Source organism: Cariama cristata, unplaced genomic scaffold (genome assembly GCF_000690535.1).
Source record: "Cariama cristata isolate BGI_N322 unplaced genomic scaffold, ASM69053v1 scaffold6742, whole genome shotgun sequence".
In the NCBI taxonomy this organism is placed as follows: Eukaryota; Metazoa; Chordata; class Aves; order Cariamiformes; family Cariamidae; genus Cariama; species Cariama cristata.
This window is the reverse complement of record NW_009604431.1, coordinates 49441-120696: the sequence shown is the minus strand read 5'-3', so window position 1 is coordinate 120696 and position 71256 is coordinate 49441. Positions and strand designations below refer to the sequence as shown.

The 71256-nt window shown below is 42.0% G+C and overlaps 3 protein-coding genes across 3 annotated transcripts in view; all 3 read left to right on the top strand.

The window, feature by feature from the left end:
• LOC104158047 (cytosolic phospholipase A2 epsilon-like) overlaps nt 1-6471 on the top strand; it is a 34030-nt gene extending 27559 nt beyond the window's left edge. Inside the window, exons 16-20 of the mRNA XM_009695608.1 lie at nt 2708-2815; nt 3880-4074; nt 4494-4660; nt 5855-6041; nt 6263-6471. Of these exons, the coding sequence (XP_009693910.1) occupies nt 2708-2815; nt 3880-4074; nt 4494-4660; nt 5855-6041; nt 6263-6471 (866 nt within the window). The remainder of the gene's footprint in view (nt 1-2707; nt 2816-3879; nt 4075-4493; nt 4661-5854; nt 6042-6262) is intronic.
• An 18272-nt stretch (nt 6472-24743) lies between these two features.
• LOC104158055 (cytosolic phospholipase A2 epsilon-like) lies at nt 24744-49436 on the top strand. Its single transcript, XM_009695614.1, has 19 exons — nt 24744-24804; nt 29864-30000; nt 30493-30624; nt 31748-31788; nt 32910-32952; nt 33791-33848; nt 34304-34470; nt 34588-34674; nt 36593-36696; nt 37788-37935; nt 38830-38966; nt 39936-40158; nt 41348-41462; nt 42567-42704; nt 44136-44243; nt 45454-45645; nt 46411-46577; nt 47896-48082; nt 49228-49436. Exons 1-19 carry the CDS (start codon nt 24777-24779, stop codon nt 49434-49436), a joined length of 2421 nt encoding a protein of 806 aa, XP_009693916.1. The 5' UTR covers nt 24744-24776.
• A 3705-nt stretch (nt 49437-53141) lies between these two features.
• On the top strand, nt 53142-70504 carry LOC104158053 (cytosolic phospholipase A2 epsilon-like). Its single transcript, XM_009695612.1, has 21 exons — nt 53142-53168; nt 53822-53905; nt 56632-56704; nt 57671-57807; nt 58208-58339; nt 59829-59869; nt 60591-60633; nt 61368-61449; nt 61649-61818; nt 61959-62039; nt 62795-62832; nt 63511-63646; nt 64313-64449; nt 64855-65077; nt 65778-65892; nt 66248-66385; nt 67611-67718; nt 68401-68592; nt 69066-69232; nt 69584-69770; nt 70296-70504. The coding sequence occupies exons 1-21, from the start codon at nt 53142-53144 to the stop codon at nt 70502-70504; spliced, it is 2520 nt and encodes an 839-aa protein (XP_009693914.1).
• The last annotated feature ends 752 nt before the right edge of the window (nt 70505-71256 follow it).

Sequence of the window (71256 nt, the reverse complement as noted above, 5' to 3'; positions counted from 1 at the left end):
AAAAACAAAAAACAATGTTGTTACTGACTTTGTTATAAAATATGACAATTTTGAGTAGTTTTCTGAACTGTTGCTGATATTTTTGCAAGTTTAATAGTATTCTAAATCCTTTGTAATTTTGCTAACATGATTAAATCAGTGAGTTTTGTCATCCTTATTTCAGTAAAGTGGGTAGCTCCCAGTAACAGATGAAAGACAGCATTGCAGTTTTTATGCAATTCTTGGTTTAATTTTGCGTAATGCTAGAACTCTCTACCACACCCCTTTGTACGCTGGTTCTCTGGGGTGAAGTTGTCTGCAGAAAAGTCCATCTGCTCTTAAACTCTGAACAACAGATGTGTTACATTTAAATAAACAGAACAGAACACCAAGGATACCAGTAAGAAAGGGCTCACTTATGAACTGAAAAATCTATGCAACCAGCAACACCATGTGGTACACTTCTTATCTGGTGTACAGAGAAATTGTGCACCTCGATGTATGATACAGGACGAGTCCAGAGTCACATTGGTACGATCATGAGAAAATAGCTGAGCATGAGGAACAGAAGATTGTGCTTAGCCACACAGACACTAAATCGCAGAGCTTTAATGTCTGTGCTTAGAGCTTTTAGTGATGTCATGAGTTAAGAAAAGAGGTTGTTGAGGGAAAAGGCTCAGAAGATAACACAGGATCCAAGAGTATAAATAGGTCTGAAAAGGGGAGGACAAATTCATGGAAGGTGGTCTCACTGGTGACTCTGAAACATCGTCGTTCAGATGCAGCCACCAGCACTAGAAGTACCAAATCCAGAACCTTGAGATGCTGTAGAGTACACTGGAGAAGAGAAGCCTCCATACTTTCAATTTTCTTGTATTCTTCCATTAAGTGCTCTGTGCTGACTTCCAGAGGTAGGATGCAGATTACAGAGCCAGGTGGGACTACAGAGCCTTCTTCTGAGAACGTTGTGCCTCCATTGCAATTTCGCAACGATAGTGGTGTATAGTGTGTTCATACCCGAGGTGGCCAGGTAGCAAACACACCCAACACGTCCAGTCTGGGCTGAGCTGTATGATCTCAGCCTCAGCACCTGAACTAGGCTGGTGACTCCACACCCATTCCTGTGCCTTTAGAAAGGATGGAGTGGAGAGTTAAAGCAATGTTGCCATCTAGTGATATGAGATGTAATGCCCTCGTGAGTTGCGACCAAAATGTACTATTTACAGGGTGATAGTTTTAAGGATAAAAGCAAGGGGTCATTTGCAGGGAGAGGTAAGACCTTTTATAAGAGCAATGGCTAGAGCTGGAAAGATCGGTTGAGCTTATGGGGATACAATGCCCTCAGGTTTCCTGAAGAAAGGCTGGGGTGCATGAAAGCTTGTCTGCTATTTTCAGCTCTGTCAGCCTAGTAAAAGGTACCATCTCTCCTCATAGTTCTTATTTCAGCAAATATAGGTACCATGAAAATTCAGTGCAAGAGGTTAGGGAAACATTGCTATGTAATTACAACCAAGTTCTGGGGGGACAACAGTGTTTGGAAGATATTAAAATGCTCAAGCAGTGTATAACTCCTGGGGCTCAGGGAGCCGGCAGAGTTATGGAGTGAGAAGGCACCAAGTGAAGACAGGAGAAAGGAGTGGAGTTGCCTTCTCACAGCCGGCCTTGACAGAAGCTTCTCAAGCTGCAGGGAGATGAGGTTGTGTTGATGGAAACTGGCAGGTAATTATCTGCAAATGGACTCTGGTTGCCAGCTAAGTATAGAGCCAGAGACTCCCTATCTGATTTATTCATTATGTATTTCGAATTTTCCTCAAGCGAGTCCCATTCTTAGGGAGAATTCCTGTGAAGCAGAAGAGCCTTGGCTTCTTGTACCACTCCAAAAACAAGCCAGGTTTAAAAAGGAATTGTATTTCTCTTACTAATTTATGGAATGTATAATTATTGTATTGTACAATTCAAAGTATTGCATCCTTTGTGATGTATGGCTTTTGCAAAGCCTTGACTGGTAGAGGTTTTGAAGGCAAAGCTCAGCAATGCCTTCTCTGACAGAGTTCCTCTCAGGGCCTGTGGCAGACCTGTGGAGGAAGAAATACTTTTCAAGATCTAAGTGGCTTTTGGATATTTCTGCACTGGGTATACATTTTTAGATGTGTTTTCAAGTGGGAGGGCAAAAGTGGAAGAAGGACCGTGGGGATGAGAATAACAAGGACAGGGAGAGGAGTCTTACTCAAAAGAACTTCTGGCAAGAGAAATCTTACAAGAGACAGTGAAGATGTCTTGTTTTAGAGGACTACTCTGCAGACTATCCCAAATCGTGCTCTGACCACTTGAATCTTGGCTGTTCAGGAGCAGCCTCCAAACGTTTAAGTGAGTATACGATTGTATATGACATACTTCGTAGACCAAACCCTTATTCTATGGGAAATGGCATGTTTTTACTCTCTATAGGACAGAAAATGTTGGTTTGCAGCGTATTGGTAATAGCTGTAAATGTCAATGAATTACAGTGACTGAAGGCCTGGCACGATGTTTAAAACTATTTAAGTTCCTCTTTGAAGACAGAATGAGAGTTGTCATGAAGGAACTTCATGTAGTTTTTGGTTGAGAGTTTGGAAACCTTGAGGCTTTCCAACACCACTTGCAAAGCTGAAATGTTATTTTTTTTTAAAGGGATGTTTTCCATTAAAATGTTTCCAAAGCTGTTTCCCTGTTCTCTACTTCTGCACAGGCCTGTGGAGCAACGTCTTTTCCTACAACCTCTTGGATGCCTGGCACTTGTCAGATCCTACAGAAAGGTGCTCACTGAGGTGTACCCAACATAGGACTGTTGATGTTGGTTGGTTACGTTTCTGTTTCTACTTTACTTGTTGTCGTCTGAGTCTTGAAATGAATGTTACATTCAGATGCATATAGTATGAAATCTTTGTGAAGGCTTTTTAAATGTTAAAACTGAGGCCAATACTGCACTGCTTTTTTTTTTTTTCCTCCCTGAGGTGGCATGTTGCCAGCGATATCTAATTAGGTTTCCTCTCTGAGTTCATTCATAGCAACATTATTTCCATTAGTCTCCCTTGGGCTGAAATTATGCAAGTGATGATTTACCACCGAATATAAAACTACTGAAGTTTTTTAACAGATAATCTTTGCCAGGGGCCTTTCAGTGAACCTACGTGTTGTAACAAACATCTCAGTGCTGTGTTCTCTATCTGCCTTGGCAGATGGTACTTTTTATATGTTGTTGTTGAATATTTGCATGTATCAATTACGTGGAACTCCATTTCAGTTTTCTTTGATCTTGATGTAAACCTGTGTTCTCCTTAGAGGTGTTGGCTGTCCTTCCTGTGTTCCAATGTGGTTAGCGAGTTTGGTTTATGCGTTTTTTATCACTTTCTCCATGGAACTGTTGCAGAAACCTGAGTTCAATAAATGCCTGTGATAGAAAGTCATTGGCCCCCTTTTCCAATCTCATGAGGTGCCATTTAGCACAATCCTTTTTCTCTGCTCTTTTCTAGATGTCTAAGTCTCCAGACAGCTTTTTGTTTTGTTTTGTTTTTTCCCAGAGTTGGTCTGGGCTAATTTTCAAATGCCACCATGGAGGTCCAGATTCTCAGCCTACCCTGATGTTCACACAGGGAATCCACCTATGACTTCTATCAAGCAGTAGATCACTTTTTCCAGCTTTAGGAAGTTTGTTGCCACTCTGACTTTTTTTTCATGGAATATACTTTACTGAAGATTGATTTTTCTTCTTGTTTCTGCTTTGACATTAATTTGATTGTATGTTGCCATGTCTTATTAGGATCTTCTTTCCTCTAACTAATATTAGATGCCTTTTGGTATTTTAAGTATTGTGAAGAACTGTATCAAAACAGCAACTTGTTCATCTCCTCTACCCTTCAGAAGGAGATGAGCCTTCCCCACCAGCCAGGAGCCATGAGCTGGAGACTTACTTAGTCACCCCTGAATGTGGCATCATGGACATCATTCGACAGGTCCTGACTGAGCGGGTGATGGTTTCAAAGTTCTACAACTTCCTGAAGGGGTTCCAGGTGCACAATGAATACCTTCAGAGCAGAAGCTTCTGTATATGGAAAGGTAATCATCCCTGAATATTACTTTTTATCTGCTTAGATGGTTGGTGTTTTCATCAGTGCAGAGAAGGCAGAGGATGAACAGGCTTTTATTCTTCACTTTGGAAAAAAAAATTTCAAGATAACTTGTTAAATTTCATCCAGTCAAACCAGCTCTAAGAAGTCCCTGGATTCCAGGTAAGAGCAACTACCGCTTATGAAGACAGAAGAAGAGCAGCATAAGAAGTGAAGGAGCTGGGTTTTTTTTGCCATGGACAGGTCTTTTTTTTGTATGTGTCAAGGCTGAGCTTCCGTAGTGTGGCAGGGTCTTGGAAAGTAAAAGTAATGGGGAGAGAAGAGGTATTTTTTCCTCCCATATTAGCCAAACAACAGATATATTACTTCTTCAGTGAATCACTCGTCATAACAAATATTTCTTTTTAGATACTGTACTAGAGAATTTCCCCAACCAGCTGACAGAAACAGCAGAGTTCATGTGCCTGGCAGACACGGCTGGATACATCGATATCAGCTACCCACCACTTATGAGGCCAGAGAGGAAAGTGGATGTTGTTCTACACTTAAACTATTCCTCTGGATCACAGACATCGGTGCGATGACCACTCCATTTTCATTTGATAATGCCTGCTGTCTTTTATCCCTTTTAGCCCTGTTTAACTCTTAAGGAGTCAGAATAATTTATGTAGAAGAAACTCATTCTAGGAGAAAAGGATTCTTGGTGTACAACTCCCATTTTGTAGATGCCTGAGTCTCTCAGTGATGATGGTATACCACAGCAAATCACCTAAGGAGAACAGAATTAGTATCAATTTTCTAAATATTTTCTTCTAATTAACCCTCTGATAGGTAAATGCTATGTGCTAGGAATGTGTGCTCCTGGGATCTCGGTATGGCTATTGAGGCTATACTCCATAGGGAGTGTTTCCCTGGAACTAGTACCACCACTGATAAACCTGTTTCGTTTGTCTTGTGATATCCATCTAAAGATATCCACATGCAGTTGAATTAGAAGTAATTTGTCTAGTTGTCTTTAGAATAATAACTGCATTTTTTTTGTCGTTCTTCTAAATTGTGGAGAAGAATTGTCCTTAGATGCCACATTTGCTGTTTCAAATACCAGCTAATAACCTGGTCTATATTTCCTGTTACTAGATACAGATAAGACAGTAGTTCATGAAGACTAGAATTTTCAAACACCCCAACCAGATTCAGGAACAAAAATCCTATTTTCAAAAATTACTTACACACCCACAAGATTAAATTAACATTTCAGTCAAGGTGGTGTTTGCTCCCAGATGCCTACATCACTTTTCGCAGCCATCTTAAGGCATCTAAGACAGTTAGAGGCTTTTAAATATTTCATGCCAAGTCAACAAAATGTTTATACCTTTGTGAATCTGTATTTAAAAACCACACCAGTTCAGATTCCTGTCCATTCTGCTCATTTCAGAATTTTCTCCAGTAAGGGGAAAGTTTCTGTGTCCAAAGCAGATAGGCCAGCCTTGCCCACAGCCATGAACATCTTAGTTATCTTGCAGATAAAGGCTGACGAAGAGGAGGTAGGACAACAATCAGGAGTGCAAGTTGGAGGCTGGTCTTGGACTGTTGTCTGTTAATAACTAGTACTTAGTATCTCACACAAGAGACAAAGGCTGGAAGAAATACTGACAGTGAATGCTGCTCCCAGATCTTTTTGAAGGCCTTTGATGGATGCTTTGTGCATTACGAAAGGTTGGGAGGGTGGTAGAATTTCTGACCTTTTTTTTTTTCCTGTTTGAATGCAGCCTTTGGAAGAAGCCTCCAAGTACTTCCTAAAGCAAGGAATTCCATTTCCCAAAATCCACCTGAGTGAAGAAGAAAAGAAAAATCTAAAGGAGTGCTACATCTTCGAAGACACAGAGACCCCAGAGGCACCGACAGTGGTGTTTTTCCCACTGGTGAATGACACCTTCAGAAAATACAAAGAGCCTGGTAAGCTGTGGGACAGAGACGGTCCTCCCACCACCTGGCCGCCCTTTGGATGTGTTGGGATGGGAGACATGGGCTAGCATGATCCCCTTCTCCCCTGCCTTGGCTCCCATGGGAGAGAAACATGGGTGCCCGGGTAGCAAGGAGCAACGTTGTGCCCTATTTGGAAAGCAGGACATGGGACCACATCTATAGCCCATCGATGACCTTTCTTTATTTGTCAGGTGTGGAGCGCAGCCCTGCTGAGATGACACAGGGCAACGTGGACGTTTCCAGTGTTTTTTCCCCGTACTGCCTAAACAGCTTTACCTACACAGAGGAGGAGTTCGACAAGCTGGTAGAACTGACCAGCTACAACATTCAGAACAACAAACATCTGATCCTTCAGGCTTTGAATTCAGCTATAGAGCAGAAAAGACAGCACAAAAAATAAACGCTGTACTGAGTTTCAGAAAGATATCCATATAATTTTTTTTTTTCCCTGTAGAAGAATCAAGACCTGTTTGTGGATGAGCATGATGGACTTGGGAAAATACAAAGACTAGTCTCACCTTGTGGTTCCTCTCCACCATCTAGTGATCCTAGATAAACCCATTGAACAAAATAATGATTAGTCTCGTGCTTTATTTATGTTGGATTTCACTGCTGGCAAATATTTTTTTCACGTATGTACAAGTATATGCAGTAAATCAAAGGTTAGGAAATATGGGGCTTAATCATGAGGTTTTTTTTAATGCATGAATGTGGAATAGCAATACAAATTCTTTCAAAATTTACTACACTAGTAGAAGTTATATGTGCAGCGAAGACAAATGAACTACAGAAATTTAATTTATTGCAAATCTAGTGCAACAGAAAAATACATAATAAACGTGGGAAATCTCAAAGAAAGAGAAAACTCTACTTTCCTATAGTGTCAGCAAGGAAGTTTGTTAGAAATTACATGCAAAACTAAACATAAAAGGTACAGAAAATCTGAGATTTCACATGGAAAATAGAAATTTTCTATTCTGAGTTTATAAGTTTTATTACACCAGCAATATTTAGGTTTGGAAAATCCCTTGGAAGTAACTGTTTCAAACCCTGCTGTGATTCAGGATCAGGTCTCCTGGTGTGTGTCTAAGTACCTAACCTGGGGTTGTGCTTTTCATTGAACACTCATGGTATTTAGAGGATCCAGCTCAGCATCTGCATCCCATTAATTTCAACAGGTTTATTAGTATTTCTTGTTATTACAGGATGAGATGCTGTGAGAATTAAAACATCAAAAACTGAAAGACATTCAGATTTTGTGGTAAGAAGGCAAGCTAAGTCCTTTACATTGATACCCATGGACAATTCATGGGTAATTGCATAACTTTGTCAGGCCCTGACTGTACACAGGCAACACAGGCTTTATACAGCTACTGCAAATAGCACAAGACAATTTGTTGAAACTGCTTATTTTTGAGATGAAGACCAAAATAATTATCTGCTTTATGAAGGATTTTAATAATGCAAATACTCTGTAAACCTGTTTCATTACAACAACGATACTAATCTAAAAAGAATATAATGCTTTATATTGTCAGTATCAGCTACCCCTAATTACTTAAAATTTAAATGAAACTCAGTAACTTTTGTGCTGAAGTAACTTGTATTGGCAAACACAGAGCTATGAATAACGAATCATGGCCAAAATAGAAAATAAATCCTTAATTCAAAATGAAATGTGAACATCTAAAGGGCTGAAAAATTCTCTTCCCTCTTGCTATCATCGTCCACATCTCTTCAAGCATTTGTTTATGCCTTATCTTCCTTTAGTCTTTGTTGTCTTTAGTCTCCCACACTCACTTCTGATGACCCAAGGCCCCGTAGGGATGGTGTATCCTTGCCCAGCTGCTTTTCCAGGTCCTCACACCTATATCCAATTTGCAGCCTTGGTTCAAACCTCCAGTGTACTGACATGGCTGTTTATTTGCTGCTGCTCTTCAAGGGCTCCTCTCTTTGTGATCTCTGCTGCTAAGTCAGGCAGCCCCTTTTGGCGTTGTCTCTCCTCTTCCCCACCTCCAAACCCCTCTTGGGCTTCCCTGTTTATCATTATGGCAAACCCTTTTGGGGCGACACACTTGTTTGCTACTTCTACCTGTCCATCTTTCAGCTGAGGTTCCGGGCATCTTCAAGAGCTGCAAATGGAGTTCCCACCCCTGCCATCCAAGTCCTTTGATGACGTCAAATTTCAAGAACGCTGCCTCTCTTTTCCTATCTCTATCTTTAACTATACCCCTTTGCTTCTCTTGCTGTCTTTTTGTTTGTTGGTTTAACAGAAGGAAGCTCCATTTATTCCCAGTGTCCCACTAAGTCGTGCTCTGCTGTACCTGCCCACCTCCTGGCAGTCCGGCCAGGCCCACAAGATAGCTTCTTGTGGTGATTTTGGTATGCCTAAAGCTCTTGGACAACAACTGGATCTTTTTGTTAATTCTCCCCTTGCAATCCTTAAACATCCATAGCTTTCTTCTTTAAGATACGCCCACAGCCACCTGAGTTGCACAGCAAGGTCCTTGCTGTTACCCTGAATATACCTAAACATCCTGCATTGCTGTAGGCCCTGAAAAAGGTCTGGCTTAATCCTCCATCCAGCTGTCCTTTTCCTGGGGCACTGGGGGCCTTCACCTAGAGATATGTACAACCCCATAGGTAATGCTCTTGAGTTGAGGGGAAGGACACCAGCCCCATCATGCCATCTGCAGTTGGTTTCTTCCTTTCTTAGATATTGTAGAGATGTCTCCAGGTGACCACTCCTCAGCAGTGGCCTGTTCTCCTGATTCCCATTTAGTCAGCACTCCTGGTCCATGTTTAGTAGAGGTGCTTTGTTTGTGACTTAGGGGGTTGGTTAATTTGTTGGGCTCAGCTTGCTTTTTATGATTGAATTTATTAATTAATTGCACAGAACACTTGCAGAAGATCCTGGTCGCCAGTTCTTGCAGGCCAGTGTGGAAGCTTTGTGTGGCTTTGTCTTCTGGCATTTTTTGTTCTCGTTCAGCTGCTAATGGTGTATGTTTCCCGTGCTCAGCCTCTGGGCTGTACTGAGGCATTGAAAGAATGTAGGTAACAGCTGCAGATGTGGGCATTTAAAAGCCCTTTTGGTTTTGGAGGTTGGGAGTGTCCCTTTTTACAGGAAATAGAAGTAATTTCATGGAATTATGCCTTCAAGGCAGGAAGCAAACTGGGGGGGGCGGGGAGAAGCACTGCAAAAATCCAGGCCCACACTGTATCACAGTGTTAGCACCGATAGGAGGTAGCATGATTTTTCCTAAATGTTTTATAAGACAGAACTCTTGGTAGCTGTGGTAATAGGAACTGCAAATACTAACATGGTGACCTCCTTAAATGTAATTAATATGTTCTGCATCTTTTCCATGTCTGGCTTTTCCTTCTTACCTATTCATTATCCGTAGGTAAGTGAAGGGATTAGTATGCAATTGCACCTTTGCCCCAGCCCTTCTGATTATCACAAAGAACTGGGCAGCTCAGTGAGGTGAGTCAGCCCATAGGAACCTCAGGAAAGCAGAAGTGGGATTTTTTAACCCCTTGCGAGGCATGTGAGTACTCGGACAGTCTTCTCTGGTGAGTGCCACTGAGGAAGCAGAAGCTGATGGGATGGTTGGCAGGACCATTTGATGCTGTTCTGTAGCCCAAAGAGTGATCAAACCAAAGATTATTGTGAACAGTCTGAGCCAACTGAGCTGTTCGTTGGTGACACTACAGGTTGCACCATGTGAGTGATGGGAAATGTGTCTGCCACAGCGGATACAGGAGAACGTGGGTGGTAGAGCAGGACTCCTTTCTGAAAAACCCTGTGCCAAAACCTGATCACATGTAAAGCTCTCCTGCATATGTGCAATATCCCACCATCTAACTAGAGTGATGATGCTGCAGAGGAGGCCAGCAGGGCTAGTTCCCTCGTGTCCTGATCATGGTATGCTGGTCAGCAGGTAGCAATGGGTGAGAGCTGTGTCTTTCATGCCACTGAACTTTTGCACCTTTGAGCTCCTCTGGAAAGTCTGTTCCTTGCAGGGTTCACACTGAAGCCCAGCGCACCTGCAGCGTTCATAAAGCACTTCCCCAGCACTCCTCCCACCCTTCCAGCTCTTCATAACAAAACTCTAGGATGTCTTGTCATGTCTCCAGTTTCTTCCTCCTTGGGTCCTGAGGTCTCCTTTGTGCTCCCTTCGATCCACTATTATTTATCCCTTTTTCTCCATGCAGCTGGGTATCTCACCCAGATGTCATGGCCTGATCCCAGCTGCCTTAATGCTTGTGGTATTCATGCTTCTTCCAAATATGACCAAACCTCCATCATTCAGACCTGAAGTTTCTGGAGGTACCGTTGCAGTGTGGAGGAGACACGTGAGACAAAAGGGAAAGATTAAGAAAGCAGATGCTATAAAAAGCAAGGGAGAGAGGAAGGGGAGAAGGAAAAAATTTTTATAATACCCGAATAAAAGTGGAGAAGGCAATTATAGCTATGTGGTATTGAGATGGACAAAGTAAGGAACGGATATTTAGGAAACCCAAGAAGTCAATGGGAAAGAAAAGATGTCGGGGAATGGAAAGGAGAAAAGAAAGAGGAAATCGGGAACAAAAAGGTGATGGAGACAAACATTTAAGATGGAGATAAAGGAATATCCCTCCTCCAGTTTCTTCAAAGCAGTCTTGATAGGCCAGTCCATTAAAAAGAAGAACAACTAAAAAAACCCCTAATACAGAAAATGTGATGGCACTAAATCCTACTGCTGACATTCTGACAGCTCTGAGCTTACAGCCGCCTGATCTGCATACTGTGAGTGCTTTCCAGCTCCCAGCTCTCTCTCCTTTTCTTTGCCCTTAAACACTGGGAAAAGACAGTTCCTCGGCCCCTAACAGTACGACTTTTCCTACCAGATGCTGCTTATTGCACCCTTCTCTCTCTCAGCTAATAATCTGTAAATTAGTTGTACATGTACGAAATTTTCTCCCCTTCTATTTCTTTTCTTCTGCTGAGGTAATGGTGCATCCTTAGAGGCTGATAACTATCAGGTAACGAGCTGCAAGTTTCTACATACATTAATATGCACTTTTACATCTTGAACATTTAATAGCTGTTTCTTTAATTTTGCAATTTCTGCTACTCAGCTGGCTAACATGCAAAATTGTTCTAACCAGTCTTGAAAGCAAGCCATGCTCCAAATTCCTCCTTGAGCTGCAGTCCTTTTTTGTTTGGTGTCTACTCTGTAAACATAAGATGTAGTTTATTTTTGAGATTTAACAGATGATATGATATCCTGGCATTTGTTACAGATTAAATGTTTTGGTCCCATGTGCAGAAAAGTACTCAGAAAATCCTTCATAGACCCTTAACAAATACCTTTTCTGGTCACTCTTAAACTCTGGTCCATGATCTCTGCTGGTGCAGGAGCTGATGGCCTGTAACTCGCAGCTGGTTTGGGGCATGGGAGGAAACACCGTACTGGTCATACTGCCCTCATGCTGGTTTCCAGCTCATGAGGAGATGATAAACTTGCATGTAGTTTGCAGAAATGTGGAGAGTGAACAGTGATTCAGCAAACTTTGGGACCCGCTCTTCTAGTTTACCGTACTCCTGGGAAACCTTCTCCAAGTACAGAAAACGTCCCACAGTAAGACAACTCCAGACTTTCTCAGTGTACAGTTAAGCACTGAGGACTGTACATTTGCAACATGCGTAAAATCCGAGAGAGAGAAAATGGAGTGTAAATCTCCACTTCAATTAGGCTGCTCTAAGACCAGTATGGTAAGTGCTTGGCTTTATCCAGTGCATCAGTAACTGTAACGTGAAAGAAACACAGATAAGTATTTAGCTGTGAGTGCCGTGATGTAAAAAGTCATTAATGATGTCAGGCTCTTTACTGGGAAAGTAATAACTTTCAGTATCAAAATTGTGTACTAGTTATACGCTAGACGCATACAAATGCTGATGCATGTATGTAATGGATATAAAGTGCAGTACTTTTGTCACTATGATTGTCATGTCCTAACAGGAATATATTCCAGTACTTTTAAACCCTTTCATTAAAGACTTGCTTTAAAATTAATTTCCCAGAAGATTTCTTCTTACCTATGACAGGGGTAAGACGACAGACAGCAGCAGTGCCTCTGCCTCCTGTGATTTTCCTCTCCTGCTCCACATCTCCTTCCTTCACTAACTGCACAAGTGATGGTCTAAGACACCGCTCCTCCTGCGGGAAGAGGACGTAGCCAAGCCAGAATGCTCAGCTGGCTCTGCCCTCTAATGCTATTTTTGGTATAGAAGTATCCATATGTCTGAGAGCAGCGAGGCAGTCACAGTCAGTCCTGATTGTGTTTCCAGCTTGCCAGAATAACCCCAGGCCCATCTTGGCTGGTCTGTTCAAAGGCTAAGCAAGCATATACTGCTGCGAGGCATTTCGGGGGACATTGGCTATCAGCAGTTTTGTTCCAGTCCAAGACTGTGATAAAAGAAATCAGAAAGCTATATTTGAACATGTTAAAAAATTTTAAGTTTGTCAGGGAGCTCCGTTTCTCCACAGCCTGTCTCTGCAGTCAAATGTAATACAGGTACCTTTGCCAAGTGATTGATGCTTCTACAAACTGGGTTGTAGTCTGAATAAGAAGCCCAAGTATTAGAGGGAGCACGAGGTCTAGCAAGCACTAAAGGACGAGAGTAGTGTGCTGTTTGCTGCCAGGGCAACTACAGTTAGATCTTTGAAGCGGATATGTTATTTTGCTTCATCTATCCTTAAATTACTGAAATATGAAGTGTAAAGAAATAAAATCATTCCACTTGGAGCCTTTGCTTTTCATTCTACAAGTTGAGACCATCCAGCTTTGAACATTCAGATTTTAAATTAGATAACACTAGTTCAGTTGTTAATGAGAGCCTCAGAATTTTCTTTCTTTATGGTGTTCCCTGTGGAGTTGCTCAGGTGGCAGCAGAATACCTTTGTTTAGCTGAAGGCCATACAGGTCATTCCAGATGGCCAAGTGTGCACGTAATGGGGATTTAACTCTGCAGATGTGGAAGTCTGTACACAGAATCCACCTGTTCTTCTCCATGGGTTTCCTTGAGGACAGGGAATCTCAACTTTATTAAGATTTGTGACCTTTAGAGGGGTTTCTAGGTGAATATCATCACTTATGCTAATGGTCCTCTGAACTAATCATCCTTGGGAAAGCTGGCCTGCTCTAATAATAGTATATAATATAAGTATACCATTATTTTTAGTGTCCCATGGCAGGTCTTCCAAGGTCAGGCAGGTCTTCTTTTCTGATGAGGCTAAACAAAAAAGATGAATGATTGTTCTCTAAATTAAACTGCAAGAGGATGCAGTTCAGAGTGTCCGTGACCTGTAGCCAAAAGATGCTCTTGTACTTCAAGTGTGGGCAGAGCTACTTTTCATGCTGGAAATGCAGATGCTATGACACAACCTACTGTTACTGGAGCTGCTAGTTTGTTATTCATTTGTTTTTCTGTGTTTGAAGATGGTAATTTCCACTGAGTATGCCTGAAGATGTTCATGTGCTCTTTTGTTCCGGCTCTTGGGTTGAACAAAATCTCTGTAAAATAAAACTAAACCAGTGCATAGTATATTCTATTTATCTTGACAAGAGTTTCCTGCAGTTGCTGTATAAAGTTCAATTGCCTTTATCTGGAAAATGTATGAAAGCATAACTCTTATATAATAGTTGTGCAAAGCAGATATTTCCTTGCTTTTTTTTGTGGAATTTAAGGTACTGCCAGGTGCCGTAGTAGTCCTGGGTAACCCCTGCAAACATCCAACTCCTCCTCCCCTGCTGTCCTACCACACACAACCTGCTGCTGCTGCTTCACGTCCCTCACTCGCCCCCCTACCTTCAGCTCATATCTGCAAACCGAAGACCCAGCCCCGTGCCCACGCCTCGACCTTGATTCCCTGGGAAAAAGAACTGGGAGCAGCCCAGGAGGAGCTGGGAGCCACTGGTCCATGCAGTCACCTGCCAGGCGGTGGGGGTGGCCCTGTCCGGAGGGAGGGGGTGTCACTGCGTGGCACAGGGCAGTGCCTCTTTGCAGGCCTCAAGTTTGGGTCCCCTCGCTTATACGGCGGCTTTGACCAAAGTGGACAGGTGTGTGCGGGCACACAGGCAGGTCCCTGTGTAGTTATTGACGCAGAGGCCTTTTCCAGGGCTCGGTTTCCCCCACACAGGAGCTGCTGAGGGCAGTGCCCGTGCTACAGGTGAGGAAGAGCTGGGTTTGAAGGAGCTCGCTTCAGTGGTGGTTCCCGCCGTGCTTCTCCTCAGCATGGCAGGATATCCCAGGACTCTGCTCACCACAGAAAAAGGGTGCCAGCAGTGAAGGACCTGAGGGGCAAGTGCCGACTGGGAGAGGTTCCCAGCCAGAGGAAGGTACCGCATCCCTTTTGGCTGTTGTGCTTGCCCCATAAGATCCTTCCCAGGAGCAGTCACCCTTGGCGCTCCACCGTCTTTGGTGATGGGAGGGGAGGCCTCTACTTATAGAGATGAGATGGGTGGGGCCTCAGGTCGTTTTATAAAATAACTTGTCATTGACTCCTACAGGAGTAAATCCTGCAAACATGTCTCAGGAAGTGCTGCCTGTGGAGGTGCCAGAAACACTCTGTTACATGAATCCAGGGAAGGCCATGATGCCATCAAAGGCAAAAGCACTACAGGTAAGAAAATGACTTTAAAAGTTTCCTTAAGGTCAACTGCATTTGACATGCACTTGACAGAAAACAAAATCCCATTTTGTGAGCATGTTTGTGTACAAGCTACCGTACAAACTTACTGTTTGATGGGACTAGGCAGCAATGTCTCTGCCTGAAGGAGTTTAAGGTGAGATGTTCTCTTTGTGGCTATCAGTGGCAAAAGTCCTCCTGACTCTGGAGCCAAAGATCTCAGCTTCATAGGCAAAATGAGGTAAGTCAGCACAGCAAGGGGACAGAAAAGGAAAAGAAAGGGGAAATAATGAACAGGGAAGGAAACAATTTTTAGGGGACTGAATTATCAGCCTGAATCCAGACCCAGACTTAAATATTTTTTTTCCACAATTAAATGCTACTTTTATTAAAAACTTAATATTTCTGTATCAATAACAAAATTTTGACATGCGTGTTACTGTGACAACTCCATTTTTTGTTATCGGAAAAGGGATAAGTACAGGATAGAGAATAGGGATAGGGAATTGAATTTTATTTCCACATTCCCAATTTTGTTCTGAATTTTCCATTTTGCTTTGCTTTCTGTGGGTCATTTCAAAATTTGCATTTGATTTGAACTGTAGTATGTTATACATCGTTCTGTGTGCTCTTTGACCGGCCAAAGGCACATCGCTTCAGGAAACACTCTGGAAACAGAATACTTTCAAAATTTTTGTAGGAACTGTTCTTTAATAGTGTTTTCCTACAAAGAATTTCAAAAGGGGCCACCCTACATTGTAGAAGTATTCTGGAACACCTCTTTCCTGAAAAAATTGGAACTTTAGACTTAAAATTTCGCAATTGCAATGTGTTTCACATGCTGGGTTCAAATCTAGAGAAGAGAATCTGGGATTTTTTAAATTGAGATTTAATACTCCTGAGAACAGGGGCAGATTGCCAAAAGACCACATTCGAAACAAAAAGCAAACCTTTATTCACAGAATAAATGCAGACGCATCTTTTGGGTATCTCACAGTTGAAATGGCTCTTCCTTCACTGACTCTTTGAAAGGGTACCCCGACATGGATTTTGTACCAGTGCGTGTTGAACCACATGGTGGTTTGTTCATTATGCTCAGCATGGTAACACAGCTGGGTGTAACCAACAGCTGTTCTAATTGGGGTTTCAGCATCAGTTATTGCAAGTCGGAATTAATTATCTACCTTGATACTGCTGCTGTTGTTGTTTTAATATTATGATTTATAATTTCTTTATTTCTTCAGGATAAAGACTCAGACATCAATTCTTTGGGAGATGGTGAACCGCAAGAAGAAAACGAAGAAAGTACTGTACCAGGCAAAGGTGATTTCAAGGTATGATGAACAAGAGAATTTTGAACCAAAGAGGGCTGAAGGTTTTGCTTTGCTTAAACGGGGAGAAGGCTCAGGTGAATAAATAATGATGGCTGCAGTTTGAGTGTTACAAGGAAAATGCCCTTAAGTTTATTGTTTGGACCATTTTATTCTACTTATTTTCATGATTTTCAGAATTGCTTGTTGTAATTCTCTGTTTTGTTTTATTGAGAGCATGCAGAATACCTATTGTTTTAATCCTTCACTTACTTGTAAAAGAAATCCATTGGTGAGCTTTCTGTTCCACAGTGCTTTTTGTAACTGAAAGGGCCAAAAGTATCAGTGATGCATGTTCTGCTGTAATGGTTTTGGCAGTGCAATCTGTATCCTAGCAGTTGATGGGGGAGTCCTGGATTATTGACCCTGATTTTTCATCACTTCTGTGCTCCATTAGAAAAAAACTGTAACGGGATTCTGTGAAAGGAGTGGTGTTGAATATGCTAGAGCTATTTCTTGCATTGGAAGATCAGTCATAGGTTTATTTTTGTTAGAAATTACTGGTTTTGATAGGGGTTCTTATTCTGCTGCTTTGCTATCTGTGCAGTAAGTACGGGCATTGCTTCTTATCTGTCAGGATTAGAGAAATTTAAATGTGGCTCATATAACAGTTCGTCCCAAGAAGTGTCTGCTTCTGAGGCAGATAATTCAATGCAAATTTGCATTATAATCCATGCAGACAAGTTATACTGAGACAAAATGAAGCTGAAAAGGAGCTTTATCTGGAAGTTGAAGTAATACTGTAAGCAGGCAGACAGGTGAGATTTGTGTACCAGCTAGTCCTGACATAATGTACGCACTGAGAAATTAAAACAAATTTTTATTCACAGTATTTTTACTTTTTCACAGACACTTTTCAAAGTTTAGCTTTTGTGTTTGCCCAGTACTAGGATTTTTATTAAAAAAAAAAATCAGTGGCATTAAAAGTTTATCCTGTATTTTCTCGGGATATATTCTATCAGTTTTGGATCTTTGTGGCGTTTCATCTTGCGAACATTAAGCTTATAATGTCTCTATCTCCAGCCTGTGGAGATGATACCAAAATTCTGGATCATGTATAGGATGTAGAATTTTGTAGGTAAAAACAAGCCAAAAACCAATTAATTGATCAGTCTTTGGTATAGCATTTGCTCCTGACAAAGGATAAGGAACCTAAAATGATGATGAGAGAAAGCAAAAAGATTTGAACTCCTGGGTTATAATTACCTATGATAATTATACATATGACAGGTAACTTCTTGTCTCCATTTCTTAATCCCACACAGTGATGTGTGTGTTTTCCCATTATCCGCTCAGGATACAGGCTTAAATCAAAGACATTTAATGGTTGTGAAATTTCAAGGGGACAGGTGTGACAGTAGTGAACCAAAAGAATCATCTTGTGTATGTGGGACCATAAAATTCTTCTAGGCCACTATGTTGCCCCTGTCTCTCACCAAAGGATTATTTTTCACATTTCAAAATTCCAAAAATTCGTAACAATCCATTGCTGATGGACTGCATTGTCGTTCTTGCATCTGGTTACATGGTTGCTGTTTTTTCTTCTACGGTGAGAACACAGCACTCTATCCTATGCACTTGCATGATCATGGCTTGATTACTGCAGTATATTATGTGTTTATGTGAAGGACACATACATGCTCTTATCTTCTGCTCAGTTTTTCTCAAATGTAAATTTTTCATCACTGTAACTACCAGAAGACTTAAATATGAGGGTCTCTGCCTGCTAAGAGGGATCATCTGTTGAAAATATACCACAACATATCCCAGCAACTACACGTGCCTTTACACCAACATGCTGATTTTTATCTGCATTAAGAAATTTTATTATTCAGGCCTTGGCTGGTACTTTGCCCCTCGCTAAAGCAGTAGACAGAGCCAGTTCTGGTATTTCAGACATCAGTGCTTATATTAAAATATTTAAGGATTGCAGCAGGTCTTCTACAATAATTAACGTGAGGGAAGGGGAGGGGGAAAATTGGATGCATAGTTCCGAATTCAGCATGAGCCATGTCTTAACAAGGGTAAGATGCCTCATACCTCAGGCCAAGTGGTACGTCATTTCCTTCCCAGGCAAGGGCTCCTTGTTCTTGCAAGGTTTGTGCAGCTGGGACAACAGCAGCCCTTCAACAGAAGAGGGGCAGGTTAAACTCTCACCCTTGCGCAAAGCAGGAGCTCTGGCTTCTGCTGGGTTCTGGAAGCTGGAAGCAGCTCCTGAGATCATGGGAAGAATGGGGAGCTGCCACACTGGACGGTGAGGTTAGGAGGAGGTTGCAGCTGCTGCCTCTGATATGGGTGGGACTCTATCACGTGAACCAGGAGCTGAGGCAGGCAGGAGTGCTGGGTGCCTGCTGGTGCCATGCACGGGGTCTCTGTCTCCCACAAAGGCAAAAGCCTGCTGTTGGCAGCAGCTCCAGCCCCAGGCTCAGTAGCAACTGGAAAGGCAGGAGCTCCTGAACCACCCCCAGCCCCATGGTGCTTGCAGGAGCATGGCACCAGCAACAGCTCTGCTCAGCTGCAAGAAGCTGTTCTGAGACCAGGTGCCTCCCCTGCCACCATGAGTGGTGGCATGGGGATACCTAAAATATGGACTACCGAAATGACATGGTCCAGCATGCCTCCCGCTTCAAAAATGAACCTCGCAAAGTCAAAGGAGGCCGCTTCCAATCAGTTCATAATTCTGAAATATGATTTACCCACATTTAACATAAAAAATGTAAACCACCTGTGTCTGAAATAGACCTCTAGATTCCCTTGAGAATCAGTAGTCAGAAATAGAGATTTTCAGAGTGTGATGCATGTCCTGTGGTAATGTTTACCTTAGGATGCTGTCAGATGTAAATACCTATTTTACAGCTATCTGGAATTAGGTGTGATGAGTCTCAACCCTCAGACAGTTAATGCTCAGTCTAGTTTCCTTCTCTCATATTTGTTCTGGTTGGAAAGGGCAAAGCAGTAGAAGAGGGCTCTGCCTTTTCATGAATGGACTATCCTATTCCCCTGGCTTCCACATATGGAAAAAATTTTGAACATGCAGTTGAATGCTTTGTTTTCAAATGGACCTATTTGTCAAAATCAGAAAAAATCCAGTTGTTAAACATCTGGAGACACCAAAAGATGGAGGACAATGTTTACAGTACTGAAAGGGCTATGCAAGTAGCCTGAGCTATCAGACGAACAATAAATCTCTGCAGAAGTTGGAATCACTGTGCATTTAGAGTATCCATGTTGTGTTGATCAATATTTGAAGTTCTGCTTTTAGAAAACACGTTTCAAGCACAGTATCATGTGCATAGTCTTATTCCTTGGAAGCGTTCAGTGTCCCATGATGGACATATGTGTGAAGAAGCAATGATTTGAAGGACATAATTCTTTCAGCCTGGCATATACCTGTCATGCTTTTGGGGACACAGATAAATTTTGCCGGCTGAACCCAGGGTTACTGTGGCCACATGTATAAAAGAGGTGTTTCCATCCAGCTGTGGGAGTCTTTAATTCACCAATATCTAACCAAGCCTTCTGCTAATTCTGGTGAGAAGGCGATCTGATTAGAAGAAGTTATATTACTAATAAAAACCATTAAAGACACAGCTTGTGAAAAGAAGCTAGGGGCAGCAGTGGTCCTCAGCACCCCCCCAGCCCCCGTGCAGCCCCACAGCCATGGGTGGAGATGCCGCAGACCCAGCGCCTGGAGGAGGCGAAGGAAGGAAGCAATTAGAGCGGCTGCTTTTCTGGGGTGGAGCCCGAGTTTGTCAAGAACGAGGAAGAGCTTCAGAGATATGGCCAAACGCAGCAGCCAACGGCGCTCAGCCCAGGCAGCGTGCCACAGTGGGTCCCCTGGCACGTCCCACAGCAGTGGGAGATAGGGGCCACCAGGCTGGGGCAGGGCTTGGCTGAGCGATGTTCACAGCCTGAAGCATCCCAATTACAACTGTAAAAACAACTTGAGGATGCACGTTCTCTAAGGAGACCTGACTTAGACATCTTAAGATAGGTGCTTCTTCACACACCACCAGCTCTAGATACACCGTCAGCAGCAAAGTATGTTAGTTCTTTTGATTTAGCGCCTGGCTACCATCTAGTTAAATTAGCACCTGGAGTTGAAGAAAGGAGTGCCCGGGTGACATCCTGTGAGTGATTTCATCTCAGCAGAATGCTTCTCCAGGCCAGGAATGCAGGGGGACCTTAGTCAAGGCAGGGAAGCTATCTTTGCCAAGAAAGGCTGCTGTGCCAGTAGATGACATAGATATGGAGAGAGGCATTATTATTGGGTGACTGCAAGAAAAATGTGTGGGTGGAGAGGAAGCTCTTTTCATGGTTTTCATAGATAATGCAAATTTTTACAGGTTGGTCTGCAGAAATAGCCTTTTTCAACTGTTGAAAAAGTAAATTTATTTTCTTCAAGGTATTTTTAAATCTCATATTTGCAGGATGGCTGTGGAATAGCATGCAGTGCGGTTGCTGGTAACGGCACCAACATACTGTGGCACATAATTTTCTCTGCTTCCTCATAACAATTTTTCATCCAGTATGACAAAGGCTACCTCCTCACGAGACTAGATGGAAGGCATTCCACATTTCATGTAGAAAAGGAACAGCTGAGCACCTGCTTGAAGGACAGCTGCTTTCTGGTGACGATATAGTTTTTATCACACACACTGAAGATGAATTTCAGGATCTCTGCATTATTTTTCTGTTACTTTATGATAGCTTTGGAATAAATATCATTCTAAAAAAGGCAACAATTGAGACTAAGAATGTGTTGGCTGCCCCTGGAATTTCAAGAGTAAATTCTCCTCTCTAGATCAGTGTTGCATGTCTGGTCCCTGTTTTGGGAAGGCAGCCTACAATATTCTGCTATCTCATTGAACATCTATGGTAAAACAAGGAGCTAACACTGAAAACCAAGATATGCATTGATACAACATACATTTGACTGTACTGTTGCGGAACTGCGAGACTGGAGTAGTCTACAGTAGGCATGGTGGAGTGGTGAATGTCCATACCATTGATATCGCAAGCTGGGAAGATGCTGCTAGCAATAGCCCATGCTGGAAGAGTCTCTTAGACAAAGAAGCCTAGAGGCTGAAGAAAGGTACTGAGAGAAAAGCACATAAAAAAGGTGAAGAAGAATAGCTACCCTCTGGTTTCATGGACTCTTGTCTCATTAAGTAGTATTGTCATTTTGGAGCTCCACAGCCACTCGTGATGTGGCAGGATGTATTATACAGCTAAACTAGTGGAGTAATTTACAGCAGTGCTTCTTGAGGTGAATGCATACCACACATACCTACATCTGAAAATAAGCATGACTTTAAAGAGAGTTGGGGTAGACCTACAAAGGCACAAATCTGCCAGGAATGCAGACAGCCTGCGTCACCAGAGCACTCACGACAGAGAAATTTCTGTTTTCAAATTTTTACTCACCTGGGTGCGAGAAAGTTGGAATCATTCACTTGACAGAGGAATCCTTTACTTCTACCAACGTAGAAAACTGATGCCAAGTATCATACCGTATTATTCTTTTTTTAGTGGAAGTGGTGGAAAATTGGAAGAAGAGACTATGAGGTCTCTTGATGGAGCTGTTGTTTGGAAAATCCCAGTAAAACTTCATTTCCCTGGGAGTACAGAGAAACTAGCAGTGTACACCCTGCGCGTTCACTGGCATCGCAGCGTGCTAGATTACATGCAGCGGTGCTATACACATGTACATGAAGCACACATGAGCACAATTGGGGAGGCAGCGAACTGAAGACAAGCTGATAGACTGACAATCAGTGAAACAGTCACAGAGTGACTGCATCAGCCTTGATTTTATCAAAAGCAAAGCTACAATGTGCCAGCACTAAATGGTGGTTGTAGTATGTCTTTTTTAGCACCAGGGCAGGACGCTACTTGGGGTATTCCACTACTCAAGGCTGTGGTGGAAACCTCTTCATATGTGGAACATCATGCCATAGCAGCAGCCTTTATTTTGTTAAAGAGATCATAATAGGTTTCACATAAACAGAATAACAGAACTTCTATCCTTTGCTTTATGCACGCATAGCTGCTATTTTCTTTGTTTGTATAACCAGACCCTAGTACATCATGTTATGTTTGTCACTGTTGCTATTTAAATACATTTCTTTTGTTTAGTCTGTTACTGGAATTAATTAAAATAGCAAATCCTCCTGGGAACAGTAGAACTAGCGAGGCCTGATCATCAGGTGATTTCTGCTCTCCTGGTTGTCTTCGCTACCCCCACTGGCAGGTGCCAGGGCTGCTGGGATGACTGATGCCTGGCTGCTGCCTCTTCCTCCGGTAACTGACTGCCAGCATCTGCCTCTCCCCCACTGCAAGCACAGGTCCTGATTTCTGTGGTTTCTGTGAAGCCACTGATTTGTTGGTTTTTTTTTTTTCTGAAACTTCAGTAAGTCTTTTTGTGAAAGCTGAATCTCTGAGAATTGATTTCTCCATGCCAGGTGGGGAAATTTGGCTAACACATTACAAAGTCATTACATGGGAAGCAAGAGACAGGTGATCAGATGGCAGAAACTGGGTAATAATCATTAAAAAAAACCAAAATGAACCACCGCACTTCCTTAATGTCTCCTATCTAAGAATCTGAAACTGCTTTGCAAATATTGAATCCATCGGTTCTCACTGAAGTAATGCCATGTGCCTGAGGAAGCGTAGCTGGAGCTGATCCAGGAGCTGGCAGCACCTTGCGCAATCTCTGGAGATAAATGGCTGCAAGAATTGCCCCATGCTTAAGCAGACCCTACCAAACAGTGAGTTTCTGTCTTCTAGGGCACATGCTGAGGTGCCCAAGCTCATTCCTAACATGTGAGTGTGGTGATCCACCTTTGCTAATTACCCAGCTGAGAAGAAGGGTTAATTAACTAGGTGGAGAACTGTATTAACATGGCTATACTGTTTCTGAAAAGTGAACCAGTGTCCTTGCATGGGGTAGCTCTGAGGACATACCCCTCCATCAGTCATTGCAAATTTTGCAGCTTCTGTTAGGCTTTTTCTCCTTTGAGAACACTTGAAATAGAATGTGGATGAATTGCTGAGAGTGAATTTCATGAAGAAGTACTAAAAAAGGAAGAAAGCAAAGAATTCTTAAGGCACATACAGGAGGAGTGAAAGCAGGAACCCTTTTTAAGATCTCAGCAAAAACATTTTAACATAACATGATGTGTTAAGAGAGAGAAGAGGGCACACATTTTAAACACACATTGAAAAAGTAACTTGTAGTGACAAAGGAAGCCTACTTGTCTTCCCATCTGAAGATAAGGTCCTTCATGCTCTCTTCTCTTAAAAAAAAAAAAAAAAAAAAAAAAAAAAAATTGGCAACAGCATACCTATTGTTCTAAGTGAGGTTCTTCCAGCTTCTCTTTATCTGCCTTAACATCTATTTTGTCTGTTTGTTTATAGTCATTCTAGGAAGTCTCCAAAGTGCTATAGAAATAGAAGGATGCTCATAAATGAGAGGAAATCGGTTGATAAAAATAGCAGTTGTCGAAAAGGATTATTTGGAGGGCTTTGCTGTAACCACTTCTGCAGGTGGAAATGTTTCTAGGAGTGAGAGGAAATGACCGTCTGTCACAGCCACAGGAAATGCTGATTTATTTATTGGCTTCACCAGAGTAGCCTTTTGCAGATAGGACTGAGCCAGAGAGAGATTTATGGAATGAGCCAGCAGGAAATCGCCTTCCTTAGAAGAAGGAAATCACATTATCCTCTAATAATAAATAGGAAGAGGTCACTTCAGTCACAAAAGCTGGAGAGACTTGTTTTATACAAGGTTATGGCCGAGACATGCAAAGGGACCAAAGGAAGTTAATCACTTTCAATCTTAAGGTTTTTTTGGAGGGGGGTATTTTTCTGTATTTTTCCCCAAAGGCAACCGGTACCTAATTCCTTACCCCCTAAATCCTCTGGAAACAATTCTTAGCCATTGGTTTATCTCATAGTTGTGATTTACAAAAGCTCAGATTATTGTTACTGTTTTTCCCATACAACTGTAAAAGGAAAAAAGAGAAATCTATGTTTTTGAAGCAAAAGGCAAAAAACATCTCTCTGAGAACAGTACTTCAGGTTTATCCTGTGAGAGTCAATGACAACAGATGTTCTTCACAGCTCTCTTTTCAATGCCATGGGACGTCATGTGTGGTTACTAAGGGGATTGACTCTAACTTTGAGTAAGACTGCTGGTATTTTGACAACTTCACCACTGTGCTCACCAGTGCACTTACTGTGTTCAAGAGACTTATCGTAGCTATGCTGTAGAGCTAAACTCTGCAATTTCAGCACAAAGAGGTTTTGCAAGTGTCTCACAGAGAGTATCAGTTGACAGCGATTTATCTCTTTCTTTTATGCTGTGATGAGCAATCCATACTGTCAGAGTAACACAGCAAAAAGACAGTGAAATGCATAAAAGGTTAAAACAAGACTTCTTTGATAGCAGAAGCTTATGTTGCAGATTTTCATCTGCAGAATAGTGAGATGGTTGACACAATTTTTACCGACTGCATTATTGTTTTGTAGCACTCAGTTAGTTTGCACAGTTGATACTTTTTCCCCACTGAAGGCTTATTCATAGTTGGTTTTGTACTGTTCTTCTCCAGATAGAATCCTCTCCCTGCTACCTGCTGACTGTAAGGATCATCCGGATGAGAAATCTCCAGCGAGTGGACACCTGTAAGTATCTCCTTTCTTAGTGGTATCTCAGGGTACAAGCAACAAGGTTTCTTTCATAATTGTATAGCAACATTTTCCAAGTGTTTCTGAAATAACCCAGTGTTTACGTAAACTAGTTGTTATAAACCAAGTCAGTCCTTGCTGCTTGCTGCTCTTTCATTGAATGTTATTCCTGTGCTTTCAGGTTGGTTTTAAGATTTGAATGTGTTTTGGGGATAAGTACTTTCTCCCAAAGAAAGGATAGTTTCTGACACAGGTAAATGAAAACGACTGTAACCCGTGTTTTCAAAAGGAAAGGGTAATTTTGCCATTGGGTTGTAGCACCTTGGGAACTGTGGCTGGAAGGAGCAAACTTTTACACAGCCCCCCATCTTTGTTCTGACACAGATGAAATGAACAAGAAAAAACTTTCTAAAATCATTACCACCAGGCCAATGCCATTATTAATTACCCTGAAATGACTGTCAAAAAACATGCTGACTGAGAACTGGTTGCCTTGTCCCTTGGAACACTCATGCAGCAGTCTTGCAGTTGTGCAAGAATGTGACTCACAGAGCAGGAAATTGGTGGGAAGTGAGTGAGCAGGAAGGAAAAATGCCACTGTTTAGCTAAAGGACACAGGCTACCCACATGTGCAGTGAGGAGAGGCATTTCACACAAAATAGGTAAGTTATCAGTTCGTTTTGTTTGAATCAATACAGTTACATGACTACCTGTGAAAGGATGCTGAAACTAGCTCTAGGGTGAGTGTGGAAAGGAAATGCTGTAACCCTGCCCTGTCTCTTAATTCTCTTTTCACTGTGAGTGGTAGCAATTGGCACTATGGTCTCTTGCATAGGAAGGGCCAGGGAAGATGTTCTGAAAGACGAAGATCTGGCTTCACCATGCAGTACCATTCCCATCTTACCCTGTGGTTGTCACATGTTTTTCTGGAAGGTATATCAGAGGACTTCGCTGTGTCACAGCTCTGAGTGAGGGATGTACTAGCTGTATCTCAGGTCATATCGTTGGGTCACACCTTCTGCACCTGCAACTCCCTCCTGGTCCATAGCTGTAGCACACATGCGATGATGCAATAACACAGAAAGGTTTCATCAAGGACTCATCTCAGATCTTCTGCATGTCAGGTGGCAAGACCAAATCACAAATAACTGGGTTGTAGAAAGAGATTGTGCAAGCAGAACTGAAGCAATATTTAGCATTAAATACACAGCTGACTAGTTTGCATGCATCTACTCATATAATTAAGGATTGTTTGATATGCTTTGTATGTCAAAGTACAGTTAAGATACAAGAATGACGAATCACATCAGTAGAACAGAGTACTTTACCAGACAAACAGCCAACAGTCATTGATCTCCAATGATAAACCTAAAGTCATGCAGTAGTCATACAGAATTACTTTTAAAACGCTTTAAAATCAGTATCATTATTTCTAGAATCTCCAAACACATTCGAATATCTATTTTTGCAGTTTCAAAATTCTTCAAAGCATTACTATCTGCATAGAATTTCCCAGATAAAAAAAAAAAAAAAAGGGAAAATAAGAAACAGTCATACAGAATCAAATTGATGCTCATACAGTTCTCTCAGGGAGATATATTCGTTAGGTCCACTGCAAAAGCCTCTGACACTTGAGGAAACAGAGTGACAAAAGAAGTTGTAGAAAGGCACCAACTGTGATGACAGATCTGAATCAACTTTTTCATCCAGAGGGACTAAATAGGCTACAGGCCTTAAGAGTGGAAGGGAAACTGTTGAGGAGGACATGGAAACTGTCTCTACAAAAAGGAATAGGAGGGAGAAGGTGAATAAGGCGTCATTTTTCACTATTTTTCACAATGTGAGAATAAAGGAGCACCCAGTAATATTATCAAACAGGAAGTTTAAAATGAATAAAAGGAATATACAAGTAAACTGTGGACTCATTGTCATGGGAATGTATGGATGTTAAAATATGTCTGTTCAGAAAGAAGTTATTAATGGAGCATAAGTCTAGCAAAGGTTATTAAACATGGTATTCCCAATGCAAACCTGTACTCTGGTGTTGCCTGAATGATGGAGTGTGGATCAGGTGCAGTAATGCTCTAGAATCGCCTTGTTTCTTCTACTCTGGAGGAAGGTGTAGAAGGGCTATTAGCTGGTAGTGAAATGATTAAGAATTTCTTTTTTCACATGAAAAGGCCTAATGCTTTTTCTTCTGTCTCATCCTTGGAAAAAAGCTAAACTCTTCCAGATGAGACTTTCCTGAAATGCCCAGTCCAAGACAGACATGTTTCCTGGGAACATATAGACTGAATGCTGGAATTTGACAAGTAGTAGGCAATTAAAAGTGGTGTCTTAAGACAGGAGGGCAGCCTTAAATCTAGTTCTTAAATCAATTCTGTCTATAAATGCAATAAAGACAAGCAACCTCCTTTGCAAGGAAAAGGTGAAGATGAGATATTTTGTTCCTCCTTCAGAGAGATACTGATGTGCCTAAGCAAGGCAACATGTGTAAGGCAGCCAGACTGACTAGACCTACCCTTACCGGGGTGACAATTAGTATGAGTAGCCAATGTTTTCAATGTTAGCAGTCGGTCTCCTGGCAGCCTGCTGCAACATGCATCATCTGTGCACTACAGTGTTTCTGCATTGTTTATTAATAGAATAGAATAGACCAGACTGTTTCAGTTGGAAGGGACCTACAATGATCATCTAGTCCAATTGCCTGACTGATTCAGGGCTGACCAAGTTAAAGCATGTTATTAAGGGTGTTATCCAAATGTCTCTTGAACACTGACAGGCTTGGGGCATCGACCACCTCTCTAGGAAGCCTGTTCCAGTGTTTGACCACCCGCTCGGTACAGAAATGCTTCCTAATGTCCAGTCTAAACCTCCCCTGGTGCAGCTTTGAACCATTCCCATGTGTCCGATCACTGGATCCCAGGGAGAAGAGCTCAGCATCTCCCTCTCCACGTCTCCTCCTCAGGAAGCTGCAGAGAGCAATGAGGTCACCCCTCGGCCTCCTTTTCTCCAAGCTGGGCAAGCCCAAAGTCCTCAGCTGCTCCTCACAGGCCCTGCCTGCCAGCCCTTCACCAGCTTTGCTGCCCTCCCCTGGATGCATTCAAGGACCTTCACATCCTTCTTAAATTGCAGGGCTTTTGAAGCTGCTTATTGTTTATCTGTATCCAGAGGAATGGTAAAGACCTGGATATGTCTCCCAGACCTTAATGCAAAGTGGGGATAGGTGTAAGGAGAGCAGGAGGCAACCAAAATATCCAAAGTGAAAAGACATCCCTGGGAATCATGATTCTCAGAGTCACCAGTCTGCAAAGTCTCTTATGCCATTTGTGTGAGGGCAAGAGATGCTACTGGGATAATTTCTGTTGTTTCCACCTGTGGGCTTGAACACAGGGTGGGAAGGCAGCACGTAGCAGCCCTTTTCCTTCCCTTTGGGATTTTGTTCCTTAAGGAAAGGAAAGGAGGAAACCTGAATGGTGGAGGTGAAATGCCCTCTCAGCTAATACAGTCAGGAAGAAAGTACAGGGAAGGAGGCTAAGAGATAAGAGTAGTGAGAAGGTAGAAGTGAATTAGAGCAGAAGATATGACTCCAGACAAGGACAGTTAAATGGCTGTTAGAACCTAAATTTTTTTTTTTTTAAATCCAAAATAAGATATGGAAGGTGGAAAAGAGCATGAGAGGGAGAGGGCTAGGGCCTGCTGAATATTTTCCAGACAAATTTTTCCATCAGAGGAATATTGATTTTTTGACTCAATTGTGTTGATTTTGCCACAATTTTTTTAGGAAAAATTTGACAGAATTAAAAATGTTTTTTCTTTTCTTCGTTATAATGTTGGAGAGTAGAAAACCAATAATTAAGGTGCCAGTTGACATATCACAGTGCATTATGCAATTTCTCAAGCAGTTCTGAATTTCAGTTCTTCATTCTGAATTGGACAGAAAAGCAGCAAGGTTTTTTTTTGGACAAATACGCTTCCAACAACATGAAATGCGGCCTCCACCCAGTTTGAGACAGAGCCAATGGCTGTAGGGTGACACCTGGCAAAACCTGGTGGAGAAGGAAAGAGAAGAAGACAAGAAAAAGTTCCTGTTGCAGTCAGGCGAGTTTTTGGCTTTCCCCACAAGTCAATGTGCAAGCTCTTGTTCCCCTGATCTACCTGCAGAGTCCTTACCTGCTGCTGATGGGTCCTCTCCATTTACTGCTGCCGTTACTTGTCTCTCTCAAAAGTCTCATATCAAAGGACATCCATTCTCAAAATTAGCTACCTTTTGCATTACATAATATCTGATAATTTTATTGTTATAGAGAGAGTTTCAAAGGTGCTGAAGTATTTTGCATAACCTGCATGAAGAAATGTTACATTCCCCCAGCACACAGTACATCACATTTTTGGCTGTAGGCATTTAAGATATACCTTAATTCAGGTGCTTTTGAGAAATGGGATGGAATATCCTTCACTAACCTTCTCCTGGTGCATTTCTGGAGACAGATTTGGTCCCTCTCTTCCTGGAGGTGGCAATTAGTTAAGATCCAACGTCTAATTCAATTAGTTCCTTCTGGAGGAAGCCTCTGCCATCTCCTACAACAGGGGTAGTTCAGCAGCTGCTTTCACAAACCCTCACCAAGAAAATGACTGAATGCAAGGCAGAGTTGAAGACCTTTTGCAGTTGTTGTCAAAAGGTGGAGGAGGCTCCCAGACCTCAGGCGGCAGCTGGGGGTTAGTGTGTGCATGCACACATGGGCACAGGAAAGCTTGTTGGTTGAGAAACTGAAGAAAGTGGCTGACTAGAAGAGGAAATTCTCACCCTCTTCTTTTACACACAACATTACTGTTGTCTGTAACTCATGCAAGGAAGAATAGAAACCACCTCCTGTTCTAGGTCATCTTATGGTCTGTGGTTTTTCCCTCTCGGATATCTTGAAAAGAGTTACACTACAACAGGTGTTTCTGTCTTTAAGTCTCATACTTGCTGTTGATACCACACAGTAACCTTTCCAGTGTCACGCAGCATCACTGACTTTGCCACATTAACAGTTGTTCTGCCTCTTTCCAGTAACCCAGGCTGATTGCTACGTGTCGTTGTGGCTGCCGACTGCGACATGTGAAAAGTCCCGCACTAAAACTGTGAGAAACTCCAACAATCCGGTGTGGAACGAAACCTTCTATTTCAGGATCCAGAGTCAGGTCAAGGTAATGAGCCACAGTTCTATGCTTGAAGCAGCCTGAAGATTCTGTGTGTGGTGGGTCCTATCTGTCTCCTGAATTGTGCCCAGCAACTGTTTGAGATGGCACATGATAAGGGACTGTTCAAATTGTCTAACAGCAGAGATGACTGAATTCCTGTGCCTGTTTGATGGTGGTGTTTAGGGGGGCCAGAAACTGAGCTTGGTATTGAAGTTTTAGGGAAACTAGAGACTCATATTAATCAGTGCAAGATGGATACAGAATCTGGGAGTTAACTAAGCTGTCATGTAGGTATAACCAATGTATTACTCATGTTACGGCAATTAAACTGAACTAGGGAAGAATGTGTATTCAATGTACAGTATGTTTTTCCAAAGGAGGATGGCACTTAATTTCCCCACTTTGCTTCTCAAGCACATCCCTAACACTCATTCTTCCCTAGAGCTAATGATGTCCAGATTGTAGAAACTATAAAAATCCCTTCTCCCCTTTTTCCAGAACGTGCTGGAGCTGACAGTGTATGATGAAGATTTTGCTACTCCAGATGACCATCTTCTCTGTGCACTCTTTGATACTGCTAAACTTCCAATTGACAGGACAGTGATCCTGTATTTTAAGCCCAGCCCAAAGGTGAGAGCAAAAAATAAAGCAACTAAGAAACCAGTGGAAGGTTATACAAAACTTTCAAAGTCTTGGGGTGAGATTTCTAAATCCACCATGGATGACTTATCCCAAAAATGAGTACGTCAATTGCCATTCAAAATATAAACACAAAAAATGTGGTAAAATATCTGGATTTGACAGCCTGAGCTCACTCCTCCCAGTATTTTTATAAATTATTAAAGAGCATATGACTGAAACAGTGCAGTAGGTAGGGGAGGAATCTGACTGTGAACTATCTCTGAGCAACACCAAGGCTGCACAGCTGTTGCAGGGTGAATAAGGTGTAATTTTTTTCCCCACGTAATTCATAGTCCCCTGCCCCTTTGACTGTATCTACTTTTACCCCAAAGGCAAAGCTGAAGTTGCCCCTGTGTGTATCCCAGAACTATCCTCTGCAGTGATACCTCAGCTAGGGCTGAGCCTGCTGACTTCTCTATCAGAATTAGTGTGGTTTTGGAGCTCTGAATGACTGATTTACTCTGTTTCTCAGTTTCCCATCTATAAAATGGGAAAAAGAGTCTTGATTCCCTTTGAGATCTATGGATGAGATCAGTGAAATATCTCGCATGCAACTTCTTGCTACTACGGACAGATTGCTTCTGGTACCCAAACTAGGTGACTCACAGCTGGCTCATACTATCAACAGGGGGTTGCATAACTGTAACTCTGAATCACTCAATTATAGCAGTCTCTGTTTATTGTGTTAAAGTGATGGGTGGAAAGCATCTTTAACTTCCAAGCTAATAGCAAGGACAGTAAGTCGTGGCAGGACAGTGCCAGGAATAGTTGGGAGAAAAAGGTAGCAATCAGAAGACAAAGCAGGTTGCAAATTGTCTTTCTGCAGCATCTTCACACTAAAAGATAAAAGTACAGGTTGTTTTGATGCTACCTTGAAGAAGGAAGGAGGTAAGGAAGGAATTGATAAACCATCTGGTTTGAAATGTTGTTTCAGATCTTCCAGTCTGAAATATTTATCACAGGCTGTGCACTGCAACCAATTACTTCAGTATTGCATACCAGGGACCTGGGTTTAGACAAGGGAGAAAGCATTACATAGCTACTTCATATAATTTCTTGTTCTTGCTTTCAGGCCAAGGAGGAGCTAGAGGTTGAATTCAAATTGGAGGCTGCGTAAGTGATATACAGATTGTTTAAAAAATGCAAAGATCATTAAATGCTAAAACAAAGAAAGAACATCAGAAGTCATGATTTGTGGGATTTCTGCAAAAAAGTGCCAGACTTCTCCTACATCATTACTGCAGTCTCAGACACCCGGCTGACCCCTCCAGTCACCTTGTTCTGTAGTTTAGTTGCTTTCAAAGGGACACCTCCCAGCATTGTCTCTTCTATCCACAGTGTTGGATTTGGTTGCCTGGGGGCATTTCAGAAGACTTTCTGAGTGTATGTGCATGTGCTTGTGTGTGCATGCACGTCTATCAATCTTTCCTTGTCTGTTTCAGCTTATGCGTTAGATAGACTCCTAATATTGAACCATCCTGATAAGGTTTCCAGTGTATCTCTGACACCTTCGGTTTTCCCTTGCAGCACTGTCTGGGTCCTAGTTATTCTGGTTTTTTTTTTCTGCCCCACAAAATGACAATATCTTGGAAGCTCTAGTGCAGGGCTCTTCCTCCAGCATGACCAGCCTGCCATCCATATGAATCAGTGGTTTTGTCTCTGTGTTGTCACAAGGTAACTAAGGCATAGCAGAAATAAAGTGACCAACCTAAGGTCAGCCCTTGAACTAGTGAGGAGCCAAAACCAGAATTCAAGCCACTCTACACCATCTCCTGACTTGACTTGAATGATCTCAAAAGCTTTTTTCCCCCCCATGTAATTGACACCAACTGCCCTGTGCCCTTTTGATTGTATTCGCATACCAGCAAAGACATAGAACTGGGCTTCCCAGCAGGGATATGCTGGCATATTAGCATGTTACTGCTGAAATAAATGTACTTCACAGTGAGAAGAATTTGGCTGCCTAACTGCAGATTCCGTTTTAGATGATCATGAGATTGCACTGCAAAAAAGTAGCTACGATACACCTCCCTCAACTTTGGTACAGAGGCAAGTCCCCTCAGAGCAGTGCTCAGTCCAAGCAAGCGTGGAGAGGAGCTTGTTACATACCTGCTGGGGTCTCTCTGCTCATCATTCTTCTAAATGGGGAGAAAGGTCAACACCCTGGGCAGGGCTGAGTGAGCATTTGTTTGATATAAAAAGATCCATGTTTTTTCTTTTTTTTTTTTTCCTAGTTCTGGTCCTTATGAAGCCATTGCTACCAATGGAGTCCTGGTGGTATGTATCTTTTTCCCAAGAAATTTTTTATACGTCTTTCCTTAATACAAAGGAGGAGGGAAGGTGGGGATTAGAGAAGCCAGTAGGATAGTTCTTTCTCTTTCTTTCCTCTTTCCTATTTAGATGCTTTGACAATGGGATATTATATTGCCCTGTTCATTGGTGATAACCCGTTATTTCCCATTTGTCCTATATTTTGACACACCACACACACGCACAGAGCTTTCCTCTGGTACCAGTATTCCTTCAAAAAATATACTGCTGTCTATCAAAGCATCGTGGTAAAAAGACTGTGAAGCCACTTGCTGATAACCTACACAGCCTTTTCCTCCCCCGGGAGATGAACCATGCCTGTGGGTGAGCTCAGCATTAAGTATTGACCTATCGTAATTAAATTATGTGAAAGATGAGTGAGTGCCATTAAAAAAAAAAAACAAACGAAAAAACCAAAAAAATGTTAATAGTAATGCTTCTTCAGGAAACCCTTTCTAGTGCTGACTCTTGATCTCTCAGCAATATAACTTTCATGTACGTTTTTCCCAGTTTAACCTTTTGTATCTCTACTACGTCCTGAAAATGGTCCTGATTTTCTTCCTTTGTCTCTTCCTCTTACCATGCCCAATTGTATGTCATTGTCACTGGAGGATGCTCTACAACTCCCTCCAAAGCTTTTCCTTTTTCTCAGTCAGTGACTCCTGGGAAAAAGCCCAGAAATGCCAGGGAATTAGGCACTTCAGGGAACTAGAGATGTCCAAAAGCTGAGTGATTCACAGCTCCCTGTAACTGGGTTGGGATGTGACGATCTTTCTCACAGATTCCTTTTTGCTGTCTTTTACAGTGTCGTGAACTTTGCTGCTTGGAAGTTGAAGTGGCAGAGAAGATGCAGCAAAAATCAAGTAAAGTTATTGCTTTGTTATCTATTTACCAATAATTGCATGCTTACTGATGAGAGGACGCCCTTTTCCTATAATGTATTAGTGGAATAAATAGTATTTACAGTATTCAGTGCAGTTAACATCAGGTAAACACATTAGGTTGTTATAGACTTCAGTGACTGCATCTCATACTCCCTTAGGTTTATGTAAATAAGTTCTATTAGAACTGCAAATAAGTTGAAATCCCAGTTCTATATAACAGTGAGAACATTCAGAGTCCCCTTTCTATGAAAATAACATCCGCTTTGCTCCTCTCCCTTCGCTGCCAGGACTCCCTTCAGAGCACTTTCCGCTAGACAAAGCTGTGGTCCAAACTCTACAGCTCTGTTACCTGCATCCCACTTATAATCAATCCAGCACAATTTTCTGGTTAAATCATAGTGACATTTCTCACGACCTTTGCTCTGCTTTTTTAGAGAAAGAGCTTTCCCTCACCGTGAAAGGCTCCTTTGAGGGGACACAGGATATCACGCTGGGCCCCAACGGAGTGGCCAGCCCATCGGGTCCCACCAAGTTCCACTATATCAAGTACACAGAGCCAACACTGGACGTCATGTTGCCAAAGAAGAGGCACTACCACCCTGTATGTTGGAGGTGGCCTTAATGATGAACTGACCATGAGTGCCTCCCTAGAAAATGGGAGGAGGGGGAGAGGGTAAACCCATTACTGTTTTTGTCCTAAAGCATTTTGTTTTCCCAGTGGACCTGTAAGTACAGCACAGAGACAGGCTCCCCAGTCGTGATGCTGAATTCGCTGCCCATGGGAAGGAAAACGACGATTGCAGAGGTGAGTCAACTGTTAGGAATAAAAGGTCACTCAAGTAGGAACCATTCCCCATAATATTGTCCCAGATGGCTGCTGAAAGGGTCAGAAATGTTCTGATTTTTTCTCAGAGCTTGAACAAACAGGAGCTTTGTTTTTCCAGCTGTTTTCTCCACAGATGCAGGTTGTCTCTCCATTAGTCTCCATTACATGCCAGTGCTAGATATAGAGACAAACAAGGATGTAAACAAAATATGATGATTCCTTCAGTACATCTCTCCCTGTTTACCCAAAGACTCACTTGACCCCTCCTTTGCTTAGGGTCCAAACTAAAAGTTGCCTCTTGTACACAAGCTAGGAAAAAGTCAATAAAGCTGCCCTGAGTAAACCATGTGCTTCAAAGGACGATATGTTAAAGTACATTGAAAATAGTAGACATAGCATATGGATTTTAAAAAATATAATGAGAATATTGCTTGAAATAGATGTATATGCTGTATAATTTTGAATGAAATTAACAGAAGAAAAATATCCTTACTATAAAAAAATGTGTTTCTGCTAAGAAACATCTATAGATGTCCAGATTATTAGGGGCAATCTTGTCCAAATATTAGTTGTTACGTTGTAAAGAAGTAGGAGAACATCAGATTTCAGGACCATTAAAACATCCTCTCAGAACAGAGCACTTTTTGTCAGTTAATATGAAGGTTGCAATAACAATTTTAAGACAGGATGAAGTCTTGGCAGAAGCAAATGCAGACTTGCTGTCATGAATGAGTGGTTTAGAGACTTGCAGTCTCTTCACTGTGAGACTGTGGCAAGGATGTAAAAAATCTGCTGTGTATTAGAGCATAAAGAACGGGAAATGTAAAAAAAAAAAAGGTATTTCAGGATGCTGCAGAAAGCTTGTGAATAACTAGGGAAATGGGACCTACTGCATGAGTCTCAGGAACCTCCTGTACCAAGATTGTTAATGGCTTCTGCAGCCTGGAATCATTTGGGATCTGTTGGTAGGGATGTTCCAGAAAGGATAAATGAGTATGTTTGGAAATATATGCCGAGATCTCAGACATTTAACTTTGTGATTGCCAGACCTTCCTGGGGTCTAAATCAAGCTCTGATCCCAAGACAGAAAGGGAAAATTTTTAAAACGAAAATTAAAAAATTACATTCTTGTTTTCCAGGAGAAAAGATTTGACTTGAATGTGAGAGCACAAAGCTGGTAAGAGATCTTCTGTTCCTAAAGACTTGGGTAACTGATTTTGATATTGTTTTAGCCACATGGGAATGACATAAGCAGGCATTCTCAGTCTGAGAACTAGAACATGCTTTCATTAAAACATAGGCACAGTATATTATACATAATTAGCCTTAGGAAGATCTGGCTTTAATCAATAAATGTTGATAATCGTGTCTGTATTTTAGAATTATCCCTTCCCTTCTGACCGCAGAATATTATTTTTGATCAATGTCAGTCTCTGAAATTCACAAAAAGGACAAGGCTGACTAAAAAAACAGAATAGACAGAAGTAAACATTAAATTTGATCAGAAATTACGCATATTTATTTTTTTCTTAACTGTCAATATTCAGTAGCAATAAAGCTTGTATTCCGTTAAGTGCATTTATACTGTATATTGAGTAGAAACTAAGGTAGACAATGTGGCTAGTGATTTGATATCTATAGACATGATCACCAATACTCATCAGTAGACATGAAGATGTTTCATGTTATCCATAGCTATATGTAACACACAGAACTGTGCAAACTGATCTTTTTTGTGTGTGTGCCTGACTAAGAAATAAAAGGGAAAAAATAATTTCTAATTCAAACAGAGTTTTCTGTCGTTCATTTCAGAAAGACAAGTGATCAATGACAACAGGAAAACCAGCATTATTCCAGTACAGGAAAAATGCTTCCTGCTTATTTATTTTGTTTTCAGAGAACTTTAAAAGCACTTTGTTTGTATCTTGATTTACAATGGAAACTGGCTTTTGCAGCTCCACCTAACTCAATTCCTCTTGCGTGTCTTCATTTACAAATACAGTTATAATAATTTGGCTGATTTTATCCAAATCTGTTGGTGGAGAAATCTCATAAATTAATTTCATTACTGGTTTCATTGAAATTATGGACTCTGTATAATAGAGAAGCTCTGTCACTGAAAGAAAAAGCAAAACCCTGCCATTTTACAGTGCCTGGTCAGGGCTAGCTGGCCAGCCAAGGGGTCCACGGGTAGGTCTGGCCTGAAGACACCATGCCAGATCTCCTGCCCATTGATGTCTTGTTGGCACAGGGCAGAAAGAGACAGGAGGGAGGTTAGAGAGCCAAAGAGCACAAATGCCCAGGGAAATAAGCTAGAAAATTAGAGTTTTAAGGAATTACTTAAATGTCAAAATTGCTGCACATGAAATCTTCCTCTGACGAATGTTATTCTTTACGACTTTTAAGTCAAGGTTGACGTGAAATACAGCTGCCAGCATTGACCCATGAGACAGCTTGCGCAAGTGCAGACAGATCAGAGCAGCGAGGGTGAAATCCTGCCCCACTAAACCCAGTGACCCATCTCCGTCCATCCAAGGGCAGGATGTCACCGGAGTCATCCTTCCAGCGAGCAGGGTTCCACTGCCACCTCTGCCTGGCAGGCAGGTGGATGGGTTTCCTCCCCAGCGATGCTCACCGCTAGAGGGGGATGCGTTCCCACTCAAGCTGCTCAAAACGAGAATTTTCCTTCACGTTGGAAATGCCAACATTTGAAAATTGAGTTTTATTTTAGATTTAGAAGGAGAAAAAAATCCCATGAAATAGGAATCAGTACACTGACTTTTGACCATTTGCACAGATTTTCTAAACTTGTAATTCTTTTAGTTTTAGAATATTTAAGTATTTTGTTTCGTTTGTAAATACTGTATTGTTTCTTCATCAATTAGTAATAACAGGATATAATGCCAGTGGTTAAGCTTACTAATTGAAATAAGTTTTCTTACTTTTAAGAAAAGTTAGAATATTCTCTCTTGCTCTTGTCACATTGCATCACTCTGTTTGAAGGGAAGGGTGCTGTAGATTATCTTTGATCAAAGTCCTACGATTGATATAGGTGTGTTAATATCTAAAATATGTGCCTGTTTTTATCTTAGTAATTGTTCATGCAACCAAGACCTGGACATGCGCTTTGGGTTTGACCTGTGTTCAGAGGAGACGGCTTTCCTGGTGAAAAGGAAGAGATATGTAGCAAGTGCCCTGAAAAATGTTTTTCACCTACAACAGGATCTGCACGATCGTGAAGTATGTCTGTGTTGTGAGAGCTACATCTTGAATGTCTAGTGCCTCCATGTACTCTTCTAGTGAGTGGTCAGCAAAATAGGCCACATGTATCAGTTGTGCAGGTATCAGCTTGTTCACGTGTCTTAAGTACGTTTGTTTGCTCCTGCTGCCAAGGTTTGTTATTGCAAGAAACACTAGTTGCAGTAAATGCATCCTTCATGACTGTCAATTTGGAATTTGTCAGATTTGAGGTGTGTTCATCCTTGCCAACCTATGCTATTACTGGCTTGGTTCAGAAATACTGTGTGCATATTAAATACATCGCATAGCAATGATTTCTTCCTTTGTTCAAATTTCATCATTTTGTGAGAGTTTAGGATAAACATCTCTAGACGCTTCTTATAATGTCTTCCCTTCCTTGAGGTTTTGAAATTCCTTAAAATAAGTATAATTTATTTTAAAGTAACTTCATGATACTGAAGAATAACAGCATTGATGAGGGTAGCTTAACAACACCGATTGTGAACTGAGTGTATTTCTTTGTGGGGTTGGCATGTGGATTTTCATACAGTAGTAGCAGATGTATGAAATAAGAAAAAAAGTGGCTAAGGCATGGGGAATTTAGAGAAAATACATTGTTACCTCCAGAGAAGGGTTTCTTCTTGTTCATCTGTGCCCCTATGTGCCGTAGAGATGGGCAAGAACTAAGGTTTGGGTTAATCTCTGAACTCATGCTTATCCGAACAGAAGCAGCAATAGCAGTCATTGCTTGGTTTTGGAGCCTTTCCTTCTGAAAAAAGACCCGGGCTGTGAGATCAGGACCTGGGCTGGGTGTGGTGGCCAGACCCCATTGCAGTCCAGGGTGCGATGTTGAATGCCATTGGTGTGAATGTCCCACCCTCCTCTGCCCAACAGGTCCCTGTTGTGGCTATCATCACGACAGGTGGAGGACTGAAGTCAATGACAGGACTATATGGCAGCCTCATGGGACTCAAGAAATTAAATCTTCTGGACTGTGTAACATACATCAGCGGGCTCTCCGGCACCACATGGTAAGCCAGCTCATGCAGGAGGCTTGACCAGGCCTTTTGAGGATGATCCTGCTGCAGAGAGGAGCTTCTGGAAGCAGACGAAATCAGGAGATTTTCTTCAAACATCATAAAAACAAGCTGTTTCTCAATAACAGGCCATTAACTATTAGCTTCATCTGATGCACTGATTTATTAGCAATTCTTTACCATGCTTTTCAACTCCACATTTGCAGCAGTTAAATATGTATATGACAATTACATTTGTCAAAATGTTTTCTAAGTAGTTATCGTGGATGTAACTGTGATATCCTCATTGCATCACTTCTTGTCCTCTCTCCACTGACGTCCCAGTTGTTGTTGTTCCCAGTAACTTCTGAGACTGGCTCTGCTTTCTAACTGGTCATGCAGAGAAAACTGCAGGACAGCACACACTTACCCCTGCAACCGGTCAGTTTGGGAAAGGACTGAGTTCCCCTGGGCAGCGTTATTGCCTGCTCACAGGACCTACAACTGCCCAACATCTGATGGTCCCATGTAGGGAAGATTGATAAAATAGAGGATGTTGTTAAAATAAAGCATAGTGATACCGTAAGATTAAGACTTAGATACCAAGTCACAAGATAGCAGCTGATGTGAACTGATTTATAGTTCTAGAAAACAAACAAATAAAATTTATTATAATTTTCTGCCTAATTTGTGCTTCAGAAATGTACATATGTTCACATCTGGCAATTTTATCCCTTAAGCGGCTGCCAGTTCTGTTTAAAAAAAGTCAGGAACATAAAAAGGTTACCTTATCCTTCAGGGCCATCTTTAAAACAGTCATAGAAACTCTGGAGTGTTCATTCTGCTGGATCAAGCAGCAAAATCAGAGTATGTACGAGCAGAGGTGAATCCATAAATGCAAACCTCTGTCCCCAAAGGCCCAAGATTTCAAGTTTGTTTTTTTTTCTCCTTTTGAGTTTTGCTGTCTATATTATCTTTCTCCAGGACCATGGCCAACTTATACAGAGATGCCTACTGGTCGCAGAAGGACCTAGAGTCGCATATTGGTGAAGCCCAGAAACAAGCAACCAAATGCAAGATGGGCTGTTTCTCTATGGATCGCATGAAGTACTACAACAAGCAGCTTTGTCAGCGGAAAGAAGAGGGATACAGGACATCATTTATAGATCTTTGGGGGCTCATGATTGAGTACTTACTAAATGATGGGGTATAATGTATATTGTGTTTTTCTCTTAGTGAATGGAGAGGAAACTAGCCCATCATTTCAGAGAACGTACCTCAAAACAGAGTAGAGTTGTCTGTGTCAACAAACTCTCAGATTATTTTATTTCCTTTAATAGTTTGCCTAGGGAGAAATGTATCCTACATGCTAATAAATTAGGTTGTGGATGCAGCCATTTGAACTCTGGCTGGTATTTAAATAGAAGTGGAGACAATCTCAGGCGATCTGCCTAAAATGCAGATTACGCATGCAATAAGAGTTCAAGATGCAAAGCAGAGTAATCTCAGCAGTGTGAAAACTATCTGAAGCAAGCATGAAACAGCCAGAGTGCTTGGTGATTTGCATCCACTGGCAGATAACTTGATCTGCAGGTACACTGGAGGCAGGTGCATATTTTACTTTTGCTGAGGACTGCTCAGACAGTAGTTTAAGTTTAAATGATATCAATTTTTACAAGCAATAACAAATTTGCTTTTCTATTATTTGAAGTGCTTTCTACCCATACAGCACAGCAGTCCACTCCCTCTTCTGTCCAGTTGGACCACAGTTCAAGGATGTGTGCTTTGGCACTCAGGAAGTGGGAAGGGATGAGTGGTTGAGGATTGAACAGAAGTGTCCTCCAGTGGGGACAGAAATGCTGCAGTCATTAAGCCATTCATTAGGGTTATTTATTTATTTTTATATAAGTGCATATATAGTATTATGTATTTATTTTCTGTTTACATATATAGAGAGGAATACTACATATTAAGCAAAGGTATAAGCTGAGTAGCTGCCTCTCTTTTAATCTCAGCTAGATGAGGTCCCCCTCTAGCCAAGCATCTTTTCCCTTGAGCAGTGTTGGCTATTGCTGTATAACAATTAGCTGTGTAACCATTAACCTCTCCCTTATATGCCAGAACTAGCTGCTCTTAAATTTGTCAGCAGGTCATTAGATTTTATGTTTTTTACAAACCTCTTTAATGAGAATATGCTTTTCCAGAAAAGAAGCTGGGCGGGATGCAAATAATTTGCTGCTAAATTCAAGTTCACGTGTAAGGCTGGACTGCAAGCTGCCATGGCAGGTCTTGCGTGCAGGGGCCAAACCACCCCAGCTCCTCCAGCACTTGGGCCGTCGAATTGACCATGTACCATTTCCATCTCTTCTCACATAACTGTTTTTCTTCAAAAACAGAAAGACCCCCAGAAACTTTCGGAGCAGAGAGAAGCACTGTGTGACGGCCAGAACCCACTGCCCATCTATGTGTCGGTCAGCGTCCGGGATGGCTACAGCACTAATGATTTCAAAGGTAGGGATATGTTTCAGATCCTGTGGGGCTAAAACTGGCAACTGAATTCCTGTGATTTGCTCTTCTCTGCTTGGTAGCACTTGGAGAAAACAGTCCTGGTGTGTTAGTTGCTTTTAGGAAATATAACCATTACCTCCATGCCTTACAATTTTAATACAAAGGCTTTTTGAGATCAGCGTTTCAGTGTCTAGACATATACACTCGAAATCCTGCCAGAAAGGCCATTTTTGAAATATTAGCTGACCCACCTTGAATAAGAAGCATGGGAATGTTCTGAGAATTAAATGCTGCATTTTGTCAATGCCCAGTTATAGCTTCAATATGAAGAAAGACTACATAGTTATGATAAAGTTTGGGAAAGCATCCAACTTACTCCCAACTGAATCTTTTGCTTTGCTCATTGTTTTGGTTAATTTTTTTCCATGAGGAGAAGCAGCTGGAGGAGGAGAAGAGGCGGAGAAGAAATTTAGATGAATTTTTTATGGTTGAGGTGAAAAAATGAACCACTTCTGAACGAAAAGGGAATTATGGTCCATGACCTTTCTGTCCCAGTCTTTGCTCACACTGCAGTTATATCAGACAACTGCACTTTACTTGGAGAGGATATCAGAGAAAGTCAAGGACTAGTTCTGTCTCCCTTAGTACCACACATAAAGAGCATAATTGGCCTCTTACAAAAAAATCATTTCTGAAGAGCCAAATACCTGTCTTTGTACATAACCAAATTATTCAAGGGAAGTTAAATTAACTGTACTGATAACAGTGGAAGTACTGTCACTTAGATGTGGTGTATGCAAGGGCAGAGCGAAACCTCGTGCGTGCTGGAGAGCCCTGGACTGGTGCATGCACACGGGGTGTGTAAGAGCTGGAGCCTTGCCGTGCTCCTGACGTGCGCCTCGTGCCACCGGCAGCACCACCATGAGCAGTGTAACTGCTCCTGCCTCCCCGTCGTCACCGTCCCTTGCTCTGCAGGCCGTCATTTGTAAGCAAGGCTTTGCAAAAGCAGCATAGCAAACAGAAGTCAGACCGATGTATGCCCTAGCCGGCCCTCTCTCCACACCCGGTTGAGAGCCTTCTAAGTGTCCCCTTCTGTCCGTATTGCAGAGTGGGTGGAGTTCACCCCCTACGAGGTGGGACTTCTGAAATACGGCGTGTTCGTTCGCACAGAACATTTTGGAAGTGAGTTCTTCATGGGACGCTTGTTAAAAAAGCTCCCCGAATCCCGGATCTGCTACCTTCAAGGTGATGTATTGTGTTGTCCTGGCACAGAGGCACTTTGGAGGGGTGCAACACCATTAAGCAGAGGGTGGATATTTCTGATCTAACATACTGAACCTTGCTATGATATCACCTGGTGGGAAATGGGGGTGTGTAGTAGTTCGTCCAAAAGAATACAGTAAAAAATCCCACATATTTTTTTCAGTTTCATGTCACTGTCTTGGTATGCACAATATTTTTAACATTGTGTCTTATAGATGGAATAGATAAAGCTCCTTCATTCTTGCATTGTAAGGAATAGTTCCCACTTCTTTGGTTATTCTTCCAATTCCTATCTGAATACACTCCAACTGAAGAAAATTTTGAGACAGCAGGAAACCTGCAGCTGTGCTTCCACTGCGAGGTTTAACTTCAACGCCATGTATAGAATCCCATCTACTAAAATGCAGACTACCCAGGATGAAAAATGAGACCAGAAGTCAAGGGTCTCTGAATCTCTCTGGTCAGTCCCTGACTTGCACTGATGGGTTGTGCGTAAAAGTAATAATATCTCTTTACCAAGGACTCGGATTCACTGGCAGATGAACACAGAGCAGTGCGAGTTCTGTTTCAGCCATCTCTTCTTACACTCCTGCTGCTTAGAAGCTCATTGGTTTCAGTAAACATGCAGTGATATTAAATAGTCCGTAATCCCAAGGAGTATCTTTTAAATGCTACCTCTTGGGCTGACCCTTTTTACCTGGCCCAATACTGGGAAATCCATTTTCTACATACTGGGTTTGCTGTACTGATTTCTGTGCCCCACTGAAAATTGAGAAGTCCAATTGTGTCAGACTAATTAGAACACATTTAAATTTACAACAGCAGATGAAACGGTGGCTTTGTGTTTTGTCAACAAAGCCACCAGTCCCCCTGTGGGGAGGCAGAGAGAGGCAATCCTGGATGGAGAAAAGAGTGCACACTGGAGCAGAAGCTCCACAGTGGAGTCTGTAAGCCTTTACATGCTGGGATGTGAGATCTTCTCTTACAAACCAAATAGCTGAAGAGCCAGTTCATCCCGCTGTGAAGCAATTCAGGGTGCCTGAAAGCTGACCAGAGTGTGTGCAGAAAAAAGGAAGCTGGAATAAGGAAGACAGGGATGGAAAGGATGTTTTTGTAATGTCTGTGTCATCTGAACTCTTACTTTGCTTCTTGAGCAAGTGTTTTTTTCTCCTTTAGTTCTCTCCCATTCTCTCTCTTTACCACACGGCAGAGCCATGCGGTAGGTTAGGCGCAGAACTGACGGCAGCATGACCTGAACCAATGCTATAGAAGGTTAAGAGGAACTTAACAGCCCAAAAGTTTAGAAATATTTGAATTAAGCCTATTTAAAAACTAATCCAGGAGGTCAAAATAGAAGGGAAAAGGCAGTTTCTTGTTAGAATGTGTCCTTGTGTTCACTAATTCCTTTTACAGGTATGTGGAGCAGTATATTTTCTGTGAATCTATTACAAATATGGGGACTGTCCCACAGTTCAGAAGACTTCTGGAAGAGATGGACACAAGACAGAATAGAAGAAGTTGGTGAGAAATTATTAAGCTTTTCATTTATGGTCACTTAGTCTTCTGGATGCCTTTTGGTATCATCTTGTCAACTGTGTTGAAGCCAGCATCATAGGATCCTCCTAAGAGATAGCAACTTTTCCTCCCACTGTAAAGATTAAGAGGAAGAGGGTAATCAGTGAAATGCTGCTGTAATTACCAGACTTACTAACATCCTACTGATTAAAAGGCTCTGTCCTTAAAAGGAAGTATTAGAGGGATCACACATTTCTCAGGAAGTGTTTTGGCATTGCCCATTCTCGCTCAGCCATATGGAACCAAGAACCAGCAGCAGAAAACAAAAGTTATTTTTTCTGCCTGTGCAGAGAATAAACCTGAATATCAATTGGTTAATCAATATGTCCTGTGTTTTTATTTTATTACTCAGTACAGTAATTACTACATTGGATTTATCCTGGCACAAAGATAAATGAGGCCCAGAGGGTGTTTTCTGAAGCAATACAGAAACCATGGTTTTATTGCTAAATCATTTAATATGACAGTAACTATAATTACAGGCATCCCGAAAATAAAGAAATACATCTATGCAATCAAGGAAACCACCAAGTCTCTCCTGCTGCACCACCAGCCACTTGGTCTGGCAAAGCAGGTTGTGATTTCAAGAAACCACACCTTGTGCCATTTCTTCTTTTCCCCTGCATATGCTGCTATGTAGTCACCCTGAAAACTACTTCTAGTTTCTAAATACGAAGGTATGCCCTGAGTTTTCCTGGGATGCTGTCATCCTACTGAATAAGCATAAGCTCATGTGGCCATGGGTGATTATCAGGCAGAAGCTGTCAGTGTTGTAATAGCCGTTGTGGTGCCCTGTTGTTGCCCATCTGACTGAGTTAGGAGCATATGCTTTAGCCTCATTTTCTCCATGCTTGCCTCTGTTTCATGATATCTTCCTGTAAGGATACGTAACTTTCTTTCTGACAGGATATTCTCAGAATTGCTTAGTTCCCTTAAAGTGTCCGTTTTCCAGGACTAAAGACTGCTGCTGTTGAGTAGGCCAAAGCTTAAAACCACCAGCAGAGCTTTGTCCAGCAGCCACTCCTCTCCTTCAGAATAGTGTTTGTGTGTTTAGCAAATCATCCCAGAACAAACCCTGAGATCTCCTACACACCAGGACAACCAGAAATGAACATCAATTAACAAAGAGTTCACCAATTTTTCTCCCTTCCTCTAGATGAAGACCCGGTGTTGCCTACAAGACCCCACGAACTGAGGACTCGCATGTACACTCCTCCTGGCCACCTCTCCAGCACCCTTCGGGGAGCACTGACCGACCGCTTCTCCGTTGCCCAGCACCACAATTTCCTGAAGGGCTACCAGCTGCATAACAACTACCTGGAGAACGAGCACTTCCATCGATGGAAAGGTAATGGGGACTAATATTTAACAGGCATCATTTTCAGGGGGTTTTGGGGTGGGGAATTTAGGAAAGCACCCTGTCAGGCTTGGCAGGGGAAAAAAAATCTCCTGAAAGAACATTTCTTTTCTGAATGGAGAGAAGATACTAATACTTCAGTGTTGCCAGGTATTTAAGACTGTTTTAAAATGTAAACATGTGTTTATGTGCTTTAGCAGAAATTTCTGTGGTCCAGATCGAGAGAGTAGGCTTGCAGCAGGCAGAACCGAATTTGAAGTAGCAAAGAGAAGGCTTAATTTGGCAAGACTGTGCCTCTAACTTCTGGAATATCCCAGAAAATATGACCTACAAGAGAAACCTGGAAAGGAATGGGGCTTTGTAATCAAAAGAAAAGGGGACTGAGGGGGAGGCATAAATCTGAATGTAAAAAGCAATGGGAATATTTTGTTCTCCAAATCAATGATAGATAAAAGATGAAACAATAATTGAAATGAAGCAAGGCAGATTTAGATTAAGTATTAGAAGTAGCTTCCTGCCACTAATGAGTATGACAAGTTACTAGAATATATTGCCTGGAATCTCAACACAGAAGATTTTTCGGGACAGGAACTTAGGTGGCATTTTGCAGTCCCTCTCACACCTATTTGACAATCCAGTAGTGTGGCAATTAAATTAAACTAGGCCTCTGGGATGGTCAATTCCACTTTGCATTTCTTTTTTCCAGTCAAAATACCTACAGATCATTTCTTATTCCAAGAAATATTTTCCTTTTAGACACTGTATTAGACTCATGTCCCAACCAGCTGATGCAAAATCCCGATCACCTGGGCATGATAGATGCTGGATTTTTCATCAATACCAGCAGTCCACCACTTTTAAGGCCACAGAGGGAAGTGGATGTCATCATATATTTAAGTTATACTACTGGCTCACATACATCGGTGAGGAGAATCTTGTTACCGTGTGTTGTCTCTCCTTTTGCTTGTAAATGTCTAGCCTGTAGCACCTAGAACTGCTAGTTATGTCACTTGTTCAGTTTTTAACTACTGCATTCCCCTATATTTTTTACTGTAGTGATTAATATTGTTCCTATTTTTTCCTGCCACTGCTGGAATCTCTCTTGCTGGTTTATGAATGCGTTGAATTATTCAAGAGGACATCAGCACGGTCTCTTCCAGAATGATAGGAAAAGCCTCTTCTGCTTTATGCTGAATCAAGCAGATTTCCAGACCCTGCACAGTGATATGCACAAAGATGAGGAAGCAATTTCTCCTGACCTAAGTTAGAATATAAAAGGGATTAGGCGGATAGTCAGAGGCAGATCATTTCTAGGCAGACAAATAAGTTGCTGCTAGGAAAATTCAATGATAAGCATCTTCCTGCAGAAACTCCAGTTTCATGGAGATCAAGTTAATTAGCTGTCTATAAGGCCTTGTGGAAAAGAAGTTTGGGTCTTTATGTCTCAGAAACTGAGGTTAGTTAGAAACTCACTATTAAGTATCTTGGCCCACTTAAGTGGAATTATTTTTTGTGAAAGAGAACAGCTGTGCTACTGTTAATAAGCCGTATGATGCATGAGACATACATGTAATGAAGTTTCATTGCAGCCTCATACATTGTCTAGATTAATTTTATGAAGAAAAGTTGCTGCAATTTTAAGCGCTTTAGTAGAAACCATTTCCTATTTGACAGTGTCCACTATTAGATGGTGCAGAGTAAATAACGCAGTACATAGTACAACAAGATATTGTATTAAACATTTCAGGGAAAAGGTACAGTATAGCCTAGTACTTCAGATTTTCTCAGTAAAATATCAATCTCAGTTAACACTGTGCCATAGTGCCTGCACAGGTAGAGACATAATTGCACATTCAAAATTAACTTTCTTATCTCCTGGCTTCCAAGCATGTAATAAGATCCCTTGAACATTTTCTTGCTGTGGTTTTCTTTTCTAATTAATTCTATACAATATATTAAACATAGGTTCTTTCATTTACTAAAATTACATGCTTTACCCTAAACTTCTGCAAATTGCTTCTATTTTTTAAAATACAGTGTCCTGGATAAATTCTCTAGGTCTGGAATTGTGTTTACAGCATTCTGGTTATTATGTGTGGTAATTATGTGTAGAGTAACCCTTGATAAGAAAGAACTTATCCTATGGATCTGAGTCACTAAACCTTAATGCTAGATAACAATTTGGGAGCTTTAAGACAACCAAGTTGAATTCCAACGCTGACCATTTCTGTGATACTCCAGACTCTAGATAAGGCGTACAAATACTACACAGAGCAGAAAATCCCATTCCCCAAAATTTCCTTGACTGATGAAGATAAGAAAAATCTGAAGGAGTGCTACCTCTTCGAAGATTCAGATTTGCCAGGATGTCCGATCGTGATTTTTCTTCCCCTTGTGAATGATACCTTCCGAGAGTACAAAGCACCTGGTAAGTTACAAGCAGCAGCAAAGCACTAAGCAAAAGACACCACTCCCTGCTTCCCTGACTCACACGAGCCTTTTTCTCTGCTGCTGGCTCTCTTTGCTGGCTAGGTTCATGGGGGAGCACTTAGCTAATTAAACTTGTTTTCCCCATCCCTGCCAAAGATATGTTCATTCACGTCATCCTTATGGCCCTAAGAGGACAGACACAGCCCTTGTCTTCTGCAGAGTGTTTACCTTCATCTCTCTCCCATTTGTAACATAAAGTGTTGCTAGCTAATTGTAAAAGTTTTTTCCTGGGAAAAGTATAGCACTCAGACTATTTTCCCTTGAATATATTGTCTGTTGTCCAGGGATTTCATTCTACGCTTGAGGAGGCATAGTGTCATGTATGAATGGTGAGGGAACAAGAACCTGGCTTTCAGGCTGAACTCCTACAATGTCAAGATCAGTGTGTCTGCTTTTGGTACAGCATCAGCCCAGGCGTCATTTTGCTCGCTGAGCTGTGCTCAAGGCCCATCATGCTTTTTCTGCCAGACCATTTGGTTTGCATTCTTCTCCTTTACTGCCAGTTACTAGGATGCATTTCCATTGCTCTTTGGTAGTAGCAAGGTAAAGTCTAAAATTCTGCTTTTGTGGAATTTGGGAGACACAAGAAATGGAAAGGCAGAGATGGATCCTGGTGGCAGGCCCCCGAGACTGCATTTGGGATTGCAGGAACTTTAAGTTTCCATATGTTTCTATTAGTCCTCTCCCATTTAAATTCTATTCTGTTACTAGCAGCACACCTCCCTCAAGCCAGGGTTTATAGAGGTCCCAACTGTTCAGGGTAAGACCTGCAGGGCACCAGATGTGGCTGTTGGAGTGCCCTTTCAGGCTGATATCCTTGACTGATCCATGGCTTTAATGAGACAAACGTTTATGAGTAAGCCGTAGATGACCATTACAATGCTCTCTCTCACTTGTCCCTCCTTCCCTCATCACTTCAGACACATGACGTTCTCTTGACTAGGGTCAGGGATACATGACCTGTGGTATTCATGCATTTAAACCACACAAATTCCTTTCTGGAGAAAAGTCCCCCTCTTTGGGCAGCTTGTCACTGATTGAGATAAACACCATGTCACAGTAGCAACTTCTCTTTCTCTCCAGGTGTCAAGCGCTGTTGCTCAGAGATGGAAGAAGGACAACTTGATTTGACCAGTCGCTTTTCCCCCTACTGCATGTTCTCGGTCAGGTATACTGATGAGAATTACCGCCGGTTGCTCAACCTCAGTGAATACAACATCCTGAACAACTCACAGATGATTATGCAGGCCCTAGAGATAGCAATGCAAAGGAGAAGGCAAAACATGTGCTAATCACCTGTCCAACTGCGCCTACCTTCTCAGCGGAGTTTTTCATGCTCTAGGACACAGAAGGGACATAGCTTTTTGAATACTGGTCGTTCTTCACTACAGAAAGAAACTAACCCGGGTGGCTCAGTGGTTTGTCGGGTTTTTTTCCATTCCCAAGAAGTGGCCTCTATAGGCAAAGACATTGCTGGGGAAATTTTTACAAATGCTTTGTTCTCTAAATTAAGGTTGTCTGTAGAACACTCTTTACCAAAAATCCTTGTTAAATTTTAAAAATAGTGTTATTTTAAGCCTAACTATTTACAATGTATGACATACAGGAAAATCATTTTCTACCACCACACTACAGTAATACAACCCAACCAAGACACCTACAGGCCTCAAGAAGGGGATATAAACTTCTGCTCCCCACAGTTTTTCTTTGTGGAACACAAGATGCATCCAACCCCAGAAAATTAAGAAAATCTGAGACACGACTGGAAGCTGGCATTGGATCCCTGCGTCAACTCTGTTTTGCAAGTGTCCTGAGGAGCAGCTGCAGAGGTTGGAAATGTCAGAGGGACAAGTGTGTGCACACAGCCAGTCCCATGAATTGCATCCACCTCCTGGGCTCTCTTGGGCTGTGAATGAATCACACGTAGATGGGAAGGAGCAACTTAGGAGGAAACGGCGTAACATTTTTCACGTAAAAATGTTTTTAAAGTGAAAGGTGTAATTTCAGTGCATCAAAATTTCCTGTGAATTTATGTCAGTTTTGATTGTTTTGTGTTGAGACAGTATATAAAAAAGTCAGCATTTTATTTTGAAGCTTTCAGAATAAAACACCCTGGAATTTTTTTTCCCAGTTGACTTCTCATATTAAACTTCCTTTCTTGAATTAAAAAGGAAAAGTGCTTGAAATGAAAATATTTTACTTCCACTAGACAACAAAAACTTTGTTGTTTTACTTAACGCAATTTGTTTAAACAGTTTAGGACTTCTGCTCATCAACAAAAATGCTTATTTGTAAAATTATAAATCCGTAACAACCTCTGTATTCCAGGAGCAAGTCAAATTGAAAAGACTTTTATTATTATTATTAATAAGTTTTGTGTCCTAATGACAACTGGGAAAATTTAGACCATCTTAAAGTAATCTGAACAGACCTTTCATGGGATCTAGCACAAAACCACCGATAATATTTGTTATAGGTTTGCATTTCTAAGCTTTCTTCATTTTCCTTCTAATGGAAAGTGTCTTTTCTGAATTGTTGAAAGTGCTGAGGGTGAACTGTAATATCAACTAGATGTCATAATCTGGGGCTAAAATAAAACAGGGAAAATACTTGGGTAAGTTGAAACATTTCATGTTAATATTTTAGAAAACATTTCTGGTTTGAAACGTAGCTTCTTTTTAATAGATTGTCTACCTCATCAGCCCAGGGAACCCAACCTGAAAATAACAGCTTTCATTTACAGTCAGATAACATGTTTGGCTTGGTGCAAAATGACACTCTGAGGATTTTCATTTTGGCAAGAAACAATGACAAATTATCTTCACAAATTGGTTCGCAATGACTTTTGCTAACACTTTAGTCATTTATGATGTCAAACCAAATCTTAATTTTTTTTTTGTGCAACTGTAGTCTAATGTTGCAAGCCTAAAGATCACAGCATAAATATTAACATTTAGGTTTTGAACAAATATGCACTTCTGCTGGGTTTTTTGTTCTGTATTAGTTTCACCAGTCAGAATCAGAACTACAGTGCTGTGTGTTCTGCATATAACCCTGGGGATTGCCTCCAGTTGAACCTGAAATCCCTCATGTGAAAAAATAGAGTTTTTGGCCATAAACTCATGCCACCTCCAGCTCTGAAGAAATGTTATTTACATGCAAATGGTTCGTATATACAATACTGGACAATAAAGGCTTGTTCGCAAAAAGGAAATTCTTCCTTGCTCCACATATTCAGCCATTACAGTAATATGCTCCAGGTTCACCGTGTGTTCCTTGTTCCAGGAAAACAAAACCGTTGTTATCTCTGCAAAGAGCTTAAGAGCATACCAAATATTTGCTGTAAGCATTGTGGATAAAGGAATGTCTCAGAGACAGATTGCAGGGGTATAAAGCAAGCCACAGTCCCTCCCTCCCGCAAGGGCTGTCTCTGATGTGGATTGCAAACATTACTCATGAAAACGAGAGCTTTTTGGCCACTGGCACTGTGGGAGCGACAGTCTCGGAGCCCTAGACCTGGTGGACAGTCTGGTTCATAGCTTAGCCCTCCAAGGAGATGTCGTAATAAAGCAGTGCCTTTAACTCTGACTGAACGATGCTGATGTTGCCAAGGGTTTTCTGTGACGTGATGAAAACTGCATTTCATCAAATTACATCATTGCAGCTGGCACACGGAGGAAACACGCTGTGTATGTAGACACAACCCGTCACAGTGTTGTGAAATAACATAACCTATGGCAAAAATTTATTCTACCAAGCTGACCATGGTGACTGTTGATATTTTGCATGTTAATGTGCAAATGGGAACTGTGCTGGCTGCTAGCAACATTTCACCAGTAAGCTCAAGAATGCTCAGGGAACGGGTAACTTTTTGCTCAAAGACAATGTACTGGGAGAGCAGGGAAGCCAAAGGATTCCCTTCCCCCAGAGATTTTGATCTGTTATGACCTGCTGAAGATACAACATTCTTTGGCTGCCCTGTTTTACCCTGTTCCGGTGAGCTGGGAGCCATGCTGTTTTGATGGCGTGGGGTCAGCTGGGGTGCTCAGTGGAGCAGGCGCAGGAGTCCTGCCGCGGCGGTGGCTTGGCGGGTGTGCCGAGGAGGGTGCCGAGGGCGGCGTGCGGTCGATGCCGAGTTTTGCCTCTGGCTGGCAGGGTTCATTGGGTCAGACACGGGTGCTTAAATGCAGCTAGATTACAGCCACTTAGTCTGAGCTGGATAGTGATGCAGAACTATTGACAGGGGGTGGAGCTAAGCTAAGAAAAGTCATTGCTTCAGGACTCTTCGTCTAAACGAAAATAGTAATAACGAGCTGTAGGAAGGAAGGGGGAAAGAATACAACAACTTGAGGAGAGAGCCAGCCCTGTTGAACCAAGGCTGGGTAGATATAAACCACCATATGCCTGCCTCTGCTCTGCACACCTAGACCTGTGATTGCAGGGATGTGGTACAGGAAGCCTTCAACTGGCTTTTGCAAAACCAAGTTTAGTTTGAAAGCAATGGTGTTGTCCCTCTTTTTTTTTCCTTTAGCTGATTTATCCTATCTATCTGCTTACTGTCACAGATCACCTAAATCCGATTAGTGTACTGTTGCTACCTCTTATTGCGGAGTATGTATTTCTGTAGGCTTTGAGGTGTTGCTAAGTGGAAAGTTCAGTGCTGAGATGAAAGGGCATCCTTCTCTTACCATTAGTTATAAACCTGCCATTGGCCAGTATTGGGCAAAGTGACTCAAACAGCATACTTCCACCTACTGTACAGGCAAAGGTATTTTTTCCTACTTATTCAACTACAGGATTCAGCTTCCTAGCATAAGAAAATGGGAGGGGAATAGCTGGGTTTAAGAAATCAGGCAGAGGTGGGGCTCTGAGTCAGTTTATAAAACAGTTGCTCACCTGCATATGAGGCATTTAAACTATTGGCGTCTGTGGAAGCTGGAAGATGTGAAATTGCATTGCCACAGATAACACTGGACGTGTATGTGACAGCGACCACAATGGAGCGAGGTGGCATTTTGTGTCAGGTAAGAAGGGTGCAGAGCAAAGCAAGGCATCTGGGATCTCAGCTGGTTATGCTGCACACGGTGCAAAGACAGTACTACGTTCTTGACCTACCATTGACTATAACTGATTCTGCGCAGGATGAAGAAATCAGTGCTTCAAGAGCTCATTACTGAAATTTAAAAAATTATAGCAAACCATAGGAAGGAGGTGAAAACTACTTGCGGAGTAAGAGTTTAGTTACAAGGGGAGCATTTTGTATATTCAAGGGTTTTCTTAATTTTAGAGAAGTTACATATGCAACCTTAGAATAAGTATTAAATAGCATGGAGATGTGTTTCAAAGTGAAAGATTAATGACAGGGCGTGTTTACAGGAGACACGTTTGCTGTTCCTTTAACAGCCAGGGCCAGGAGCTGCCTTCCCTCCCTATGTGTCATGCAAAGGGCGGACCTTACCTGGCTGCTGCTCCTCTGCCCAGGCTTGCTGGGACCAGCACAGCACAGGCGGTGGCACTGGGCACAGCGGCAAGCACCTGTACCTGCCAAGGCTCTGTTGCTAGCACTGGCTGTGGGCTCCCCTTCACTGCTGCTCTGCCGTTCCCAATTCCCAATGAGGATTGCTTTTCAGAGACAGGATGGTTTTTCCAGGGGTAACGTTGGCCCTTCTTGTTGCAGGAGCTGACGACTCAAACCTCTCGCCTAGGAGAAGGAATTACGCTGCTGAATTCTGATGGGGAACAGCGGACTCCTGTTACAAAGGTACCGCAAAGGAGAATTTCAAAAGAAAACTGTAAAAGAGACTTTCCTGCTGGGTGGAGCCTGGGTGAGAATAGATAGGGTTCAGCATCTGCCAAACAGTCTAATTAGCTACCGTAACCCATCCAGCTTCCTCTGCGAAACACCGTCCTGCTTATCGTTGTGATCACTTCACTTACGCAGTCTTGCTTCATGTTAATGTCATAGTGCTGTTTTCTATCCTTGGCACAAGGGAAAGGAGCCCTGTTTTAACAGGACTAATATCTTTAAAGGGATGGGTTTAAACAGGCTTTCTGCTACATCTGTCTTGCTAAAGCACAAGGGCAAATTTACTGCCAGTGTAGGTAGTAACAGCTGTGAAATTGTCCCACTTACTCCCAAAAGGGGTATGAGACAATCTTGAAGTGGATTTTCAAGACCTGATTTCCTGGATTAATCCTTCTTCTGGCCTCTACATAAGACTTACAGTTTTCCAGAAGACTTCAGACACGTTATATGAAATCTTTCCTCTAGGAAATGAGAGGACCAGATGTGCTGAAAAGCCTTTTTGACCTTGCTCTCTCTAGTTTGAGGCCATTTAGTAATAATTAGGAACTCTCCCTTGTTCCGTTTCAAGCTGAGTTAAGTTGCTGAGCAACAAATGTTGTGCTTACAGTTTAAGGAACAGCCAAACTTTGCTGTTGATTGGTTGAATGGAAAATCCAAAGATGAGAAAATATGATCTAAAACACAACTCTCTACGCTGCAGGACCATGGCAGGTTCAGAAGAACAAACAAAACCTCTCAAATGTTTTAGGCAAAACTCAGACTGCTGACGGGATTTTGTCTATTTGTTATAAACCTGTGATGTGTAAGCCAAGGCTCCCTGGTTACGACAGGGCACATCCAAGTGCCTGAGTACTTTGTTCAATCTGCACTCCCTCCTCGCTGCTTTGGGATCCCCACAAGACACGAAGGTGGCTCCAGGGGACCCGATCCCTGAAACTTGAGTTGAGCCTTTGCAGGAAACTGCCTTTGCCAAAGGCAGCCACTGGCAGCACCAGTTATGGGCTCTGTAATTACTCCAGACTTTCCACCTGCACCCACCTCATTTCTGTGCCTTAGGACTTAGGTTTGAGACACGAATACAAGTGTCTTTGATGGTCTTATCCACAGCTACTCTTTGGACTCTTAGCAGTGGTTTGACATCCTTGATTTGCAGAAGGTCACCTGCTGTGCAGCTGAACGGCACAAATGTTGTTGGTGCCTTTTCCTAGAACGGGATGCTTTGGTTACCTGGAACCTAATTTTACCTGTTTCTTTATTAACCTACTTGCTAACTGCCCGCCATCTCAACAACATATATTCATTAGCCCGGCTGCATGCATTAATACACTCAGGTTAAACATGATGAGAGACATCACATGGACATATATTCCATCAAGCCTATGAATACTGACGCACTTTTTATGGATGGTAGGCACGGCACATTATGAATGCAGTACATACCAAATTGTTTTGCTTAGACAGGCCAACAAGAACAAACGTTCTGCTCTCCTTTCTTGCGGTACCTACATCACACATCCTTCTCGGTGGGACTAGGGAGGTCAGTGTCATGCTAATGGCACTTAAGGACTGGCAATAGTCTTTTCATAGTCATTTTGCAGTATAGGTGGAGTGAGCAGGTGGTGTCGCTGCCTGTCCATGGCTATGTAGTTGCATTAAATGCCTTTTGCATTTTAGAACTTTTGAAGTAAAATTTTCCTGCTCATTTTTATTCCAACGTATTGCATCTTTTCCCCCTTTCCATGACTGTAGAAATAAAAGGTTAGGTGCAAATGGTGATTAACGGTACTTATTTGTTTATTTTATGGTGAAAGGAGAAGGGATATGGACTCATGTTTGGACTCCAACATGAGACCAGAACAGCAATATGAGAGACTAAGAAGTCAAGTATGAGGCCTTAATGTTGGAGACATGGGCTAATACCAAAGAAGGAAGTCAAAGGGAACAAACAAGAGTTTCTTATCAGGTGTATCTTATCATTGTGTTTGCACTTCTTATGCAAAACAGTGCAAAGAAACTCCAGACATGAAGAGTTTACTTGTTCAAAACTAGAGAAAAACTTCTCACAAGAAAAAGTCAGAGGCAAGCTCAGCTCAAGAGGGGCAGTTACTTCTCCGTAAATGAAAAACATGTGCACAGTGAGTAGCATGGTGGAAGTGCAAAGCAGCGTGGGGATCAGAGGTCAGCATTTAACTCTGGGGAGTATTGTACCTTTAAAAGAGCCAGAATATGAGAAAACTATACCCCGGAGCCCAGGAGACTGAACATGTGTAACGACTGGATGGGAGGCGATTCTCACGTTGATAATTTTATCACTTGCAAAAAGCCTAAGGCAGCTTTTCATTTTCTGCCTTGGAAATTTAACAAGTAAATCTTCTCCCAAGCTATGTCTGAATCTTACCACTTTGTGCAGCTAGATTTTAGTTATAAAGCAAATAAATTCTCTATAATAACACAAATCCATGTATCATGCTATAAAAGTAGAGAAGCCTTTCAATCTAGTACTTGATTTAGATATTAGTAGGAAAATAAATGTATTGGCCATTTCATAGTCACATAGAAAACTTCAACTAAGTTGTTCGTGATTTGGGTATTTCTCTCTCTTGATCATTTCTATCTTCCAAATACGCTATCTACCTTTAGTATTCACTCCTGTCTTTTGTACATTTCTTTTTTCCCTGCAGATAGAATCATCTCTGTGTTATTTACTGACTATAAGAGTCATAAGAGCAAGAAATATCCACCAGGCAGATGTCTGTAAGTATCTGTAGTGCTCTGTACGGTCCACTTAACCTTCATGGGGTACTAGCTAGTCCTGCTCCAAGAAAAGCACTTTCTAGATTTCTTCCATGGATAGAGAAAGTGCTCTCACTGGCATGCTGGTTCCAGCAAGGAACAGAGTGTGTGCTCTTCTTTGCATCAGCCCCGTTCTGTGCAGAGGTAGCTCTATAAGGTCACAGCTGTACCTATCGCACATATTTCTCTGCATCCCCAACGGGAGCAGGGAAAGCTCTGCAGTCTGCTGAAAGCAAGAAATGTGGAAAGAGCTCCTGTGTTTTCCTCTGGAGTATATTTACATACACAAACTTCTTGGGATAATGGAGCAAATACTGCAAATGTAGCAGCCTTATCTCAAATTTAGCATGTACTCAAAGCTTTCTCAAGGCCAAGTAATCCAGATTACCATACCCTGATTCCCTGCCTACCAGCTTTCACAGATAAAACCCTGTTAGGAGCTGTTAGATTTTGTAGGTTCGCTTCTGATGATAGACTGCAACTGAAATAGAAGATTATAGCTTTACTTATGCAGAAATCCAGAAGCATTATTTTTTTCTATGTTGTGGGCTTTTTTTTAATATTCTGTCTGGCTAAAATAGAAGCTATCACTTTGTTTCCTTAACCCTTTCAGATATAGGGTGCTGTGATTGTCCCGAATTATTTAATCCTGGGCTAAACTGATTGCTTGATGACATTGAAGAAGGAGAAAATCCTTTGTTTTTAATGCATTTATTATATCTGCAATCACATTTATTCAGAGAGGAAACATGTCCCCCTTTTTTGCTCTCCATTCCTATTACCTAAATGGTAACATTTATGTTAGACAAATATGTCATCATGTATCATAGTGTATCTCTTTGAAAGCAAAGCTTCACGTTGTTCATTACGTTCTTTCCTCTAGAGCAAATTCTCATTATAGCTGTGTTTGTGTTTTTTAACATACAGTAAGCCAGACTGATTGCTACGTAAGCCTGTGGCTGCCAACTGCTTCAACCAACAAATTTCAGACTAAAACTGTCAGGAACTGCAAAGATCCAGTCTGGAATGAAACCTTCTACTTCAGGATCCAGAGTCAGGTCAAGGTACTGAGCTGGGACTTCCCTGTTAACCACGACCTAGGGAGCAACTGCCAGGTTTTATCCTTTTGCAAAGGGGACACAAGTCATTTTCTCAAGCAGCAAAGAAAGATGCAGAAAGATGAGAGAATAACACATATCCTTATGATGCTTTTCCATGCCATGAAAGACAAGTATCTTTCTCAGCCATGGGTAGAATATGACCTTTGGGATGTCTGTGGTATCCTCTCATGCCTCCTCATAGGCAGATGCCTACATGGAATTGATTTCCCCTCCACCTCCTTCCCTTCCTGCCCATTTTCTTTATGTCCTCCCACTCCCCACAACAGCTGACTAAAACAGCTGTCCCCAGGACCTCCTGCTTTGAATGAAACCTGACACATTTCTAAAGTCCTTCTCTTCCCAGAATGTGCTGGAGCTGGCACTCTATGATAAGGATGTGGTTACTCGAGATGACCACCTCTTCACGGTGTACTTTGACATAGCCAAACTTTCCCTGGGAGAGCAAGTCTTCATGCACTTCAAGTGCGATTCACAGGTGAGAAACGGAATGGGTTGGCAAGAATGTGTTTGTTTGCTTTTCTGTCTAAAATGTTATTTGCAAAATCTTTCTTTTTTTCCTTCTTGTGTATGGACTGCCCAGCCACATAAAAGGGAATTGTTTTTCACTGTGATGTAGGAAAGCCTCTTCACACCTGGATCTGTAGGCACTCTGAAGGGTTTGGGGTCGACCACAGAGGCTCACAAACGTCAGGCAACTTTGGAAAATTGTCACTTTACTGAACCTGCCCCCATCAAGGTTCGAGGAGTGTGTCCACAGCAGTACATGATACTTTTGTCGTAACTTGTTACTTAACCTAGTATTTAGGAAGTAATAACTCTGTGATTGGAACCAAGTGTCGAACCAGACTAGTTGCCAATTACGAACTGTGGCATTGGTGGTTAAATAAGGTCTCTAAGTCATGCCACTCAGCTTGACAACAAGAAATATTCCTTTGTTGAATGTCCAAGGAGGCTCTGAAAGTTGCACATCCCACCTCCCGGTATGTTCTGTCTGTCCCACTCTTTTTCCAGTTCCCTGCCAGTCTCTTGTGCATCTGTCATGCACCATTCAGTTGATTAATTATCTCATCTACACACACCCAAACTCCACTGTGCAGTTCATTGTCTCTAAATACCTTATTCGACCATGTCTTTCTCTGCAAAATACCAGACGAGCAGCATGTGGACTTCCACCAGCCCTTGGCAAAATATAAACACTCCGCTAGTTGTAACCCAGCTCGTTATTCTCTGGGTGGTTACAGGTGCCATATCGGAGCCTTTCATTACTGCGTTTGCACAGCTACAGTAGTTAGAGCTCATACTCTTCAGGACTTTGTAAATTTTTTTTTGTCCTATATTAATAACTTTTCAGTGTCTTTACTGCAGTAGGTAACCTGAGCAACTAAGTAACCGATAGCATGATCTCACTTCTCTGTTCATCATCCCTTCCATCCCCACCTTTGTTTTCCTCTCTCCTGTGCTTTCTTCCTCCTAAGGATTCTATTCTTCTCCACCACCCCACAGACCAGGCCTTAATGTCCGACTTACCCCTCCCTCAGTGCCCTCAACACATTGCCAAACAAAGCGGTTGTCCTCTTCCACAGCTGCTTTGCATGCCACCAGTTCCCCTCCTTACACCAGCAGGTTTTGGCTGCTCCCCCCAGCAGACCCTTTTTCTCTTTGCTGGCGGACTCGGTGTGGGACAGCATCTCCACCTGTCTCTGTCCCTTCTGTCCCAGCAGAAGCAGGCAAGCCAACTGCTTTCTTTGTTCAAAACTGCTATCACAGCCATCCAGAAACTTCCTATCAATAAAGAACCTTGAGGCTGAAGACACAGAGATGTGAGGTGGTGGGTGCCTCTGTTTTTAAATGCTCTGCCAGTCACAAATAGTGCATGTGTACCTATATTGGGAGAGTGAAAACTCGCATTATGAGAACAGCCAGTAGACAAGTGCCAAAAACATTTTCCCTTCTTTATTTTCCAGAGACAAGAGGAGCTAGAGGTGGGATTTGCATTGGACAATATGTGAGTAAACATGAAATGCAACATAATCTGCAGCAAAAAGAAACAGCAATTCAGAGGCATGAAATAACCCAGTATAATTGTTCAGAGTGCATCATTCCTTGATGATGCTGATGATGAACATGGTTTCCCTAGGAATCTGTGCTATGAGCTCTGTGACGAATTGGTGCATGCCAGGATGACCACCCATGAACTTCAGACAGACGGGGAAAACACCCTAAAACCTTTTCTTTGCCTAGTACAACAAATACTATTTAAGACCAGAGTATTGAGACTGCTGTTTTGTTACGCATTTGCCTTTGAGATCATCAGGGACGTTCACCTCCTTTCAAAGCACAACATGGAATAACGCACTGGGTTTCTGATCTAGAGCCTTTCCTATCCCACCCTCCAACAAACTGCAATTTTTAAAAAACTGGATTCCGTGAAACCATCTGCAGCCTCAGCTTGGGGCGCAGCATAAAATCACCACACGGTTTGGCCCCACAGTACCTTTTGGGTTTTTTTGCTGAGCTCCAGGACTGGATGAGCTGGTAGGATGACGATTGTGCCTTGACAGTCTCAAGTGAGGAAATTTGTACCGTGAGCCTGCTGGGACTTTTCTTTCAAATCCAGTATGCGGCTAAAAATAAGCGAGGGGAAAATCAGGAGAAGGGTGTGACTCACGAATTATACTGTAATTATACTGAGGTATTAAAAACATATTTTTCTTTCTGTTTCCTAGTTCAGGCCCTCCTGAAACCATCATTACTAATGGAGTACTAGTGGTGAGTGTTATGTTTTGTCATATTTCTTGTCCTGTTGCCACACTTGTTTCACTTGACTCAGAGCCATCAGGCCAACATGCCCTCTGACTGAGCAAAGCCAGCACCGAAACATTGCGATTTCCCACTTCATCACCTGCCTCACGACACATCCTTGTAGATGCACCTGGGGAGACATTCCTGTGGTGTTGCAAAGGCAGCACATGGAAGTGGTTTAGGTCCAAGATATCAGTGCAGCAGTGAACTCTCGCTTGGACATCACTCCTCCCGAATTCCTGTGTTGCCAAAGCGACAGGGTTTGTCCCATCCCAGACACACATCGTTTCCTGCAGTCATAACTGCTCTTTTTACACAGGGACTTTCTGACCATGCCATCTACTTGTTCATTAGCTTTGTAACCTCCTTATTTTTGTTTAAATCAATCCTCTGCATCTCTGTCGGGATCCTGGGAGTGCTGTTTTCCATTTTGTCCTTACCTTCTCCCTTCTGCAAGCCCTGTTCATCCATGCTGCATCCCCAGCCTTGCCCTGGCTTCATCCAGTTTCTCAGAGACTCCTCCTGTTCCAGCCAGCATCTGAAATCAAGGCTGAGGTTGAAAGAAAATGTTTTCCTTGGGACAAAGTGCACCACCTCTATAGCATTCGTATCGTCATCAGTGGGACCTTAGACTAGGAAACAGAATCTCAGACTGGAAAATTCCCTGCCATGAAGTTTTTTACTGTTTGTGTTTCTTACAGTCTCGCAAAATCTGCTGCTTGGAAGTTCAGGTGGTTGAGAAGAAGAAGAAGAAAAAGAAAAAGGAGAAGAAATCTTTATCAAGTGAGGTTATTTCTCCGTCAGCTATTTTTAAATGATGATGTGCTAACATTATGAAGGCAATTGGCTTAATGTAAGAATTAAAAAAAAGCCCAACAAATCCAAAACATGAGAACAGCCTTGTGATAGACTCTGTAAGAACCTTTGTTTCCAATTTTGATGAGAAAACTCTTCTGTGTCTGCTTTTGTGTTGCTTCCTTAGAGAAAGAATTCTCCTTCAAAGTGCAAGGCTCTTACGAAGGCACCCAAGACATTATGCTGGGATCTGATCTGGTCTTCAGCTCCTCCTCTCCTGTCAAATTCCACTATGTCAGATACAAGCAGCCAACACTGGATGTTACTTTACCAGGGAAGAAGCGACCTCCCTCCCTTGTATGTGACAACTGGAGTTTATAAAACAGAATCATGATATGTAAAGTAACATGCACCATAAATAGTAACATTAATTCGCGTTGTGGAAAGAGGGTAACATTCCTTTCAATATAAACTTGGCTATATTTGTGTTTTTTCAGCAATCCCGTGTGTATGATAAAGGCTCTCCAAACCTAGAACTTCATTCCTTTCCGAGTGGAAAAAACATGATCTTAGCAGAGGTGAGTGCCTGCTCTTTTGTGGGAGAAGCTGAGAAACCTGAGTGTGGGCATCTGCATCCCCCTGGTGATTACCAGGGTACTTTCTGATGATGATGAAAGCCTGCAGGCAAAAATGCCACAATCTAACAGTCTTTACATGACAAGGCCAGGTTGTGCCTAGTTCGGTTTGAATGGTGGTGGGAATATGGGGCATCTTGTTACTCTGTCCTGGTCTTACTTCATGCTAAATTTTGAGGCTCTGCTTTTCCCGTTCTCATGCATTAGTGCGGCACTTGAACAAACGGAGGTAGCGCCAGTCTCTTGCTGATGATGACCATGCTTTGCAAAGCACTTTTATATTTGTGGTTAAAAAAATCCATATAGAATGAAAGGATCAGGGCCGTTGTAGGGTATAAGCAAAAGAAAGGGAGGAGAAATGCTGCTGTGTGGAACAGTAGTGTGGCTGCAGCCTGGCTGGCTGCCTAAAGGAGGGAATGTTAGTAGAGATGGGTAAGGTATATATTATCATTACTTTCCCCTGAAAGCAACAGTTGTCCTCAGACGTTACATTCACTAGAAAACATTGGGAATTGCTGAACAACTTCCCTGACAATAAACCCCTGCAGTCAATTCACACATGCTGCTGGATTATTCAGAGCTCCCAAGTTGTACCCGCATTGCTAGGACAGCGCAAGCTAAAATTCCTCCTGGGGCTGCGGGAGAGGAGTGCTAAAACAGGTTGTCACACTTACACTGTTTGCATTCTTGCTTTCCAGGATAAAGGATTTGATTTATATGCGAAGGCAGAAGACTGGTAAGAGACTTGGCCACTCTTGGAGGCTAACGTGTCCTTAGCTGAACTGGTCTCACCCTTGGCTCATTACTGGGGAGGAGGCACTCACAGTAGGACAGTAGGTTGTGTGACCAAGTGATGTGGAAATCACATCAGCTGAAAGCAAACTATATGTGTAAAATCAACAATACATATAGATAATCCATAGTGAGACATGAATAACAAAAAAGATGCATAAAATAGAACAAATAATATTACAAGCCAGCAATGCTAGTCGGTGTTATGCTCAGCACAGTCTTTAACCTTTTCTTTAACACTGTGTAAGAGTGCAGCTGATCACCTGTTACTGTTGAGCATGAAGTAGGTAAACTTTGCTGCTTACTTCAAGACAAATGCGACAAGTTTTTCCTACAGCTGTCAGTGCAGGCTAAAGTATGAGAGAATCCAGACAGCAGATCTCTCAGAAATTATCTGCAGGAGTGTCTCTCTTTAGGTTTTCTTTTGATAACTGCTTAGAAATTTAGCAGTCCCTTCTTCTATTTTTTCATGCAGCATTTTGTACCTGCTTGGGAGTGTAGGAAAGGCTCCTTCTGTAAATGTGGTATTTTGTGGATCTGGTTTATTTCCTTGTGTTGGAAACTCTGAGCTTGTCTACCAATAATAAAATGGAATATTATTTTTTCCTGATCTCTGCTGCAGCCCAGACCACCTTGATGTGCGTTTAGGGTTTGACCTCTGCGTGCAGGAGCAAGACTTTCTATGCAAAAGGCAGAAGTATGTTGCTCCTGCTCTGAAGAAGGTTCTGCAGCTGGAACAGGATCTGCTGGACCACGAGGTTTGTAGGGCAAACATTCAAAACGTCTAACAGGTGCTTAGCAGTGGGGCCATGACAGCATAATATGACCTCTTTTCCTTCCTAGTTAAATTTTTTTCTGGTCTTTCCTCATACTTAAACTTATGTACACTTCCAGTACTGCCCCATACCTCTAATCTCACCCTGCCATTTGTGTCCTTTGCAGTTGCTATGCTGAGTTTAACTCTTCTCCTGCTACAACTTCATTGCAAGCCAGGCTAGATATTCCTTACATAGAAATGGCTTCTTCCACAGTTTTTACCCTATGATTGTTGTCCTTGTTGATAATCCTTCCTCCTCTCTTCAACCTGTGAGATTTCTTTTTAATTCCTGCCTTTACAATGGATTTTTTTGTCTCACTGTCTCTTTTGGTCTGAATTAACGCATTTTCATTTGTTTTTTTTACCAAACATCTATGTTGAACACATTGGAGACAAGCATCAGTTATCTAAGCAAAAATTGTCATTACTTTTATTCCTGTTCTCCTTTATAAAATACATGGTAGCTTATGTTTCAGTAGGACTCATTTGGAAAGAAGTCTGTGTCTGGGCACGTATGGTGGTGTCAGGCTTTCTGTCGTAGGAGGTCTCTGTGGAGAGCCGCAGTCAGCCGCCTGATGCCAGCCCGTTCTGTTCCTCTGTTGCCCAGACCCCAGTGGTGGCCATCATGACTACGGGAGGAGGGATGAGATCTTTGACCGCGCTGTATGGCAGTCTGCGGGGGCTCAAGAAACTCGATGTCTTGGACTGTGCCACCTACCTGACTGGTTTGTCTGGTACTACCTGGTGAGTAGGACTGGGCAGCTCTTGGCTGGAGTCTTCCTGATGACACCGATGCACTGAAGTAGGCTGGGGCTGACATGCAGTAGTCTACTTATAATACCTTCTCAACAGTCCTGGTTTTTTTTGATCTTCTTCCAAAATTGACAGATTAAAGCCACATAATTTGCAACAACATGAAAATAAGTGTTTTTCTAAGAACAGCTTAGGGAAAACTGCTCAAGTCGTTTTGACGGGTATAATGACTGTGACTTCAAAGGGAACATGATAATTTCTTAGGGAAGTGAAGACAGGAAACCTTTACTTAATTTCAAATCAAGAACTTAAAATAGAAAAAGAAAATGTAGCCATTGCCTACTTCAAACCTTGCTGTGTTTTTTTCCCTCTTCAATATGTATTTCCTCTTCCTAGGACCATGTCAAATTTGTACAGAGATGCTGACTGGTCACAAAAGGATCTCGGCAAGCAAATCAGTGAGGCTCGAAAACATATGACAAAATGCAAAATAAATTCCCTTTCCTTGGAGTATTTGAAGTACTACAAAAAGCAGCTGTGCCAACGGAAAAGCGAGGGCCACAAAACATCCTTTATAGATCTCTGGGGTCTTGTCCTGGAATCTTTGTTGCATGATGGGGTATAGTATGTCATAAAGCAGCATTTTCAGTGGCTTACAATTTTCTGAAAATTAATTTCTGGAGAAGATATTTTCCTGTTTGTGCTGAGAGAAGTAGTTTGTTACGAGACTATGTGTATGCAAATGAACAGCCATTTCCAAAACATTTGGTGACAGTCTTTTAGATATCCAGCCATGGTCGAAATCAGCATTCTTGCTTGTGAGATTTTGGATATGTTTTTCTGAGAAAACTCCAAGATCAACATTTTGAAAAAACACTGTGTTTTAAGATTTTTGGGGGGCATATTCTGCAAGTATTTTATTTAGAAATAGCAAAATTGCAGACATTATCTTAATGCCCGTGAGACGTATTAACAAACGGACCTGCAGACTTTTGAAATATGTGAGAGGTCTTACATAAACTTGCAGCACAATGCATTAAGCTGATTTATACCAAAAGTATTGCTTTCTGCTCGTCATCATTTCCTTCCATTTCATCCTAATGGGTCATCAAATAATCTGGCATCAGATTGGATGCCTGGAGATATTTCAGTAACAGAACGCTGACAGGAATTTGAAAAATATGGAACATTTCAGAATTTAAGCTCAGCACACATTACACATTGGAGGCAGAAATTTTTCTGCCCTACAAGCTTAGATGCAGAGAAAATGTTCCAGTGCTAATTTTCATCTCAGTGTAACCATATTTCTGGAATCACAGAAAGACAACCATAGACTCTCTGATCAGCAACGGGCCGTTGATCGTGGTCAGAACCCATTGCCTATCTATACTGCAGTCAATGTCAAGAACAACTATAGCACTCTGGATTTCAAAGGTAATTATGAGACTTCTGAGAGTCATCTGTCTTTATATTTAAGCTGGTAAATCCTGGGACAGTCTTTTTAGATAGTCTAAAAAAAGCCCTCTCATTTAAAGATCAGAACCCCAGCTGAGGTGTATTTGTATGACATCCCCGTGGTCAGGTGAAAGTTTTACTGCCTATGCAACAGACTCAAAAATATTCCAAAGGCTTTTCATGTTCACGAGTTTTCATTTGTACCATGCTTATAACTCATTGCTATTGGTCTGAAATATTAGACTTCACTGCAGAAATTATTTTAATTTTTAACTCCTTTCATTCCCATGATAGCAACACCATTTTTTATCTACAGCTAAGTTCTTTTTCACAGAATGGGTCGAGTTCACCCCTTATGAGGTGGGATTGCAAAAATATGGAGCTTTTGTTCGCGTTGAGGATTTTGGCAGTGAGTTCTTCATGGGGCGGTTGATGAAGAAGGTCCCTGAATCCCGGATTTGCTTCTTAGAAGGTAAGCTCTTAAAAGCATCTGAATGATTTTTTTATTATTATTATTTTATTTTTTGATTGTGAGCTATATAAACTAAGCACTAATAAAGCACTTGTACATGACTGACAGGGCAGTTTCACCAGAAAGGATAAATATCTCATCTCTGAATTAATACTTACTATAATGGATTCAGTTTACTGTAAAAAAGATTATTCAAAGTGACAAATAGTTATTTTCATTTTTAAAGATAGTTTTGAATAAAAATACAGTATTGCTTCCAGTCCAACAATAAAATTCAGGTCCCTGGGAATCCACAGTCCTGTTCATGCTGCTCCAGAAGGGTGAACTCCAGAGACTCTGGCCTGTCTCACAGGTGGTCAGTAATTTGTGTGCTTCCTACAGACAGTTTACATGAGCCTTCATGCTGATTCTCCACTGCATGGGAGTGTGTTTGAACGTGCCAGGTCCCCTCTGCTCCAGAGAGTCTGCTTTGGCCACACATCACTGGCCCCGGTTTCCACACTGCCTGGGCAGAAAACAGTGTAGTCGTACCCAGAAGCATTTTTGTTACTGACTGAAGTGGAGCACTGATAGGTGTTTTCCAGGCAAAAAGACAAGCTGTCAACTTGTGACTGGTTTAAGATGCAAACTTCTCTTTGACTGGCCATTTGACATATAGTGAAGGAGATGTTGTACTATTTTAGTCTAAGCCTATGCTGGATGGGCATACATTTGCACTTCCCGAACCAAGAAACAGTGAGAACCTGTCCCCTAAGGGATAACTAAAGAAAATGTTTCTCAAGGTCAAAACTGATCCCTTGGTGTCTTAACAGACTTATTCTCAAAAAGGGAAGCCTACAAATGCAGAGGCTGTAAGATCACGTTGTAGTTACACCCTTGTCAATATAACCCCCCCATCAAACCTCTCTGATTGCAAACTTTCATCCTTTCTTTTTATGCAAGCCTTGGGATTTTTGGGTGTTTTTCTGAAAACCCAAGCCCCTCAAATCATACTAATTCACAAAAACCTCACCATTCATTAAAATATATATCCAGCTCTCTGTACCAAGAGGAAAACTGGATACCAAAATAAGGTTTAAAAACTTGCAGCCAAATACAAACGACACATCATCCATTTAAAACAAACTAAGGAAAAGCATAAACCTCATGAATTTCATCTCATGATATTAGTTTTGCAATTCGTGATGTGTGAATGTTTCAGTTAGAAAGCTCTTCCTTTTTACAGGCATGTGGAGTAGTTTATTCTCATTGAATGTGTTATATATCTGGAATTTGTCCCATTCATCAGAAGATTTCTGGCACAAGTGGACACAGGACAAAATCGACAATATAGGTAAATTATCATACTTCTTCCTTACTGCGTATTTATTGTCAGATAGAGTTAATGTTAGACAAACCATCACACCCATCTGCTATGTGAGATGTGTACAGTATATGTGGTGTTGTTTGGAGTGTTTCTTCAAAGGCCACATTGTCTTTCTGTAAGGAATTGGATTCGAAGTCTTATACTGCAAAGCATAATGGGATAAGTTAAAAATCTCCAATCCTGTGATCTATGTGCTCACTGAGGGCTCAACACTGGTGTTGGCAGATGAGTAAAATGTTCAGGAATAATAAGATTGATCTGTAAATGATTAATAAAGCAAGAAGATTCTGACCACATTAAGTAGGTGCCACTGTAATACAAGTAAGTACAACAGTTATCCTTTTCCAAAGCCTGCGTTCAGTCTGTTCCACAGGTGTGTGTATGTCTGGTGCAGATTTTTATCGCTGCCTGATATTGGGTCTTGTTTTTTATCCAAGTCTAGACTGTGTAAGGAAATGGTATTTGGCTGGTAAGAGTAGCATTCTGTTTCCTTTTTCATTTGGCCGCTTGTGCTCATCGAGTCTTTTCATCCTAGGCCTTTTAAATAAAGAAAACACTGATTTTATTTTTTTTTTTATTACTTACCTTGACATCTTGGGGGATGACCTTGCTCTAGGCAGGTAGAATTTAACAGCCTTTCCCCATGCAGAGGAGGATCCCCTCCTACCGCTGAAGCCGCAGGAGCTGAGGACTCGCCTGTTCACGCCTCCCGGCCCCCTCGGCAGTGCTCTTCGCGCTGCTCTCACCGACCGCCTCGCTGTTGCCCAGGAACACAACTTCCTCAAGGGTTTCCAGATGCATAATGACTACCTGGAGAACAAGCACTTCTGCAGATGGAAAGGTAACGGAAGATCTGTATGCCTGGGAAGACAATAAACATGCAGAACCAAACTGATATTAAACCCAGTCTCCAAGGTTAGAGGCCATGTTTGGGCAGAATCACTGTTTGATCAATCAGTTGTGGCACACCGGGGTGTAGCGTGGCATGATGTTGACCTCCATGCTGATGGTTTGCTGGTGGCACACACCTCCTGAGGCAGGGGCACCAGGTCCTGGTGGTGGTTTTCCCTTTCTCTCTTTGAAAACACACACTTGGCGGAGAGGCACGAGAAACCCCCTCCATGAATGTTGCCATTGCAGGTCCAAAACTGCATGTGGCTGGAGCTGGGAGGGCAGAAGAGAAGGGATACGGTGAATCTCCCTTCCTCGGAGATGGTAACCAGTTAGGACTCTGTGCTCATGGTGTAAGAGTGGAAAATAGGCTAACCAGTTTTTCACTACTGCACTTACAGCAAGAAAAATCTTTTCTTTTAGATACTGTGTTAGACACATTTCCTAATCAGCTGACACAATCAGAGGAATTCCTGTCTCTGGTAGATACAGGATTTTTCATCAACACAAGCATCATGCCACTTCTAAAACCAGAGAGAAAGGTGGACGTCATCCTGCATTTAAATTACAGCGCAGGATCCCAGATACAGGTGAGAGAAATTGAAGCTGTTCTTCAACAGCTGTATACGTGGAAGTTTTTAACACTTAGGTGCTTTCTATATTGCTCCTACTAAAAGTCTTAACCACTACCATTTTTTAACTTAATGCTGCAGTGTGACACTTCATTTATAGGCTGTACATATTCTCATTTGTTTTTCTTGTTGTATGTTAAGAACTCAGGGAAAACAAAAACCTCTCCAATGACTCAGTGCTTTCCAATAGGGGTTTCACCGCTTTCACACAGCTAGCTTGGAAAATGCCCCCTTTGTTACTGGACTCCAAGAAATCCTGAGCCCTGAAATCTCCTTTAAGTCTTAGTACTGTTCTGTTCATTGACCCAGGCTCTGGACCAGACCTGCAAGTACTGCTCGGAGCAGGGAATCCTTTTTCCCAGGGTGGACTTGAGTGAAGAAGATAGGAAAAACTTGAAGGAGTGTTACCTCTTTGATGGTGCCGAGACTCCAGGAGCACCAGTACTGCTATTTTTCCCACTAATTAACGATACCTTCCAAAAATACAAAGTACCAGGTAAGTTAATCAAACGTGTTAAAAAAAAAAAAAGTTGACATCATGGCCAACCTATTAAAGAGAGTATAAGTTAATACTCTAACCCTTGAACTTCACTGTTGACTCATTTCAATACATCAAACTTCCCTGTTGTTTAAAGTTACCTTTTTTACCATGTCAGATTTGATGCCATGGCTGTGCTGTTTCAATCCCTAAGCTAGTTAGTTTGCAGGTAACTTTGATATATCTGCGTGAGCCACAGGTACAGCTCAGAACTGCAGTGTACACCCACAAAAGAGGAATAATCACCATTTTTCTCCCCTCATCATCTGAGGCAGCTGATACCCACCCGAGCCAGGGACTGAGCTGTCAGTTTGAAACAGAATTATTTGTTTTAAAAAAGTTTTTAAACCCACAAGAGTAATTTAGATTATTAACTCTCTCTGAGAAGAGACATCTCCTTTCCCTGTTCTGTTAAGAGTTTCCTTGCTTATGACTAGAGTAAATCCCATCTCTCAGAAGTCATTTGTCGCTCCTTTCTCTTAGGTCAGAAGCGCTCAGAGTCAGAGATGGAAGATGGCAAAGTTGATCTCTATGGCTGCTGTTCCCCTTATTCAACATACTCAATTCAATACACTGAAAAGGCATATGACCGTCTGGTTGATCTGGGTGAATACAACATCCTGAATAACAAAGACCTCATTATGCAGGCCTTGCACACAGCAGTGGCACGAAAAAGGCAGAAAAAGAAATAATGTCGGACAAGGGAGGATGCTTTTGTGTTCCTTAACCTGCCAAGAAACTGAAGCTGCCTTACGATTGGCCTGCAGGCTTCAAAGGATTCCTGCTCAACCCCACTGAAGGGCAATCTCAGATGAACAAAGGAGAGACTGAAGAGAAACCTTTTTCTCCAAAGAATTTCACTGCAGCGATTCATTGCAATTCAGCTACAACAGTGCAGTACAAGTCATTGTATGGTACAGAGGATGGGCAGCCATGAAGAAGAAGGTGCGAAGATAACAATGAGCATGGTGCTAGTTGCCTTGACACAGAGTTTGAAATGTTTAATATGTTCAGGGCAGATCACATTAAAAGCATATTTTATTAACTCCGCTTCTGTTTTGTGTTTGCGAGGTGGTGGTGAGGCCAGCAGCAGCCTGTGGGCCAGGTTTGTGACTGGAACTATGGCGCATTGTAGGCAAGTGTTTAGAGAAAGAAAGGCACACGTCATATGGCATCCTGTGGGCACAGATCACCTCCAAGGGAGGCTTTGGAGAGAGGCAGAAGAGATGCAAGCCTTGGGAACCAGATCAACTGACAAAGCAAAAAAAGTGTTCTCCACTGCTCAATCGCCAAGCTCCTCTGTGTGCTTCCTCACTGCTTCTTGGCTACCTGTCCCTCTTCCCACTCTGGTGTGAGCGGTAGTAGTGTAGTAACTAGAAATACAGTCTGAAATACAGTCAACATTCTGCTGGCTTTGAACTCACTCAAAACCAGAGCAAGGATG

Bases quoted from the DNA above. Each gene is read 5' to 3' on its own strand.
- LOC104158055 (XM_009695614.1), top strand. From the start codon at position 24,777: ATGAGAAATCTCCAGCGAGTGGACACCT. The intron at 34,675-36,592 runs GTGAGTCAACTG...TTTTGTTTTCAG, and splicing joins GGAAAACGACGATTGCAGAG to AGAACTTTAAAAGCACTTTG. The intron at 48,083-49,227 runs GTAAGTTACAAG...CTTTCTCTCCAG, and splicing joins CCGAGAGTACAAAGCACCTG to GTGTCAAGCGCTGTTGCTCA.
- LOC104158053 (XM_009695612.1), top strand. From the start codon at position 53,142: ATGGAGCGAGGTGGCATTTTGTGTCAG. The intron at 62,833-63,510 runs GTAAGAGACTTG...TCTCTGCTGCAG, and splicing joins TATGCGAAGGCAGAAGACTG to CCCAGACCACCTTGATGTGC. The intron at 69,771-70,295 runs GTAAGTTAATCA...CCTTTCTCTTAG, and splicing joins CCAAAAATACAAAGTACCAG to GTCAGAAGCGCTCAGAGTCA.